Genomic DNA, 72089 nt, shown 5'->3' on the forward strand with positions numbered 1-72089 from the left:
TTGCAGCAACCTGATCATGTGTAAAAAAGTCAATTTTGCCTTCCAAAAAAAAAAAAAAAAGGCTGAATAAATTACTCTTGTGAATTGCTCTTTATTATTAAATGGTGGACAATGACTTTTTTTTTACACAGGTTTTATCTTTTATTAGAACATTCTTTTTTCTACTTACAGAAACAAAAATTATACCAACTATAAAAGCTATTCTGCACTTTTCTTGCTAAACTACAGACTAATTTTGTGGAACAAGAAGTCTTCAAAAGTCATTTTTTTTTTCATTATAAATTTGTCTAAAAAGACTGGTGTTCAAAACACTTTATTGTGTAGAAAATTTTGCCATTTTTAACAAAAGCAGTGAAGACCCCATAGGACTCAGTGGCAACCTTTCCACGGAGCAGTGTTCTCAGTCAATGATGCAGATGCTGCCATGGGAACCGGGCATGCTCAGTGGCCTGACTCCAGATGCTGTGCCCAAGGTTTGCTGTCCTAGGTTGAGTTCCATCTGTATCCATATCTACATATTTTTGGAGTGATCCCATGCCCACTAAAAAAACAACCTGCATTATGTTGAAATGACACCAATTATTCTTTTACCATCGATCACTGTGCAAAACCAAAACATTTCCATAATATTTAATAACCAATACAATGGCCAAGTAATTCATGCCACACTGTCATTCAGCTTAAGAACAGAAGCTGGTTAACCTCAGTCTGTGTCATCCAGCATGTCTTTGGAGGACACTGAAGTGAACAATATGTGTCATTTGATAAGGAAACTTATTCAGTTTGAGACTCAGTTTGCCTCAAACAATTCCGATATATTGACAGTCATTAAAACAACTCTAATTTTATTTTCTATAGTGTAAGCTTTGCCACCTTTCAAAGCGATTTTAAAACCTAAAGGAACACTTCAAGAATTTTAAAATTTTGGTGACTGCAATGGTTTTTTGTTTTTTTTCTAATCAAGACTATTCTTTCTGTTCCAAATATTTTGTGCAAATGTCCCCCTTCAAAATTAATGATTCTTAAAAGAATGCAAGTCACTGAAGTTCCTGGTTTTAGTCACTGATTTGTGTCCCAGTTAAAATCACTTATAAATTATTACACTTTAAATAATGGTGCTCACATCATGCCAAAAAATTAAGTGCTTTTGCTGTTCTTGGGAACTTACCATAAAATAAATAAAGGTAAATGCATTTGTCTTTATGATAATAACATTTATCAAGTACAATTGTGGCAAAAAAAACACACAAAAAAAACACACAAAAACCATACAACTGAAGTGATCTGTGAAAGCCATTGGGACTTCCATAGCCATAAGATACTGGGTGTGACATGAATCAGCAGGCTTTTCTGCATTTACAAAGAGCCTAGTGGGCTCGCACTGACTTCAGAACAGATAGAAAGTATGAGTTCTCCCTGCATCACCCATCACCCACACACCTATTTAGTTGTTTGTTTATTGTTCCCATTTGAAGCTCATAGCAGCCATATAAAAACTGCCCTTGCTATATAAGAACAATATGAAATACAAACTATAAAATAAGATAATCCTCTTTACAGTATTCAGATTAGTGCATTAAAACAACATTGACTCAAAAAAGGCAAGTGAGTTAATTGGCATTTTTTTCCAGTGAAGATGGTACAAAATGGTACTCAAGATAAACACTATATTTTAAGTGCTGAAAAACATTAATTGTGGAACAGTTACCTCCCCAATAATTTTGACCTCAGGATACAAATGTGACCATTGTTCTACAGGATGTAAGGCAAGATCATTAATTTCCATTATAATAGCTGTGGAAATGCACAGCAGAGTAACAGGTTGGGATCTCTAGAATTCCAGCACAATAGGTATTGATGTGTCATACTCTCCTTCCAAATCACATCACACATTTAAAGTGACTACACATTCTTCAGTAAATGTCAGATTTAAACAGAGCCTATGTAAAAACAATCTACCCTTACTATTTCACCAGGCAATCTACAGCAAATGCTTAATATATACACATCAGGTATTTGAAATATAGTAGGAAATTTTTCACTGACTTCATTCAGAGTAATCAAGGGTCTTAAGAGAAGACAACAGTAAAAGTTGAATAGATAATCTGTGCTGGTATAAACCAGAAAAAAAAAAAGCCAATAGAAACAGGTCAATTTGTTTTAAGTTATTGAGAATATTTCCTCTGCTGGGCCTAATCCAAATTAAATTTGTGATTTTTAATTGAAGTAACACAAGTCTGGGTGCATGTTACATTGTGACAAGAGAGACAGATGCCCACAGAACACACACACACACAGACACCTTTAAATTTATTAATTCCAAAAATGAAGTCAACAGGATAAATAAATTATACATGAAAGACACATACAATGTGGGCAAAAACTAAGTTATTAGACCAAAAATCATGGAAGTTATGCCAGCACTGATATTTAGAAAAACTTTCAGTATTAGGAAATATCATATTTGATCCAAAGGAAAATTCCCCCCAAATAAAAAGTTTGGGAGCCATCCTTTATGCAACACCTTTAAAATAATAGTAAAAAAAACATGATTGCAGGGGCTTTCCTACATAATTTAGATAACACAGTGCAACACTGTGCTCCTTCATAATTTTAGCCTTTCACTCCCCATATGACACCAATAATTACAATTCCGATGACAAGGAGAGAAATGATGATGCAGATGGTTTTTCTGGATTTGCGCTGCAGATGCAAAAACAAAAACACGTTTACAAATGTAGAGAAGCATCACCATAGCAACTGAAAATCATCTGGTTCATTTCTAGAGTAAAATCAATAGCAATTTATTGCCCCCAAAATTCTTGGCTGTATTTTTTTGCTTCTTAAAAATCTCTTCAATTCAATGGAACTATTTTTTCAAAAATATTTTTCTCAAGTGACTGGGACAAGTCAAGGGATATTTGGATATTTTTTCTGGGGTAGAAGACACAAGAAAACAAAAACTACTGATTTAAAGCATCAGATTGAGGTTATCTATCTATGAAAACAAAGAACAGCTTAAAAGCTTATAAATTTTAAACTTTCGGCAAAAAGTTGTTCTTAAAAAAAATTGTACTTCAAATTGCCAGTTATAAAAATAGACACAGGGATATAAAGTATAGCACAGGAAATCTATACTAATAAAAGGGCAATATGCTAATTAGACTGGGTCGACTGGACATCTTCCACATGTCTGACTTCCTCTGGACAAAGCCACGGTGGCGGGGGCCAAAGCAGAGGCAGTTAGGGGCGATCAGGCCAGTGGGGGAGCAAGCAGTTAGGGGACGATCAGGCTGGCAGGAGAAGGCAGGTGGGGGTGATCAGGCCGGTAGGGGAGGGCAGTTGGGGGCAATCAGGATAGCAGGGGAGGGCAGTTGGGGGCGATCAGGCCAGCAGAGGAGAGCATTTGGGGGTGATCAGGTTGGCAGGGGAGTGGTTAGGCAGCAATCAGGCCGGCAGGGGAGCAGTTAGGGAGAAATCAGGCTGGCAGGGGAGCAGTTAGGGAGCAATCAGGCCGGCAGGCAGAGGTGGTTAGGGGTGATCAGGCAGGCAGGCAGAGTTGGTTAGGGGTGATCATGCAGGCAGGCAGGTGAGCGGTTAGGAGCCAGTGGTCCTGGATTGTGAGAGGGATGTCCAAGGGGTCCCAGATTGGAGAGGGTGCAGGCCAGGCTGAGGGATAACCCCTCTCTCTCCCCCCGCCGCCCCCGTGCACGAATTTTGTGCACTGGGCCTCTAGTATAGTCAATAATATTATAATAAATATGTTGGTGTCAGATGGATACTAGACTTATTGGGGTGATCACTCCATAAGGTATATAAATATCTAATCACTATGTTGTACATTTGAAACTAATATAATATTGTATATCAACTGTAATTGAAAAATACATTTTTTTAAAAAGTTGTTCTTCAAAATGAATTCTCTGAAAATGTCAGCAAGAATAAGTGTTGAGCAATTTTTCCCAAAGTTATTTTATTAGTTTCCAAAATCACTCTGATTCTTTCATATTCATGAAAACTGCATTCAAACTCTCAACATACAAATAAAAAACAAAGAGGCAAAAAAATTAAGATACAGTCATTTAAAATATAAAGATTAAAGATTTATTCCATTCTTCATTCCTGGCCCAGTTGTAGATTTCTATATTTCTTAATGGCTTGTGTATCTCACAGCAACATGCAGGAATCCTTTTTCTTGCAGAGTAGAAAAATTTGTAAATATACTGTGTGTCAACCAGAAGTACCATTAAATTTATAAAAAGTATGTTTCTGACTCTGAAGTTACCCTGAAAATGGTGAATACTTTCAGTATTCCACATATTCATCTAATTTTTCAACTGAATACCCTTATATATAAAACATAATTCCTCTAAAGTTTCAATATCATGCTTACATATTTTCCCCAGACTCCACTTGCTTACCCCAGACACGTGTAATGCACCTTTATGAACAGTCACAGGTATTCATTCCACTACAGTACAGCTGTTACCTGGGGAACCCTCCCTAGGGTCAGGTAGTGAGGTCCTTGGGGTGCTGCAGTGGTAAGAGCATTTATCACCTTCTTTTATGCTCATGGTCCACCCAACCTATTTAGAAGCACCCTATTTTGCAAAGGCAGGTGTTTACTATCAAGGCTTCCAAGTAGGACTATTGGAAAGCGGCTCTTTTCCTGGGACCTGTGTTGTGTGGCTCTTTTCTCATCCCTGTGGGGCCTCCCAAGTTAAGCATAAGGGCAGCTCCAGTTTTGGAGGTGCAGCCTGAAAAGATGTGTTTCTTTTCTCCAGGGAGGCTGCAAGCTTTTCCTTGCATAAGGAAGAGGAAAAGTAAAACTTGAATATATCTACATTCCCCCCAAAGTCCAAAAGCCAAAGGAAATAATATGTAAGCCCAGTCACTGAAGAGTCCTGCTAACACTATGTTTGAGCCGTTATAACTGTTGGCATTTACAGATTACCATGTGTGTCTAACTATTTATGAGTAAGATAGTCTATGACACAATGACATTAATTCTTCAGCTGTGCATATCTGAATCACATGCAAATAGACGGGTAAATATGCATTACTCCATCAGTGAATGTAATTGGCTGTAACTCAGCGTCTCTATACAGCTTCATTGTTCTCTACATATCACTGAATATGCAGTGATCTGTCCAGTGAAAACATGGCATTCACATTAAAGGGAACTTTTATAGTTAGTGAGAAGAGTGAAAAGCAACTGGAAACATCTAAGATGGTACAAATCTTAGATATTTTATAAGAAGGTAACAAGGTCTGAGAAAATAATTATGGACAACAACAAAAATGAAGTTTTGAAAGGGAAGTCAAATCTTAAGTGTGACTTAGTGGTTTCCAAAAAACCTGGCTTTTTTTCCTTTAGAATATCAAAGGTCTACATATTCAACAATATATTGATAGTTCATGGTCCTGATATGCATATAGTACTTGAAACATACTTTATATTTGATACATACATATGGACTCTTTATATTAACCTGATTTACTTAAGAAATGAATTTACTCCTAGTGAAGGGCCTGCTGAATGCTGACAGAATAGCCAATAGTCAAGGACACTGAATACAGTGAAATCTTGGTTCTCGAACTTAACCCGTTCTGGAAGGCTGTCTGAGAAGCAATTGGTTAAAAAATGGAATCATTTTTTCCCCATTAGAAATAATGTAAATTGGTCCCCAAATGATTATTTTAATCTTTCTTATATACAGTATATGTCTAATGTACTGTTTAGTCTATAAACACTTCTTTTCTTAAACTTATCGAACCACCCCCTCCTCGCCTTAAAGGAGTCACTTTCAGCACTCAGTCCAGGGGTGTCTTCCAGGTCAGCATGCAGCATCTTTGCTTGTTCATATATCACTGCCTCCGAAACGCTATCACCGGCTAACTGCTTTTCCTTTATCCAAATCAACAACAGTTCTTCTACCTCTTCCATCGCCTGTGATTAGTGTTTCTTTACACCCTTAGCAACATCAGCACTCGTGAAGGCCTCTTATGTTTTAAAACTGATTTCACCAGCAACAAAAGCATTCTCTCCTCTGTTTGTGGCATGAGAGATGCTTTTGGTCTTGCTGAGGTATCAGTGTGAAAGGGTTGTCAGGTTGAAAACAGAAGTTTGGTAACTTCAACAATCGAGACATTTTTTCTGTGAACAACTTGGTTGGGAACCGAATTGTTCGAGATGGGAGATGTTCAAGAACCGAGGTTTGAATGTCTGATTTCCACAGGACCTGAAGAGATCTCTGTAGGACAGAAATCCTTGCCCCTTAGTCCACAGTGTCATTGACAAGAAGGGAAGAGAAGGTGGAAGGGAACAGTGAGAAACAGGCTGTCCAAGAGGTTCTGGGTTGGAATGTCACGGTGACATCAGAGCCTGTCAGAAAAGCCTGGCGTTCCCTCCCTATTGTTCCCCTCAGGACGCTAAACATCCAAGTTCCTATCCCTGCAGCCATGATTCTGGTTCGACCCTGAAACATTCAGGCTAACTGCAGTTTACAATGACTGGCATATTTCTGATCTGTCTTCCATGCGATTTTAAACTTAAACAACTCTAGCCACTTTACACCTGATCACTCATACTCACGCTCACATAGTTAAAAGTCCGAGTTATAAGACAATTTACTCGAGTTAATATTACCTGATAATCTGATGCCCTCGACAGCTGCTGGTTTGCTTGCTGAACATGCACCTCTGCGTTCTCGACGTTGGCTTCTATGCTATCTGCAAAACAACACACAACTGTAAACACGTGTTGATGCTACAGTGAGAGAGCTGCACAAATCACTAGATTTCACTGAAGGTAAGATCAAACGCGTTCCTTATCCAAAGGTTAATGTTACTGTCTGATCCAAGGCAATATAATTGCTCATCTGGGTCCCTGAAATAGCCCTTTAAGTGGTCTCTTTGCTTTTGGTGTTGCCCCTTTACAGTCTGTTCTCAACCTAGAAGCCAGAGTGAGCCTTAAAACCCATGTCATATTATAACACTCCTCTGCTCAAACCTTCTCTGGCTTCCCGCCTGTTAATAATAGAAGTCCTGCCGAAACCCGTTTGGCTCAGTGGATAGAGTGGCGGCCTGCGGACTGAAAGGTCCCAGGTTCGATTCCGGTCAAGGGCATGTACCTGGGTTGTGGGCACATCCCCAGTGGGAGATGTGCAGGAGGCAGCTGATCGGTATTTCTCTCTCATTGATGTTTCTAGCTCTCTATCTCTCTCCCTTCCTCTCTGTAAAAAATCAATAAAATATATTTTAAAAAAAATAATAATAATAATAGAAGTCCTTACAGCGGCTCAGGATCCTACATGATGGCATCCCTGTGAGGTCCGACATCACCTCCACGCTCCTCCTGCTCACATCACTCACCCAAGAAGTCAGACGTGCTTCTGCCCGAAGGCCTTTGCACTTGCTGCTCCCTTTGTCTGGAACACTTTCTCTCACTTGCTCCCTTACCTAAGAAGTCTTCACCGAAATGTCACCTGTGAGTAAGGCATTACCTGACTATGTAAAGCAGCAACATTCTCTGCCTCCAGCACTCCTGTCCCCTACCCTGGCCTTATTTCCCCACAGCACTTTTCACCATTGACTTCCCTTTCCTTTTTTATTGTCTCTCTTCTTCAATTAGACTATAAGATTTATGAAGACAGGGTCTTTTATCTATTATTTAATTTCAGCTGAATCCCCAGTGCCTGCATTTGCGCCTGGATATAGTAGGCACTCAATAAATATTTGTTGGGTGCATAAGTGGTTTTCGAAATTTTACCCTGTGATTTACTAGAGTGAGAGAAGAGACTAAGAATGGACAAATAATAGTTCTATTGAACTACATAGGCTCAAGTATTTCAATGGAACCAAATTCAGAAAGCATATTAAATGTATCTTTATATATATAGTCATATTTCAAAATGATCAGGATCCTGATCAGTGCTGACAATGACACCTTAAATGAATCACTATTACATTTAAAACTTAAAGGGAGCCTTAGTCACTGGTTTATTTTTAAGAAATTTTAAAAAAGAATTCTAAGTAATACTATTAAATATATCTACCAAAACCTCTCAGGATGAATGATCAGGCAAATAGCTACCTATTCCCTCTAATCTAAAAGGCAAGATAGCACCCACAATTATAAATAGCACAAATTTTCCCAGAAGTCCTTACTGTGATGAGAATTAGATTGGGATAAGACCAGAGATCCTGGAAATGAGCTAGAATGACATCTTATGGTGCCTTCCATGATCTCAGCAGGAGGCCCGATTAAATTGGAGGATTCTAAAATAAATGAGTCTGGTCATTTCAACCACTAGGAGCCAAAAATGAGATCTGTTTGGTGTGGTTTTTTTAAACATATTTTTATTGATTACAGAGAGGAAAGGAGAGGCAGAGAGAGATAGAACCATCAATGATGACAGAATCATTGATCGGCTGCCTCCTGCATGCCCCCTACTGGGGATCAGGCCATAACCTAGGCATGTGCCCTTGCCCGGATCGAACCCAGGACCCTTCAGTCCGCAGGCCAACGCTCTATCCACTGAGCAAAATCAGCTAGGCGAGATCTGTTTTAGATAATGCCAAGGGTGATGCTTTGTCTGCTGTATACTATACTTTTGATTTCAGAGGAAACAAAGAAGAGAGGGAACAGTTACTCTTGTTTGAGAAGTAACCACAGGTAAACTTCAGGTAGTTTGCTCACACCTCATAAAATAAAATCTAATCAGCAGGGCTTACCTATCACATCTCCTTGCTCATGAATCATCATTCCCAAATCTTTAAATATTTCATTAATATCCATAATATCAGCCTAAGAGAAAAAGGCACATATTATTAAAATCAGAAATTCAGTCCCTAATACACAGAAGGGGAAAATTCAAAACAAAACAAAAACCAAACCGCCATACATAGGAGACTTAATGCATAAATTTCGGAAACAACAGAAAATTATTCTACTATAAGCAATCCCAGGTAAGCAGAGCTTGAATAACAGTAACCAATCCCTAAAATAAGTTTGTAACATTAAGAATATTAAGCACAGCAGGATGAAAATGAAGGATCTGTATTAGGAAAGGGCTATGATTACCAAGTTTATGTTATATAATCTGATGCTTTGTTATCACAAGCATTAGTCTTGCTATTTCCTCACAAGGGCATAAAATATTCTTATGATATATTCTAGTAAAAATCTATACATCAATTTGACAACTTAAAAGAATAAAACATTAGGTGTATGCAAATTTATGAAATGTGGTGAGTAAAAAAGTTATAAATTTACTTTTCTTCAATATATAATAACTATTATTTTACCTGATTAAAGAGTAATGTTTTGATACTTTATTCAGGAGGGATGGGGCAATTTTCATATTCATCCCTGTCTTAGTTTCCCCATCTATAATATGGCGATGGTAATGTCACAGTCAACACTTCACAGAGATTTACGAGAACTAATGAGACAGTGAACATACAGAGCTTGTCACCACCGTACTTGGCACATGGAAGCCCTCAGTAAACTGTAGCTACTATTAGCTATTACGAGCTCACCCTCTAGGGAATATGCAAGTGCCATAAGAACTAAGGCTTTAGATCTTTTGAATGTCATAAACATACTAAGGAGAAATAAAATACTTTTAAAGCCCTTGTAAAAGTCATTACACTGCAGATGAAATCGTGTGCCATAGAAGGCATCAGACTCGCTGAACAGACATTTACCTCCACACCGATAATTTTCTCAATGCTAAAGTGACCTGAGATGACGTAAAAGAATTTTTTTTAAAAATGTTAAAGTGGAAGAGAGTATGTCCTCTCACCCAGGCACAAATTCTAAAGAGATGTTTTTTAAAGGCATTATTCCAATTTATATCAGAAATGCCACCAAATAGATATATTTATTTAGTTTCCTTTCTCGACCCCTCCCCCAGCATTAGCTACGCATCTTGAGGACAAAGTCACTAAGAACTGAACAGCAGTCGACTCTACAATGTAAAGCTTACTTCAAGTTGCCTAATAGAAGACTCTCTCTCATGGATAAGGCGGAGGTCATCCTCTGTAATTTCGTCATCTTGCACTTGCACTTGAGATTGAGTTTGGCTAATAAAAAGAAAAGAATATGGGAAAAGACTGTATTAAACCAATGGGACTTCATTCCTACTAAAAAATACTAAATGGAATATTTTTTAAAGTCAGAGAATTGCTCAAATTCTAAGAATATAACAGAAATATTCATCAAATTTTACTCTTATTCCATATGATGGATACTATTTTTTTTAGAGTTATGATTTAATTATTGGAAGCTGTATTTGGCAGCTGGATATTTCTTTTTTGGTTGACTTAAACCGCACACAAGAGAATATATCAAATGATAATTAAGCAATAATATTTATTTGGACAAATAATTAGAAAGTGTTATTCCTGTATTGGAATATTTTTATATATTTAAGATTATACAATAAAAACTGATTCAAACTCTTTTTCAAATTTATTATTTGTTTATAAGTAATTTAGGGTAGTCATAATATAATATACTGAAAGCTTTAATTCTGTTCTAGGGACTATAATACATAAGATGTATTTGAGTAAGTATCTTTTGATCTGTATAATGTTTTATACCTCTTACCTTTCCCACGATACAAGATTCTTGTCTTTTGAGCTCTCCTCAGGAAAACCACCCTGAATAATTGAGCAATAGAGTGGACTGAGAAGGGGCAAAGAAAAAACATGCAACATTCACATTTTCCCTTACAATAACCTAGACTGTTTTACATGTGCATGTGAATACATGTGTAAAGAAAAAAAATTGTTCTAATATTTTAGGCCAACTACTTCAAGTTATAATAAAATTATACCCTAAAATGACAAGGATGGCACTCATTAAATATTTCTAAGAACATTTAATAAACATTATTTAATTAAAATGTAACATAATCTTGGAAACTCTACATTAAGAAACAAGAAAACAACTTGTGATAGTGTTTAAGGGAACTTTAAATTAGACTAAGTCAAAATTCTACTCTAAATTATCTGTTCATTTATTTTCTCCAGGTGAATATTCTTCAATATTTGTACATTCACTCTGTCCATTTCCACCTTCATACAACCCGGAGCAGAGTGCTCTCTACACTAGCACGAGCCCTCAGTAACAGCTTCAGGGTCAGTAAGTGTGGGAATATTATTTAGGATTTGACCCCCAATCTTTTCTGACAAAATATTTCTATAATTTTTAATATAATCTATAATAGTTTGTTCCATGACATGGACAAAATAACCGCAGTAATACATAACTACATAACTATCATCCTTCTTAAAAACTGAGCAGAAACACTTCAACATTATTCAAATACTGATTTCTAAGCTTTATGACTTAAAAAATACGTCAATGTGGACTTCTGAGGGATCCCTAAAGTATTATGCTCATTTTTACAATGCCTTTTAGATACTTACAGATACCCTGGAACTGGCTCTCACTCGGGCCACAAAGTCTTTCTCTTTCTCAGCAGCTTGCCTCTGGACCTTCTGAAAGTTTGTCAGTGATGTTGTGAACTCAGCCACTAAGCGGTCCTTCTGTATTTTCCTTTGACGCTAGAGGAAAGGGGAATAAAAACCTACTAGAATCAAGCTGTGAAGTTCTACAGAATTTGCCAAAGCAGTTTCACCACTAGCTGGCTCTTTATTTAATTCTGAAATTCTCGCTCACTCTCCAATTACAGGGTCTTACTCATGGACTCTTAATAACATTCTGACAATATGTTCAAAAGTTGTATAAATTTACCTTGAGGCAAAAAGTCCATAATGCTGAAGTCCTTACCTCGAATTTTCATCCTGAAGTTGGGGTCATGATTTTGAGGTTATTTTAAAGTAGTTCTCTTTTTTTTTCTTTTAAGGAAAATAAAGCCTTGTACTTTTACCTAACTAACAACATCCACTAAGTAAGCAAGGAAATACATATGTGCCCTCAGGACACCTCACATCTTGAATGTGCGCACGTTATGTGAGGTCGGTCCTGGAAGGCCAGGAAACAATTACTCAGGAGGCATTTTCTGAGCACTTACTTAATTATGGGTCAGGGCAACTGCATGGAAATAATTTTTGCTTTATTGAACCACAGGATATTACCTGGGCAATTAAATATAGTTTTGTGTTCTGTGAACTAATCTCAAATAGAATATCCCCCCTCCTAATTTCCTTTCTAGTGTAACAGTTCAAAGATCCCATAAGACATTGGATTCCTTTCACATTCAATGCATCAACAATGTGTTTTCAAAGCTTGGTACCTGTTCACTGGGGGTGGTGGGCAGAGATCCAAACTCTTTAATGTACTTATCTGTTTCTTTAGCAAGTTGGTTAGTATACTGCTGCTTCTGTTGCCTAAAGAGAGAAACACAGATGATAGAGAAAGGATAAATATATTTCATTAAGCTATGACTCTGCCACTTGAATTAATCCTGATGGATAGTTTTATAAAAAATCACTTTTTTACAGACTGCCTCAGAATTTCTGTATGAAAATAAAATTGTCAGAGGCTATTCTTTGATAAATATTGAGTAAATATGACATGGAAAGTTCTTGCCCTAACCGGTTTTGCTTAGTGGATAGAGTGTCAGCCTGTAGACTGAAGGATCCCAGGTTCGATTCCGGTCAAGGGCATGTACCTTGGTTGTGGGCACATCACCAGTAGGGGATGTGCAGGAGGCAGTTGATCAATGTTTCTCTCTCATCAATGTTTCTAATTCTATCCCTCTCCCTTCCTCTCTGTAAAAAAAATCAATAAAAAAAAATATATATATATATATTTTACTTTACTCACACAGGATGGGTAACCAAACTTTGAGCAATAACTATCAGTAGCATTTAGAAAAGAAGATGACTCAAGCCAACTAGAGACACTGGGGGTGTGGGAGTCTTTTATCTGCATCCCACAGTTGGGAGGTCATCAATTAGTAAAGAGGATTTGTTGCCCTAAACTTTGCCCAGTTCTCAGGTCTTAAGGTACATCTGGCCTCTCATATTTCTCTACCTGGGAATTTATGTCCTACAAATACTTAAAAAGAGAAAAAGAAAAAAGGTAGTAAGTAATATTACAAATTTACTATTATTTAAGTTTGCTGCTGAAAAAAATAGCATTTTTCCACAGTGAACAGGTCACAATAACAGCAGTAAATTATATCAGTATCCACAACCAACTTGCTAGCTAGCTTATAAAGTTAAAAGATTTCTAACTAAAGAACATGACACTAAAAAAAGCTAGTATTCATGTGATGCTTTATAAATTATAACATCGGTACCTCTCATACATATTATATGATATTTCTCATTTTAAACACGTATTAGTCACCACTTAGGATCCTTTAAAATAACAAGATACTACAGAAGAATATGTTTACATACAGATATCTGCACTTGACCAATAAGAATTATACCTATTTGTAAATATTTCCTGAGTACCCTATTTTTAATATGCCTTTTTAAATCTTTAGAAAAAGTCATATAATTAAAATTCTAAAAAGAACACTTTAATGATATCTATAGATTCAGAATATCTGCTTTTAATGTTAGCAAAATATTGTAACTATTAAGAATTATGTGCTTCTATTTCATTTTACTTCATTCTAATAAATGATGGTTTATTATTTAGATTAGGGCATTTTTACCACTCTGACATTTATACACAACAGAGAAGTACAATATAAATTAGAGATAACTGTAAATCCTTCAAATTGTAATTCATAAGAAATGGGAATTATTATTACCTATCTTTTAATTTCTTCCTTCTTTTTTCCTTCAGAGCCAACGTTGTTTGGCATGTAACTTATTACATACATGTTACTTGAAATTTGCAGCTGTGTCTGTGCTGAGCTAAGATTTAAAACTCACGTTCAGAATGATGTTAGGCAAATCATCAAACCCCAAGTGGACATGTTTTCCTTATAAGCAAAATGAAAATAGTTCTTTTGATTTATTTCACCCCAATTGGATAAGGTTCAGATGAGAAAACGTGTAAGAAAACACTCTGTAAAATCTATAACACCACAAATACAACTGCTGTTCTAACAGCATATTAATTTACTGAAGTATGTATTATATAAACATGTTATATTTTTTAACAGAGACTAATGCTTCCTGAAATTCAAGTATGTTGGTATAAGCTTTTGGGGAATAGCTCATATTGGATACGTATTCGATCTAAATCAAATAAAAATCTGGTCACTGTAGCACTGTAGGGATGGATAGCCATGGGAAGTAAATCACACACACAGAGACGCTTAGAGTACTAGTTTTCAAAAGCCATAAAAAGCAACCTATTTAAAAAGTATAAGAAAACCCATGTTCACTGACAATAGGGTGGTGAAGACTTGGGGGGTGGGCGGGCTAGAAGAGGTCAATGGGGGGACAAAGGGGACATATGTAATACTTTCAACAATAAAGATTTTTAAAATAAATAAAACTGGAAAATGAAAAAAATATATATAAGAAAAGTAACTAATAAAGTCCTGCTTTGATATGGTAAGCCATATCTTTAAAAAAACAACAAACAAACATCTGCCTACTCTGGAGAGGGAAAAACTTACACAAAAGCTTGGTACAAATAGGGGAGCAGAAATACCTTATTAATTTCCCATTGTTTTCTCCAGTAAGCATAACACTACACACTATGAAAGGAATATAACAGTTATTTTTCCCACTCTTCCTTTTTCTTTTTGTTTAATTAAATACTTACAGCTGTTGCCTCAATTCAGGAGTATCTTGAGGTGTTCCAAGTTGATTCAGTGTCCTCTGTATTTCCACAGCTATTATGATGGAAAATAAATGTATAATTGTTACAGATGGTAGGGCAACAATTAATATAAGCAATTGAGAAATTAGAAAAAACAAAGATAAATATAGAAAATGGTTTAAAAAGTGAAGTAAATGGTTTATTTGAATCTAATTAGTGATAATGAATTAATTTTCAAGAGGAAATTGTGGGGGGGGGGGGGGCATTAACATAGCAAATTGCATTTACGATCCAAAAGTATTATATTCTTCCCTCTCCCATCAGAATATTTGGCGCAATGGCACATGGACTTTCACTTAAAAATTGTGAGGAAGATAATTGCAACAATTACACAATTCATTGGAATATAAAGTAAATGAATTATGGTTAATAAACGAGGACTAACAGAATTAGAAAAAAACTCATTTTTCAATTACTCTGTAATAAGTGATTCAAGCAGATCATCAAAGGATGAGAAAACCACAGGACATTCACAAGACCTGAAATTACTACCACATAGATGGCATTAATTATAAAAGAGCTGTTATCATAGGTAAATTTGTTGCTTAAAATGAATAATCACATTTAACACCACTAACGGTACAAACTGGCACTAAGAGCTTCCTGACAATACGATAAGAAAGTCACAATAGGACCTATGCGTTTGTCTTGCCAAAATATTTAACCTGCATCCAATCATGAGAAAGGAATCAGACTGATCTACATTGTGGGATAATCTACAAAAAAATTGGCCTGGACTTTTAAAATGTCAATACCACAAAAGGAAAAAAATTAAAAGCAGGCGAGCTTTCTAAATTAAAGAATGGAAGAGACCAAAATAATAAAGCCATCAAAAGGTAATGTGGTTTTTCACTAGATTCTAAATCAGGAAAAAAAATTGCTATAAAAAATTGTGGGGACAATTGAAGAATTTGAATTTGGAGTGAGGGATAGTAAACAAATGTTGAAAAATTTCAACAATTGGTGAATCCAGGTGAAGGTATATAAAAATCTCACTATAATATACTTTTATTTTTTTATAGGTTTAAAAAAGTTAAAAATCAGGGATTTAAAATTCATGCTAAGCTCACAAACCAGAAGTCTATGATCAATGCAATTTAAAAAAAAAAAAAAAGGCTCTTCACAATAGGGAAGGTTACATAGTTTGACATGTATACATGAAATGCCAAGTAGAAATAAGTTGAAAATCCATCTTAAGAACTAGAGAAAAACAATCCAACCCACCCGTTCTTTTCATTTAAAATAAGTGGTTTACTTATATAGCTTAAATGCTTTTAAATAGTCATTATTTATTTATGGGATAAAGTGAATGATTGTATTCCAAAACACAGAATAACTTTTGTTCACTGAGGATGACGTAATGACCAACACTTTCAAATCAGAGTTGGAAAGTATAAATACTGAAGAGGAATCATACAGCATATAGCAATTGTTAACCACCCAGCTAGTTTCAAAGGAATCTCTTTTGCTTTTATTTTGGCAGATTTTTCTGTTGCAGAGTAGAGAATTCTTGTTTGCTGTTTTTAACTTATGGCTGCTTGCAATTAGTTACATATTTTCTTTTTACCTCAACAGATGTTCTTGGAATATCTTTTAGAGGTTTAAAGCTGTTTTTTATTTTTGTTTTTTTCACGTATATTGGTCAGACTAATTGAAGTGTAGACCTCTATAGGATAAAGGCAGGCATTTACCTCATCTCTAGAGGGTTCTTGTCTTTTTAAAAAGTCGTATTAAGCCATGGGCAGGTTGGAGTGCCATACACCAAAAGGTTGTGGGTAAGATTCCCCATAGGGCACATACCTACATTGTGGGTTTGATCCCCAGTAAGGTGAGAAAAAATTAAAGAAAAAGAAAGCATGTGATTTTCTAACCATTGTGCTGTACACCTGAAACTAATACAGAATACTGAATGTACACGATAATTGAAAAAAATAATATTAAAAAAAGGAAAGCTACCACCCACCAAAAAAACAAGTTCAGTGGGAGCCTAAATACCCCAAGTGGTTATTCCCCTAGTTTATTTTTTTCAAACAGAGAGACTCAGCAGCCCCAGTTTTAATGCTTTCTGCCTACAGGTTTTAGGGAAAGGAAGAGAAAATTGAAAGCCCCTGGTGGCTCTGCACTCTAGCAAAACGGTGAACCAAGAGCAACTCCGGTCCTTATGTCCTTGCTCAGAAATGCCACCAAAACCCTGACAAGCTGAGAGTGGTGATACCCCTCCCATTCCCATTTATTGGTCTGCCTGGAGGATGCAGAAGATAAGTCATGATGGCTAGCAGAACCCTAGTCAGGTAGTGACTCCAATTGACAAGCTCTTCAAAATGGGACATTTACCACAGACCATCACAAATTCTGTTATCTTGCATAGACCTGCTGATACCACTTAATTTCACTTTGCTCTATCCTAAAAGAAACAGAAAACATGAGGAGTATGCTTTCAGTTGGACAGAAGAGCAGTGAGCCTTAATAGTTTTATCTTGGTTTATATACGCTCACATCTCTGTAGTATAAGCGGTTTTCAAGGATATTGATCATCTCCTCCTTTAGGACACCACACTAGGCAACACAATGCTTATATCTGCTTTTAGGATTTGAAAAGCAAGAAGCAACATGTACTTAGGGGCCAGGGAAGGTTGTAAGTATGCCAACAGGTAGAAGATAAATTCCATGAAAATATAGGACCCTCAGAAAAGAATGAATCTTGGTCCCTTAATCTGTATGGATTGTTGACATACTCTTGCAAAGCAAATGACAAATTGCTTTTCTTTAGTTTCAATACAAATAGGGAACAGCGCTTGGTGAGAATTATGCTGCTCTAACCCATTTTACTGAATGCCCCAAAAGGTGGCCAGCTCTGGCTTCAACTCCCCCAAAGAAACTGCAATCCAGCTAGTTCAAGTGCTAGTACAAGTAGCTCCACAACTTGGCTTTAATGACCTCATTGATCCAATGGTAACTGAAATGCCTGTTTATTACCAGGATGCTGTAAAAAACCAGTCCTAAGACCCAATAGGAAAAAAAATACCCATAGGAGTCCCTTAGAATATTGAGGCTAAATCATGCTCTCTTTGGCAAACCCATTGATCCTTTTGAGGAAGAGTTCTGATCTTGCTACTGAGCCCTGGATTAAAAGCAAACAATGGTATACCAGGTAACCAAGCGACCTGAGCTGCCTACTGTGCATTAGGTGTTACGTGGTCTCGTTGGTATATCTCTTACTTCATATTGTTCTATGTATGCCAGTCAGCTTGTCCCTCACCCCACTTCCTATAGCATTTGTTCAATGGGAAAATAAACTAGGAATAGAGGAATAAAAGCCACATATAGGCTCATCAACGTGGACTTCCCCTTTCTCACACTAACATGATTACCGGCAATGCTACATACCACTTTGTAGCAACAGCAAGCAAATGTAAATACGTGATATGACATCATTCTTAGAGGTATCAGGCAGCCACCCAGTGGCAAGATGATTATACCCCTTCCACCTTAGTGGAGGCAGAATTTTATATTAGCTGAAACAGTAGCACTGTAGATCACCCCAAGATTCTACCAGCTTCCCAGTCCATGTATCAGTCATGATCATGGTATTCCACACACCAGTGCTTCTGAGCAAGACACTTACTTTACAGAGAAAAAAAAAATGAACAGATCTTCCAAGGACACAGGGATTCATTGCCCTGCCAGTATCCCTTTATCTAGAACCTGCTGAGCTAGAACGTTTAATGGCCTAATGAAGGCTCAATGATGGTGTCACCCGGGAGAGTGTATTTTCGAAAGCTGTCCCACAGGATCATTATGCTCTCAAAGGATAACCACTCCAGGGTGCTGTTTCACCCACAGCCAGAAAGAAAACTTAGATTTGGGAACTAAGGGGTGAAAGTTGAAGACAAATATTTCACATTGTGTACCAAATTACCCCACGGCAAATTTTCTTCCATCTCTGGAGGTGACAGAGACAATATCCAAGTCAGAAATACAACTATGTCTTCACCCGAGTAGAAGAATGCATCTTTCCATTTGGTGCCAGGATAGTATAATGTCACTGACTGAGGTTGTTGCTAATGGGAGGTAAGGGTATACCAACTCATACCAACGTGAGAGGAGAAGGAACTTCAATCTTAGCAGCTGGAGGGAACTAGGGAATACTGCCATCTTTAACCATAGCAGTTAGTATCACACAACATGTGAGCCGGAGCAACGGGGACCCTGGTTTGAAAGTCTGGATCACTCTAAACAAAGTGTTGAATGAAGGCAGAGAAACATGGAATAGCTACTCAGGGAAAAGTACTAATACAAACTGCACCTGTTTCCAGCTGAAGAGCAGCAACTACAGTCAAATAAAGAAGTTTCTAGGTGGATGACAAACTGGATAGTGATGTGGAAAAACAGATAATCACTCCTAATTTCTCCATAGCAAGTCTAATGGGTTTCACTTCGTTATCTAGCCTGGGTATTGTGAATTTATGGGATAGCCATATTCAATTTTAATTGCTGTATGTCCAACTTTAAAGAAAACTCTTGAAACATGAAACTTAAGGAACATATTCCTTACATAACCATAAACAGTTTCTTGAAAAAAAATTTACATAATCCATGGAGGTAGGATCAGATCAAGATGCACCTCTGCACGGTACAATGAACAAATTATTTTTACATTGTTCACTTCTAAAGAGGTGACTTTAGAGAATATCTTACATTTTTCATAAAATCAAGAGAACACTATTTCCCATACATCCAAACATCCAGAAAAGGTGCATTGCTATTTCCTCAAAACAAAACTGTCCCTCTCTGGGAATCTGCAGAGCTTCAGGACTGAAGACCCATTCTGTTCCACGAGGGTCTGCTGCCATCTAGTGGAATAGGTAAAAAATGCTTCATAGGAAAGTATTTTTTTATGTCATAAAACTGAGGCAGCAGTTGGTGTTGAAGGCTATGTAATGTGACCTGGCTATAGTGAGAGCTCAGTGAGAGCTAACAGTATAAACTGGTTTGTTCTTCTCCTGGAGTCAGAAATGACTAAGAATGTTCTTATTAACATAACTAACTAATGTGAGCCATGCCTCAAGAGGGTACTATAACTTTACTGCCTGTTACAACAATTGTAGAGATAATGGTAGATATCAATTGACACAAGATAGTTATACCCCATATTTAGGAGGCAGGAGTCCGCTACCTGACAAGTATCTAGCAGTTACATACAAGTGACGTGACTGAAATTGAACTAGAAAAAAAAAAGTAAATATTAAAAGAAACAAACTCTGTTTTACACTCAACTCTTTTCTCACCTCTCAAACCCTCTACCTGTTTTAAACAGAGGTTTGCAGTATTATAAGAGACTAGTGGCCCGGTGCACGAATTTGTGCACATTGAAAGGAAATTAATTAGAAGAAATATTTTAATATCACTATTTACCCTTTCTCTATAATAGAAGTGTCAACCAAATTCATGATTGACAATGACAGATTAAAACACATGCGTTCGATTGGCGTCAGCGAGAGCTTTGTGTATATCAAGCATATGCAAGTCAACTTAGCCTTTTATAGATACAGAATAAACTTGCTTAATTAGACCTGCTTTCTGATGTAGCTAAACTTTTTCCAGCCCAGCGAAGCACCCCAACTTCTCTTTCAGGTAATTGTCAGCAACACAGCAATAAATATCAACATGAAGCAAATTATTATTATAGGTCACGCAGGGAGAACAAAGAGTAAAATATTTAACTGTAGCAGTGTTTGACTATATTCTGCACAGTGACAAAACCTGAAGTCATTTTCAAGGTCCACCATTTCTTACTTTTTTTCAGTTGGGTCAAGTTTCTAAACTTTCTAAATCTCTGTTTTCCGGCTAATGAGAAGAAAATAGGATTCCACTGACTCTCCTATCTACCTACTCCAGAACTTCTGTAAGGAACAAAGGAGATGAGGCAGGGGAAAACACTTCACAGACATTTGGTTACAGTGTAAAATGTTTCTACCTGGCTAGAAAGCAAGTCATGTTCCTGGGCTGAAGAAACTCCAAGGAGGCTGGTCGCAAGGGAGAGGAAGCTGGGCATTGCTATGTGACGTCATTACCCACATGGGCAGTTAGCATATTAGCCTTTTATGTATATAGATTCTATATATATATTAAAACGGGTCATGTTAACTACAATTAGAGAATCATTAGGTTAGGTTTGTTACAAGGTACAAGGTGCATGGGAAAATGTATCACAAGTAAATACCTATATCAGTAGCTAAAAAAAAAAAAAGATCAATACAAAATGGTCCTAAGAAAAAAAATCCAGTCAACTTGGTCTATTTCATAGTCCAAGAAAAAGGTGCATTATAATTCTAAAAGGCACACCACAAGTGGAGAAAACTCCCTAGAGAATCTGAAAGAATTACAGGCTTTTTTCCAAATAGGCTCTCTATCTCATGCTCCATCTCGTGACCCGAACAGGGAGCTTATCTTCTTTGCAGGTAAAAGAACTGACGCAAATTGTGGAGAGACGGGGTGGCAAGGAAGATGCAGATCTTCCAAAGGATGAATCTCGAGTGGACAAGAGCCTCCAGGGGCCAAGCCCCCTGGTCTGCTGTGCCGCCTGCCCAGCACACGAAGGCAGATGCTGCCCCCACGAAGCAATTTCACATTTAGAACACATTCAATTTCAAATTCCTCGTTGTGTCCTTCCCAGATACTTCAAAGGTAGAAGCCAGAGAGCTTATAACAAAGTAGAAATTTAGGGCATTTTAAACTTATTGTAGGTTAATAAAGAGTTAAATCTGAAGGCATGGTTCTTAAAAATAAAGCACAAAAACAAGTCATCTGACTGCATGGGAACAATAGTTCAATTTCTGAGACGGCCAGGACATGGCAAGTTCTATCTTAGCAGAGATATTCAGTCCTCATGTTTGATCTCATGCACCTGCTCAGTTCACCTGCTCTGAGAGGGACTGGAATCAGAAGTAACAAAGACCCAGGCAGCAAGGGGCCCCTTGAGAAGGTGACCTGTGTGAGCAGTGAGCACGGGCCAGGATTTGGCGAAGCAGCTCCTAACCTGTGTCTGAAAGGAAACTCTTTGCCAGGATCCCCTCGTTGTCTCTCGAGTCATTGGTGCCTCCTTCCTACGTTTTTTTTTCTTGAGAAAAAAAAACAAGCCAACCAATATAAACTGAGGAGTCACGGAACAGACCTTTGCTCTCAGCAAAACCAGGTTTTCAACAATGTGAGAGTCGTACCCACATATTCTGTTTCCTCCTCCAAGTTGTCTGGTATGTGCCACCTGAAGACCTCTGAGTTTTTAAAAGTTTTATTTTAAAAACCGGACGGCTTATGTTTGTAAGACAGTTTATCACGTTTTCTGAAAATAGCTGTTCTCAGTTTGCTTCAGTGGTTCTCAACCTTCCTAATGCCGCAACCCTGTAATACAGTTCCTCATGTTGTGGTGACCCCCAACCATAAAATTATTTTCGTTACTATCACAAAAACAATATGTAATTATATATGTGTTTTCCGATGGTCTTAGGTGACTCCTGTGAAAGGGTCGTTCGACCCCCAAAGGGGTCGCGACCCACAGGTTGAGAACCGCTGGTTTATGTAGCGTCCTGGCTTATTGGTTGTTTTTGTTTATAGCAGAACATATAAAATCTGTTTCGTAGTTTTAAAATGGAAAATAATCCTTAAAAAAAAAAATAAAAGGATCTCAATAAAGGGATGGGGTAAGGTGAAGCCTCATTTTAGTTCTCCAACCTTCCTGACCCCTCCCTTGGCCCCCCCTTGGCTCACCTCCCTGGTGAGCTTGGCCCAATAACTCCTTCAGCTCCAAAAGCAGCCAGATGTAGGCCACGTCACGAAGTTCACCTCCAATTTACATGGCGGCGGCAGCGATTCCCAAACCGCTACCTCAGTCCTAATTTCTGATCAGGGCTATTTACCAAAATAGGGCTACTCAGATGTTGCTAAAACACTGAAAATGGCTTTCTGCTTCCAATAGGAACATGGTTGAAGTTTGTGTCTGAATCTTCCTTCCTGAAGCCATACAGAACATGGGGGGGTGGAGGAAGGTTTTGGGGGTAAGAGGGGGGACCCATCAAAGTTCTATTTTCAGAGAAAGTAAGACAACGACAAAATTCTCAAAAATATGTACACGTGGCCAAAAGCAACAGAAAAAAGCAGATCCTGTGTGGGAAGCCACGTGGGTGGGGTAGGAAATAGGGGAGTTTGAGAGCGGAGCGGGGGAGGCAGAGCGGCAAGGTATCACCAGCCAATGCCCACTTCCAGAGGAACATAATCACACCCTGAGTGGGACCAGGAGCAGGGCTGAGAGGACCGGGGTCCTCTGCTGGGGGAGGTGGAAAGGGGAAGGAAGCCGACTCCTCAGGAAGACGTGGCTGTGTATCTTGGGGCCAACGGAGGGGAAAGCTCTCCTACACCAAACTGGGTTCTGAGAAGCAGGGCAAAGAAATAGGCCTCATACAGGGCAGAGAGAAAGAAGACCTTGAGCAGAGAGACTGGGCACTTCCCCTCCCCCCACAGCCAGAACATCAAACTCATTCTCCTGAACAACAACAAAAAGAGCAGGTATAACCACACACAAGAAATATATCAAAAAATTATAGGAAAGCATAGCAAATTCCCTACAAAGAAAACGCAGCAGAAAGAAAATGTTGCCACAAAGCAGATTAAGGTAAAAATTATAACCTAAAATAGTACCACTATTTTTTTTTAACTCAATGAGGCATCCACAATTCTAAAGGAAGATCACAAAAGAACTCATGGAGGAGATGCCAGATAAGAGGCACTGGTGAAGTGGAAACTAGAGGAACGAGGAGAGACTTACAGAGCACTACTTGTAGGAACTTTGGGCTCTCCCACGTTAATTGATAGGCAAACTGAATTAAAAGCAAACTGCTTTTTAAAATCCCAGTCTGGAGTAAGTATGAAAGGCAATTACTCTTTAATGAAAAATATTGCTCAGTAATTGGTGAAAAACAACAAAAAATAATCAAAGAGATGAAAATAAGAACTGCGGAAACCTCTTCCACCTACCAGTATTTGAGCAGCAATCCTAGCTGCCCTCTGGGGAAATGCTTCCAGTACTAGTACTTTCAAAATGCTGCATGTATCTATTTACATAGTGTGCTCTATTTACCCTGCTCATTCCTCTTTGTCTCTTTCCATTGTTCACATTCGTATGTGTTTCCTTTTAAGAACTGAATTCACAAAAGGATAACATGCCTTTCCTTTAAGATGTCTTTATACACCTTGCCTCTTCTTCACTGAGGTACTTGGACATTGCGGGCATGATATCTGACAGCTGCCCATCTTATTCAACTGTCTTCCTTCCTTCCAGGGTCACACTGGCACCACAGCATTCTCCTTTCTAAAATTTTATGTCCCGGCCTTTGTCAACCAACAAGCCCTAGCAGCCTCTGCATGCAAAGCTCTTGAGGAATACAATTATATATAAAGACATGACTCCCTGCCATAGAAGAGATTATGGACCAGATAACAAAAAATGTTGGCACTTAGAAAAAATATATAAAGACTAAAAGATGGAAAAAAAAATTTCACAAGACAGCATCTTATTACCAAATGAAGGGAGATGGCTGCCATAAGGCCAAAGGAAAGGAAAATAAAAATTTATCCAATGGCTACTACTTTTTGAAAATATATACATGTAATTTAAATACACTGGGTGACCGAATTTAGAGCGTGCATTGCGATTTTTATGGAGGGCTGATGCAAGCCAGGCACTGCTCCTATAGCACAGACAGAGCTGTGAAAAGACATTTTATTTCAGGGAGCTGACACTTTAGTAGGGAATAATTGTAGTGTTTAATTTACTAATAAAAGACATAATAAAAATAAAACAGGTTCATGAGGAAAAGAGTAATTGGAGCTGCCCCCTGCACATCTCCTACTGGGAATCAAGTCTGAAACCTGGGCATGTGCCCTGACCGGGAATTGATACCTCGGTGCATGGGAAGACACTCAACCACAATGGCCATGGCCAGGAGTCATATCTTAAAGTTGGAATTCATAAAACAAAAAAGGGTTCACTCAGACTTGGTCATAGACAGCACTCATGTTTGGTCATGTAGGAGAAAAGTCACCAGAGAGAAGTTGTTGTTGCTCTTTGTTAAAATTCCCTTAAATAAGACATTAATTTACACACCTATCTCCGTTTAATGTCAACAGCTTAGGCATGAAGAAAATGACAATGAAATCAAAGCTATTTAAGTTTTTCTCCTCAAGGGGGAAAAAAGAGACCCAATAAACATTCTCAGATGTGTGATGTTAGAAGTAGATCGATCTATCTATCCACCAATCAACTAGCATTTTAGGAGGCAGATGGAGAGGAGGAGGGAGAAAGAGAGGAAGAACAGTTTTCAACTCCCTTTCCTCTATGAATTGCCTTCCCATCCAAAAATGTTCACCAACAGGAAAAAAAAATCCCCAATTCCTGGGTAAATACACACAGCTCCAGTAAATTTCATAAACTGCTCAGGACTGGAACTATTTTTTTCAAGAAAAGCTTGCCCTGGCACTAAAATAGAGAAGTTGACGTCAGCTTCCCTTTTGTGCAATCATGTGTTAAGATGCAAAAACAAGTGTCTCCTTCACCAGACTCTAATGAAAAAAATTGTATTCATGCTCGTAGTAACAAAAGGGCTCACATTTGTATAGACTTCGTATTTCATCTCATAGTCCTAAAGACCTAATGGGGACAAGAGCCAAGCACTGGTCCTAATTAACAAATAAGTTAAGTATGCACACAGAATGAGCAGCTAATTAATTACAACACAAATATTTTTTTCAACTCTAAACAAATCTATGTTGGACTAACAGCTATAATCTATAAGAGCTAAGCATTTAAAAAGTGAAACCATAAAGACTCAACATAAATATTTTTCAGTCACCTTCTCTTAACCTTTACAACATGGGCTTAAGTTCAAACATTTTATCCCTCTCCAGAAAGTTCTGCCTTTCCAAATCTTCTGGAAAACACACACACACACACATATACACACACACACACACCATGTAATAAATCCTGCATATTTTAGCAGAACACTCTGAACACATAAATTCAGATGAGTATACTTTATTACCAATGGATCAACTCTGTTCATTTTCCAAAAGCTAACTGTTAGCCACTCTGTATCTTCCTCTTTCAGATTACTCTTAAAAAACAAAAATAACAACTCAAATGCCAGAGTCTCATTAGCATTGATGGGAAGACTTACTACAACATGGTACACAGGGAAAACTTTTATCTCAAGGAATATGTTTCATGGTCAGCTGTTAATCATTTCTATGTGTTAATTTCCTCCAATTCATAACTTGGCTAATTCTGGCATGATTAACACCAAAATCCCTGTGACTACAACTGTCCCACCTCTTAATACTTAGAAATAATACCCAAGTCTAGCTGGTCTTGTGAATGACTGTATCTATTATGGGATTTTAAAAGTACTTATTATGGGTCCAGATATGGCAATTGCTCTCTTAATAACAAAGAGAATAATCCTGCATATGTTATAAGAGTTTCCGGATTCTTTAAAACTTTGGTTAAAAATATAGCCTGTTAAAGGTGGAAAACCATAACCCAGCCCAGAGGGGGGAGAAGGGGAATATGTGTGTGTGTGTGTGTGTGTGTGTGTGTGTGTGTGTGTGTGTAGCCGGTTTGGCTCAGTGGATATAGTGTCAGCCTATGGACGTAATAGTCCTGGGTTTGATTCTAGTCAAGGACACATGCCTGAGTTGCGGGCTCGATCCCCAGTAGGGGGCACGCAGGAGGCAGCTGATCAATGATTCTCATCATTGATGTTTCTATCTCTCTCTCCCTTCCCTTTCTCTCTGAAATCAATAAAAATATATCTTTTTTAAAAAAAGAATATCATGTCCTAGAAAGTGAAATAGCTCACTCAAAGTCACACTGCTATTTGGATCTGATTTCAGAAAATGTGCATGCACACACATATAGCTAGTCTAATTAGAAACTTTTCCTATCGTTTCATTGATTCTCCTAAGTGATATTCTAAAAAGTCTGATTCTAATGAGGAAATTGCAATATAAATCACAATGAGATACAAATATAGCTAAAATGTAAAAGACTATAGATGCCAAATTTGGCAAGGATTTGGAGCAATACAAACTCTGATCTCTGGTTGGTGGGAGTATAACCTGGCACAACTACTTTAGGTAACTGCTGTATCTACTATAGCTGAACACACACATATCCAGCAACCCAATTCCTACATACATGAAACAAAAGAATGTACAAGAATGTTTATAACAGCAAAGAAACATAAACCAGAAACACTCCAAATGTCCATCAACAACAGAAAGAACTGATTGTGGTATGTTTGAATATGGAATACTATAGAGTACTGAAAACAAAAGACCTACACTACATGCAACCACATGGATGAATTCCAAAAACATAATGGGAGAAAGAAGTCCAACACAAAACATATTACTTGATTCTATTAAATAAAGCATAAAAACTAAGAAAATTAATCATGTTAGAAGTCAGGACACTAGTTATCTTTAGAGAGGGTATAAGTGTGAGAAGAGCTTCAGGGGCTAGTAATGTTCTATTTATTTACATGTGTGGTGTTGTAAGAGGTGATTCATTGAGCAATACACTAATAATATACTACTCAATATGCTAGTATATATTTGACACCTATTTTTTTAAGTCAAAAACAACAATAATTATGTGATAGATTTCAATACATTTATTCTGTTTCTTTAAAAAACATGAGTTCTTTCTGTGTGTTCTGAATAAATTTTTCTATATTGTTTGTGTCTGTGCAAAGATAAACGACCTTATGAAAATACCCTACTTGGGTTTATTTATACAGCAGACTCAGCCATTTCAACCCAAAGGCTTGCTTATTTTTTGTGCTAAACATCACTAGTAGGAGTTTGTTTCTGATACTCCTAATAAAAATGTCACTTTTAAACATCTCATGCCAAAGTTTGAGAACTAAATGTAACCACTTCTTTGATTCATGATCATTTTCTAGACCTGGGATAACAAACAGTTTAATTTACATGCCAACTCCAGTCTACGTGGAATTGCTGCCTGGTGCACTGAGAAAGACTGGACGCCGTGTCAGGGCCGGACACAGAGAACACCGTCTATGCCGTGGGCAAAGGATGAGCGTTGGGAGCACACATACTTGCTGAGTCTGTGACAGCCAACAGAACACTTTCTCTCACAGGATGAAAATGTCTTCTTAATCATTTTAAATGCCCCACAGAGAAATTCCCAATAAAGTTCCTAAGAAGTTATATTATTTTAATATAATTTATTTTTGTCTAAATATATTTTATATTTAAGTATTCATAGTATTTAAGTATTTTGTTCGATATAAATTATATTACTGCAACACGGTTTAAATATTTCACTAGTAAAGCAAATTGATAAGACTACACATTATTTTTAACAAAAAGTCATTTAAGGGAAAAAAATGTTTAAATACATTTTGTTTCATCTATCCTATTCTTTGCAAAACAGAACTGCCAGAATAAAATACTAGAAAAAAAAAAAAAGGAGCAAAAAACCCCCCACCAAACTCCCATCTTACTAAATGTGATCCTTGGGTTCCTCCAAGAATGAAAAATCTTTTTGATTGCTGTTTTTCTTTTTTTGGTATAAACTAAACCATACAACCCAATACTGGGCAAGTTTTCATTAATCTATATATAGCAAAGCTAATTTAAAAATAAGCTTTCCCACTGCTCAGGAAGACTACAGCTTTACTTGAAAGATGCACATATTCTAACTATAAAGGTATCACCTTATTTACAGCATATTCTCCTTAGGTTACTTTTGTAAAACTAGGTAATTTGTGCAGACACAAATTCCCAAGATGCAAATGTACTGTGAAAAGAGTACCCAAATGCGGTGCAAAAGTACCATTTTATTCAATCTCATCCAGTATTATTAGCATTACCAGATGGGGAAAAGTGAACTGAAATTTCACACTTCTGCCTTTCACTTCCATGTGATTTCTTCACAGCCCTGCTCACTGACACACACCGGATAGTACCTTAAACTTTTAAAAACTAACTCTATCTAAATCTAAACTTCCCTTCATTTAGATACTGAACCTCAGAATTAGAAAAAATACAGTGATGACGGGTTTCACTAAATTCATGACCCCAAATCTCAAATGAATACTCAGCCTGCCATTAACCCTTCTCTGCTTCCAAGGTATGTCAATTCTCTCAGTTGTCAAAACTACAAGGAATCACTTTCTCTTCTTTCCATGGACTTCCACCAGCCTTCCTTCCCATTCTCTATCCAATGCCTTTTGCCTCCTATTTTGTTTAAAAACAGCTTATTCAGACAGGAACTCCTCATCTTCCCCCACCACATTCTCTGTTTACACCACACAACTCAGTACAGCGGACGAACCAGACACTAAAGATCCATTCCCCTTCCCCACTAGCCTTTGAGACATTTCTTTTACAATTATACTCGCCCTAGAATCTCCCTTTTGGACTGGAAAAATGCAATCTTTGGTTGATCCTCTTTCTCTTTCCATGGTAGAAGCTGCCAGTTGCCTAAATATTGATTTTTCCCCTTCTCTCTCAAATGAAGCAATACCCAGTATTAGTGAGCACATTGCAATCCAGCCTCCCTAGCAGCTAGGCATGGCCATGTGACTACATCTCATTTCTGGTCAGTATATAAGCAGAGCTGAGCAGGATTCTGAGAAGTCTTGGTCCTTCTTCCCCCTTTTCTCCATCTACACTTAGAATATGGATGTCAGACCACTCTTTCCAAAGTCACCAGTTTGCAAGGTCCAATTCTCTGCTTTTATCTTAGTCTCTCAGCAGCATTAGATACAGATGATGCCTCACTCAGTCTTTTTTTATATATATATTTTATTGTTTTCTCTTTAGAGAGGAAGGGAGAGGAATCGAGAGTTAGAAACATCGATGAGAAAGAAACATCGATCAGCTGCCTCCTGCACACCCCCAACTGGGGATGTGCCTGCAACCAAGGTACACGCCCTTGACCAGAATCGAACCTGGGACCCTTTGGTCTGCACACCGACACTCTATCCACTCAGCCAAACCGGTTAGGGTTCTCACTCAGTCTTGAAACGATTTTTTTTTCTAGAAATCCACCAAATGCTAATTTTCTTGTTATCTGGTCACTCCTGATTCTTTATGCTGCTTTCTCCCTGCCTTCCTGACCTCTACTTTTTTTTTTAATGCCCCAGTCCTCTTCTCTTAACTGTACTCACTCCTTTGCAATTATTTTAGAACTATGGTTTTATATTCTGATGAGACTCTGATGTCCTAATTCATATATTTATTTATTTCAAAAAATATATATTTTATTGATTTTTTACAGAGAGGAAGGGAGAGAGATAGAGAGCTAGAAACATCGATGAGAGAGAAACATCGATCAGCTGCCTCCTGCACAACCCCACTGGGGATGTGCCCGCAACCAGGGTACATGCCCTTGACCGGAATCGAACCTGGGACCCTTCAGTCCGCAGGCCGACGCTCTATCCACTGAGCCAAACCAGTCAGGGCTGATGTCCTAATTCATATATTTAAAATAGATGCTTCACTTAGATGTTTAAAAGACATCTCAAAAGTTACTTGACCAAAACAGAACTCTCTCCACTTCTGAACTGTAGTCCTTCCCATCTCAGTACATGCTCACCATTCCCTTGGTTGCTCAATGCAAAAACCACGAGTTATCCTGGATTCCTCTTTCTCTCTCAGTCCATTTGCATTCATCAGCAAGTCCCACTGGCTCTGCCTCCAGAGAACATCCGTCATTTCTCTCTGTCCCCACTGCTCCCACCCAGGTGTAAGCACATCTCTCTCATCAGACACCCGTGATGGCCAATGTGTCCCCCCTCTCTTTTCTAAGAGAAGCCAAAGCAATCTTTTCAAAGTGCAGATCTGATTGTGCCTCTTCTCTGCCTCTCAGGATGAAATCTAACCTCCCCAGAGAGCCTCCAAGGCCTGCTAAGTGACCTGCTCAACCTCCTCTCCGATTTCATTTCCGGTCACTCTTGCCTCAAGTGCTGTGTTTCAGCCACACTGGAGTTTTATTTCGTATTTTCTGCACATACTAATCTCTTGGCTGCTTTTTATTTAGTACCAGCAGTGGCTCCCATCTAAATGCTCTTTCCCAGTGGCTTCTCACTACCAGCCCCTTTTCCATCTAAGCTAAGGCAGCTTCTTATGTTTACACAAGACATAAGATTATGCTTCAAATATCTAAAGGTGGTGGTTGTACCTTCTAATGGTTAAACACTCTCCATATAATAGGTCTTCACAAGAATAGTAGTGGGTCTAATCACCACTTCCAAACTGTGCTAATGGCTATGCAGTAGCATACTCAGCTATCAACTATGCCATGTATATGCAACTCTGGTCCAATTTACCACTTCTCATCTGCCTGGATCAACTGGTCTCTTTCTCAGGAGCATGACCTGATTTAAGTTAACCCTTACCTCCTTTCATTTCAAGCTCACACACAATCTCCACCTGATCATCTTTCACACCACTAAACGCTTACTGCCTCTAAAATCCCAGTACACTACAGTTATTTCTCCTTCTTCCCAGAAGTCCTGGCATCATTTAGCTTGAGGATACCTTCCCTATTCTTTGGAGGAAGGCCTCCTGGACTCCTTTCTTACACAAAGGTTCTGATTTTCCATACATGTAAATTAAAATAAGTTCTCTTAATTTTCACACAGGTGGCCTGAGGCTACCAGCATGATTTCTAACCAGCAACAAGGAAGCCACAGAAAGGAGAGGCCCTTTGGAGCATCATCAGAATAGACAAGAAGCTGGGAGAATGAGGTAGAGACAATCCTGGTGCCCTGGCACAAACTGGAACAATCCCTGATGTACATTCCTATGGTCCCTGCGGTGGACAGACTTGACACCTCTACACTAATCACTTCCTTTTCCTCTAATAATAGCCAAAGAAAACAAGAATTACTCCAAAGCAGAATAAGCATTTATTCTACCCAGCTGTGCACAGTGGCACTCTTTTAGAACCATCTGTAATCTAATTTACTCCCTTTGTCCCAAAACACACTGATATCTCACTTAAATCATTCATGTAGAGTAATAATTGTTGGGAAGTTAATAATTAGATAAAGATATACAGTTTGGTCATCTGAAAACAGTCCTTATTTCTGCAATGTGTCAGCATTCTGGTAAAAAGAGTAGCCTTAAAGAAGTAGGCTGAAGAATAAAACTGTACTAACATTCTAAAAGTGTTGCCCAGGTAATGCCCAGAATGTCAAAACAGTGACCACAAGATGACTAGAATCATCCAGGTATGTGACTAGCTGTGATTTAGAAACAAAGAACAAATCAAAACAAAAATTCTATAGGCTCAAATCTGCTTACTGATATATATATTTTTTTGGTCTTAAGTACATTCTGAGGAGTAATAATTTCTAATACAATGCCACATTGGATCAGACTACTAATATTCTGTCTTTGACAGGTACAGCAAAAGAATCTGGAAAATCCAAATAGTTATCTTCTATATCAGCGGTTCTCAACCTGTGGGTCGCGACCCCTTTGGGGGTCGAACGACCCTTTCACAGGGGTCGCCTAAGACCAACAGAAAACACATATATAATTACATATTGTTTTTGTGATTAATCACTATGCTTTAATTATGTTCAATTTGTAACAATGAAAATACATCCTGCATATCAGATATTTACATTACAATTCATAACAGTAGCGAAATCACAGTTATGAAGTAGCAACCAAAATAATTTTATGGTTGGGGGTCACCACAACATGAGGAACTGTATTAAAGGGTCACGGCATTAGGAAGGTTGAGAACCACTGTTCTATATCTTCCTGAGTAGATAATGTTCCCTCCTTAGTTCTTCCCTGCTCCTGAATAACATACCACATAGTTACCCTTTACAAAATTAACCTAAACCATATTCAGTCAGATTTTTTAAATAAACATACGTTCCTTAAAAACTTGAGCCATAGTCTGTTTGGCTCAGTGATTAGAGCATCGGCCTGCGGACTGAAAGGACCAGGGTTCGATTCCGGTCAAGGGCACATGGCAGGGTTGCTGGCTCGATCCCCAGTGGGGGGCTTGCAAGAGGCAGCTGATCAATGATTCTCATCATTGATGTTTCTATCTCTCCCTCCTCTCTGAAATGAATTTAAAAAAAAAATTAAAATAACCCAAAAACTTGAAAGTACTGCCTAGTTCCAAACCTGTGAGACTTAGTCAAGTCTCATTAATCTCACCTAGAATCAGAGAGTTATAAAGCAAACATAAGTATCTACTTTTTTAACATCTTTATTCATTAATAAAATTATATTATGTGCCTGAAGCTCGAAAGAAAAATGCAGTTCAGTGTTATCTCTTCTATATATAATTATTTCTTTTTTTAAATATATTTTTATTGATTTCAGAGAGGAAGGAGAGGGAGAGAGAAATAGAAACATCAATGATGAGAGAGAACCACTGACTGGCTGCCTCCTGCATGCTCCCTACTGGGGATCGAGCCAGAAACCCAGACATGTGCCCTGACTCAATCTGCAGGTCAACACTCTATACACAGAGCCAAGCTGGCTAGGGCTATAATTATTTCTTATGTTCATCCTAAAGAATTCTAGCCTTCTAAAATCTCTTCTTAAAGGAACTCCTCCATCTCTCAAGCACTAGTAGTTGTCCTTTTATTCATCTCCACCAAGTTCAGCTAAAAATTAAAAACAAACAGTGAAGTCAATTTAAAACTCAACTTACAACATTGTGTGATCTTCTGGATGTTGGAAGAGATACGCTGGGCCAGCTGAGTGGGGTCACCAATGGTTCCTGGCACGTAAGACATGGTTGTTCTGCTTAGTCACTAATTTCATCAGATGTTGGTGGGCTATACAGTTTTCTAGGCAGTCACCTAAATAACAACAACAACAAAAAGTCGCATGGTTGTATTTTTTAAAGTTATTGACTTATGGTTTCCAAACAGTCAATTTGGGAGGTTGCAAATACAAACTTGATTAACCTAACAGGGTTGAAATCTCTCCCCTATGTCTATCCAAAAAACTAAACTTTATAAGACACTATCAAGTTAAACATATTAAACAAAATAAGGTTCAAATTGTACATTCCCTTTGAACTTCTCTGATTTCTCTAAGAAAGGGTTTTAAGTCCTTTTTTCTGTGTATAATTTTGTTTATATATTTTGTCTTTAAACTGTGAGCAACTTTAAGGCAGGGCCCACATGCTATTTATCTTTCTCCAACATTTAAAACAATTCCGGGCACAGAACAGATATTTAAATATTTATTAAACAGAATACAGACTTCAGGCTACCCCCAGGAATTTCATTACCCTAATGTAACATACAGCTCAGGAACATATGATTAATGGTCTCTAATTTTAGAGATCAAAAAGAAGGAAGGTCAAATTTGAAAGAGCAAAGTCAACAAGCGAGGAAGAAAGCAATGCCCTGTAAAATATTCACCACACAAACGTCTTCCTGATAGAGCAAGAACAACTCTCCTCTTCCAGGGCCAGCATTAGGACAGGAAGCGAAGCTGGGCTACTGCTATAGTAAGGAAGATGAAATTATTTTCTTTTTCTAGCCACACCACACCACACCACACCTCTGGGAGTTTGAAAAGAAAGAATGAAAAGGGGTGTCCTATGTACAGGACTGTGAACAACAAAGAATTTCAACTACTCCTACATCATCTTTTCACTGAGTGTGCATTGAATATTGCAGAGTTGTGGGCGGTCCATTTGTAAGCCAGCCGTCTACCACGAGTTTGCTAGAGGCCCGGCATTAAAAGAAGCACTCGGGCCTGGCTCAGTGGTTGAGTGTCGGCCAATGAACTAGGAGGTCACGGTTTGATTCTCAGTCAGGGCACATGCCCAGGTTGCAGGCTTGATCCCCAGTAGGAGGTATGTTTCTCTCTCATTGATGTGTCTCTCTATCCCTCTCCCTTCCTCTCTCTAAAATCAATTTTTAAAAAAATTGAAAGAAGCACTTGGGAGCTGCAAGCAAATACAATAAAGGTAAAGTATTTGTTTAAGTCAAGTTTGTCTTTTAGGTGAAAGGATAAAGTTAATCATGTAAAACAACAAAAGCAATACAAATCGGTGAAGAAAAGGTCAATACTGATAGGGACTGTGGAAAGGAAATACCACTCTTGCCCCTATCTAGAAAGAATTCATGAAACAGAAGCATAAGACTTGGGTCCCTGGTATGACGGGTATGGAAAACAAAGGCAAAGCGCTAAAACCTGGAGCGGGTAGACCCCGAACATGTGGACAGAGCAAACACACTGTGTCAATCACCAGAGGAAGGAGAGGTTCCGGGTCAACTCTGAGTCAGAAGATTCACGGCTGGGACAAGTGAGAGACAACACCGAAAGAAAAAGAGGAATGACCGAACATTTACTGCACATCTGCGCAATGGAAAGCATTTCACAAAGACTATCTAATTCAATTTTCAAAATCTCCCCTTTAAAGTAGGTAATGGCAAACACACCTGTTTTAACGATGAGCAAACTGGTTTATAAAGATTAAGTCACTGGAAAGGTAACCCAACCCATCCACCAGGTAGAGGTGGGATTCAATCTCAGGGTTCTGGTTCCAAAGCTACTCTTGCTGGGCTCCCACACAAAACTAATGTCACAGAAGAGGGCGGGCCCTACAGGCCGGTTTAGTTTGAATGTGTTGTGATAAGAAACCACAGGAGAATTCTGGTAGCGGAGAAGAGTATTTCTGTTCTAAGGGTCAGTGCTGGCAGGAAGTACAATAGCTGAGCTGTTGAGATGGGTACAATACTGGTTTCATGCCTCAAACACTGACATGTGCCTGGCCACTCTGGAATTCCTGGGAGCTTTTTGATGCTCTCTATTCTTCTTCATGGATCCACAGGTCCAACTGATCTATTCTGGGCCCTCTGGACCTCACCAAGTCCTAGAAGTAGACCCAAAACCAATTTCATAAAAGGGTAAATTAAAACCTCAATGCAGACAGCAGAGCCACTGCAGCAGGGTGGCAGGAATAAAGTTCCAGGCCGCTTTGGACTTGGGCCTGCAGTGACCTGTTGCTCTGGGCCCAGTCAGAACAAGACTGGATCTGGGGAGTCAATGAGACTATGCATCTACCAACCACCAATTGGATCTCAAAATTATGCATCTATTTTTTTTTCAAGAAGAGCTTTATTGAGATATAATTCATGTATCATATAATTTACCCACGTAAAGTATACAATCCAGCCCTAGCTGGTTTGGCTCAGTGGATAGAGCATAGGCCTGCAGACTGAAAGGTCCCAGGTTCAATTCCAGTAAAGGGAACAAGCCCAGGTTTTGGGCTCGATCCCCAGTAGGGGGCGCGCAGGAGCCAGCCGATCAATGATTCTCTCTCATTGATGTTTCTATGTCTCTCTCCCTCTCCCTTCCTCTCTGAAATAATTAAAAATATATTTAAAAAATAAAAAATTGCACTATTTAGTACATTTGTAATTTTAAAAAATAATACTACTGAAGTGTGCAATCCAACAGTGTTTTTAAACATTCACCAAGTTGTGCAACCATCACCACATCACATTTCATTACCCTAAAGTCCATACCCATAAGCGGCCACTCCCCCTTGCTCTCCAACCTCCCCAGCTGTAGGCAACCACTAATCCACTTTATATCTTCATAGGTATGCCTATCTGCACATTTCATATGAACGGAGTCATACAATATGTGTTCTTTTGTGACTGGCTTCTTCTCTCAGTATGTTTTCAAGGTCCATCCATATTGATGTATGAATCAATACTTCATTACTTTTATAGCCAAATAATATTCTACTACATGGTTAGAGGAAATTTTCTCCTGGCTCAATGACATCTTTCTTTTTCCTTTCCCTCTATCAACTAGAGCTCTAGAAAAACTGGCTCACAGCCAACACAAACACACTGGATGCGGAAATGTTCCTTTTTCTTACGTATGTACTCTCTTCTACCCTCTTGAGTGTATGTGTGTGAGAGGAGGGGTTCTTCCATCCACATACACAAACACACCTATATACAAATGAGTCTCCCCTCCATGTCTCCACGTCATACTCTTAACTCCGAGTAGTGTCTACATGGTCTTTGCAGCTACAGGAACTCACCAATTTCCTTTCAGCTGCCAGTGGAACTGGCAACAAGAGATCTCTGTCTTGGACGAGACACTAAGCATTGGGGCATGGACAAAGCAGTAGAAATAGTCAGTTTCACTTTCTTAATCCTGAGCGCTAGCATAAAGCATTGGATTTCCCTCCACACCGTGGCCCCAAGTGTAAGAATATATTTGTCAATTATAGCATTTGACAGAAAAGGCAATGTTCTTTTGGTTTTTTTCCTTCACGTCTGATTTTAAAGAAAGTAACAACCTAAAAAGCAAGAAGGGGAGGCATCTTGAAACATTCACTGTATCTTTAAAGGTCTTTATATAAACCAATGAATGAGAGGCAGGCAGTCTATTTTGTAGACTGCTCTGTTCTCCGTACCTGGCTATATAACAGGTGCTTAATAAATATTTGTAGAAAGAGTGAATACATGTACCTGTTTCCTAAGAACACACAACCAATTTGAGGGTAAATGTCACTATTTCTAAGACACTGAATTCCAGTGCCTTCTCTCAGAGCCTGAATGGCCCAGGCTTACTGCTGCCTTTAGGCCCCGGCTTGGTGCCACTTCCTGTCTAAAGACGCTTCTTCCCATGATCTCCATGTGACTGGCTCCTTTTTCGCAACATTTCGTCACATGCTAGAGAAGCCTTCAGTGACCACTGGATCTGAAGTGAGAGGGGAGGGGTGCCTCCATTGATCTAACTTACTGCATCATAGTGCTACTCATCATATAAAGTGACCTACTTAGTATATTGTTTAATACCTACCCCTACCTCTGGAATATAAATATGAGAGATTAACCACATTCTTTAGCTCAGCTCTTCCATCTGTTAAATTATTAGATTATCTGATTTCAGTTCACAATGCCAAGAATTATTTTTCACCCTTTCATGCACTAAGCTTCCAAATTTTAAATGGAATCACAGCAAACTTTACCCAGACTTACTGCAGATGTTTTATATATTTTGCAGCCACCAGCACCTAGCTAAAGTCTGGTACCCCAAACAAAACTTTTGGTTTGACTTTTTTATTGGGAGCAGGAGAAGTAAAATGTTGAAGAAAAATGATGTAGACCTTAATCAGTTAATATGGTATCATATTAACTTCTACAGAAACTTTAAAACTACAGCATAATTCTTAACTAGTCACAAGTTTGAGACAAACTTCTCAAAGTGGCCTGTAAAGCAGAGCTGGCCCACATCACAAGACAGTTTAACCCTGTTATCAGTTTATGCCCCGGAGGCTCAGGCCACCTCCAACATTACTAAACAGAGCAGCATTTCAAAACCATTTCCTTTTCTCCCAGATCCCGTACAGGTTTTAAATTTTACATAGTTCTAGTCAGAATACATTGATGGAAATTAAACAAAATTAATGTATGCATACAAGAGCCAGGTAAATGCAAGAAACGTAAGAGAGAAAAATATACCAGTAGCATTTGACCAGAAAAGCAATGTTGTTACTTTGTGTCTGATTTTAAATAAAGTAACAACCTAGAAAACAAGAGAAGGGAGGCATCTTGAGATACTTTATGTGTTTTTAAACGTCTTTATAGAAACCAATTCATGGCATGTATTGAGAACATCAAGGAAAGTTAGATTTAATCCAGCCAAATAGAAAATCGACCACAATGAGCCTCTGAATAAAGGTATCTGGTCCCTTTACTGGAGCCCTATAAGTCTCAGTTCTTCCAGATCCGGAAGGAGAACTTTAAAATGTGTTTTCTAAATCAGTGGGTTAAAAAGAGGAAGAGGTCAGGTCGTGTCTTGATGGGGGCAGAAGCCGGGTTCCAGAGCTGGCGGGGGCTGGCTCCCGGCCGGTCCCGCCCTGGTGCGCGCTGCCGGCAGGTGCGCCCGAGCGAGCGGGGCCGGGCGGCCGCGGGAAGGCAGCGAGGCTGCAGGCGCTGGACCGGCTCCACTGGCCGGGCAGCCAGACCGCGCCGCTTACCCGTGGATCCGGGGGGTGGGGGGGCGTGGGGCGCGCCGGGAGCTGGGGATCCCCAGCCCTCCGCCCCCCGATCGCCTGCCGCAAAGCGCAGAACGGCCACCTGACGACGCGTATAAAGAAGGAGGCGCGGCAGCTGCAGGGACATCGGACCTCGAGTGTCCGGCCAGGGACCCCCTACCCATGGTCGTCTTACCGCAACCTCCTCGGCTTCCTGCTCCGGCACCTCCTCCCCCTCCGACAACAGGCTCCCACGGGCGCCGCGCCCCCAGCTACAATTCTCAGCCGCCGGGTGTTGGCGACGGGACACCCACTGCGCATGCCCACAACACAGCCCAGGAAGGGGGCGGGGATTGCCTTTCTCCCATTGGGCCGCGGTGCTGAGTGACAGCGGTCGTCTCCCGCCCCTTCTGATTCCAAACGAAGGAATGGGCATATCTGCAAAATTGCAAGGGAAGTATTTGGGGGGCGGAGGGGGTAGGGGGGTGGGGGTCTGACTTACAGATGGTGAACGCCCTAGCTGGCGTGCAAAAATCAAGAGAAAGAAATAGAGGGCAGCTGTCTTTATCTGGTGATGCCGGCCTCCCTTAGACTCAGGATTTCATCCCGCCCCATCAGCTCATTCTGGTCTTGTTTCTAACCCTTGACTCTGCAGGAGACCGATTTCACAGTTCCAGTAAAAACTGCGAACGCAAATCAACAATCCTGGCAGGAACAATGAAAGAATAAGCAAGAGTCACCTCCATGTGCTCATCTAGTGGGCAAGTCTTCATAGCACACCAGGCATTCTAAGCATCCTGGAAGGGCAGGGCATATTTTGCACAGGGCTTGAAAAAAGCAGGAAGTCTTCTAATAACAACTATTCAAAAATAACGTCATTGTTAGATAAAAAGCATCACTTTCTTCAAGTGAAATAGTACCTCACCAAATTGGCTTGGCCTTTGCTTGTATCAGGGCAACATTATTTTCTGAAAGGATCCCCAGGACATCAAAAGTACAGATGCACTAAAGTGGAAAAAAAGCAACCCTAGAATATTTTGCATTGGTACCTCCTGAGCAAATTCTAGTTTGTTTGGTGCTATATATACATATACTTAAGTACAAAAATAAGGGCAGCCATGGATAAGAAACAAGGATCTCTTGGTTTATCTTTCATTTTTTACTTTTAACAAAAAAAATGGGAGCAAGAAATATTTTGTATTTCTCATCTTTATTGAAGAAAACTACAGTGCAAGTGTGTTAAGGAGCAGCAACTTATTATAATCTGTCCCTGTAAAGAGGGAGCAATAGAGAGGTGGGCATTCCGCCAAGTAGAAACACACATTCCATCTAAAAGCGTAGTATGATTCAGCTATAGCTGATGTGGACTTTGAGGAATTTTGGCCTAATATAGTCAAATTATCTGCTTTGTTAAGATATAATGGAAATTCAGATTTTTATGTGAAATTTCTCCCTTTTTTCAGTATTCTTAAATTTTGATTAAACATTCTGTGGTCAGATAAAATATGTTTCAACCTCTGTAATAGATAGTAGTGTCAACCATAGAGTTTTAAAGCTGGAGAGGCCCTTATAGATGATCTGGCTCTACTTCCTCATTTCACATATTAAAGAAACTGAAACTAAAGGAAAGTTCATCAAAATCACCCAAATGACTAAGAGCAGCACAGGTCCAGATGACTGAATTCAGAATCTTGAGTACTTCCTACCATATAATTCACTCAGAAGTATTCATTGAAAACCTGTCCTATGTTGGCTGCTGTTCTGAGCACTGCAGATAACTAAGAGGACTAGGGTATTTTCCCTCAAGGGGTTGAAGGAGTGAGATCCTCCCCAGGACACTGTAAGAGGTGCTATGATGAAGATGTGTACACAGCACCATGAGATCCCAGAGATAAGCATGCCTCACTGTGGAGTCAGGGACCATTTCAAAGGGGGAAGTGTTAACAGAATCTTGACAGATGTGTTAAGAGTTCACCAGGAAGACAAAATGGGAAAGGCAAAAGGAAGAGCACATAAAAATGTATAAAACCATAGACAAGTGCAAACTCTTAAGTATCCTTCCTTCCTATTTAAAATAGACAATCATGGTAATTGACCGTACCGTCGCTACACCTCCCATTGGCTAATCAACACAATATGCAAATTAACCACCAACAAAGATGGCAGCTAATTTGCATACTGCAGGCAGGGTGGGACAGCACAACTGCCAGCACAAGCCGCCATCCTGGCCACAGCCCGGCCGCAGAAGCCCAAGAAGTCGCCCAGAAGCTAGTGATCGGGGGGAGATGGGGGTCCCCTGCCCAGGCCTGACGCCTCTGGCAGAGGCGTCAGGCCTTGGCAAGGGGCCGATATGGCGATCGGAGGGTGATGGAGGTCGACACATTTGGCCGAGGCGTCAGACCTGGGTGGAGGGCGGAGCCGGCAATCAGAGGAGTCTGGGGGTCCCCTGCCCAGGCCTGATGCCTGGGCCAGAGGCATCAGGCCTGGGCTAGGGTGGAGCTGGTGATCGGGGGGAGATGGGGGTCCCCTGCCCAGGCCTGAAGCCTGGGCCAGAGGCGTCAGGCCTTGGAGGGGGCAGGCAGCAAGCCAGTGATTGGTGTGAACTACAGAGGAAACACCTTTTCTGATTGCTCATTGGCTAAGCTCTCTGTATGCCACTGATAATATTCTTAGTAACTTGGGTAATAAGACTCCAAAAAGGTGATCTAGGGTTTTTCACCACACTCCTGGCAAAAAAAATGAAGGTCCGCTGCTGGAGGACTAAGAAATGTCATATCCTGCCCTAGCCGGTTTGGCTCAGTGGATAATGCCTTGGCCTGCCGATGGCAGGGTCTGAGTTCAATTCTGACCAAGGGCATGTACCTAGGTTGCAGGCTCCTCCCTGGCCGGGGCCCAGGTCAGGGCTCATGCAGGAGGCAACCAATCAAATTGTTCCTCTCACTTTGATGTTTCTCTCTGTCTTTACCTTTCTCTTCCACATTCTCTAAAAATCAATGGAAACATATCCTCAGGTGAGGATAAAAAAATAATAAAGAAATTATTATTATATGAAAGACACATCTTGAAAATGCCTAAAGAAAGTTGTCATTTTTTCATAGTGAAGGGACTGGAGTCCGTGTTGATGAAAAAACCTTGCTGGCTGCAGTGACTGGCAGTGGCTGCAGCAGCGCGGTGATGGGGCTGGTGCCTTCCCCTGATCAGCCCGGTCACCTCCCACAAAGGGAGGCCAGACTGCGGCTTAGGCCCTATCCCCAAGGGGAGCAGGGAGCGGGCCTAAGCCATCACTAGGACATCCCCTGAGGGCTCCCAGTATGTGAGAGGGAGCAGGCTGGGCTGAGGGACACCCCCCGCCCCGTGCACGAATTTCGTGCACCGGGCCCCTAGTCACTATGTAATTTTATTTAGATAAAACCTAATGAGTGTGTTAGAAGGCCAAGCGACTGGAAAGGCAAGTGCCATTTATACAATGGAAAGCCTTTTTATCATATTGAGTATCAAATAGGAGTTAAACTATTAAAGAATTCTAAGCAAGGTGTGTGTGATATGCTCATAATTCCATGCAATGAAGAAAACTCTGGAGAAGTGGAAGAAATTAAAGGAAAATAACATTGAAATGAGAGAGAGAGAGAGAGAGAGAGAGAGAGAGAGAGATTACAACTATCATTTAGGAGGCTATTGCAATAAGAATCTCCCCAATATCAGAGATACTTTTTTAAAATATGCTTTTATTGATTTTTGAGAGGAAGGGAGAAGGAGAGATAGAAACATCGGTGGTCCATTGGCTGCTGGGCATGTGACCTGACAGGGAATTAGACTGTGACGCTCAACCACTGAGCAACACCAGCCGAGCCCAACATCAAAGATATTGAAGGACTGACCAAGGCAAATGCATTGGAGAAGAAGAGGTTAGGAATGTTTTGAGAAATATTTTAGAAGACTTGGAAATCAAGTAGAAATGGAGATTACTCCTACTCTTAGGATATGTGAAATTGAGCTGAACACAATGTAGCTGAGATCTAAGTTTGTTAATAAAGTCATTGAAGTTTGAGGATGGAGGTGGTGAAATGAGGGAACAAAGTGACAGTAAGTTTAGCATTGAACATGTTATCTTTTAATATTCTGGGAAAGTGATATCCAGTTTGCGATGTTCAGTGACCTACAGGTACTTAAAAATGTGAGGCAGAGTTCAGGATAGAGCTGTGGTTGGAGCTATGGGAAGCTAACTCTAAGGATGGAATGTTATGAACTTTCTATGTTTAAGGAGGGCATAGGAAAAACAACCCTGACAAGAAGTAATCAGAGAAACAGGAAATAAACCGGGAAAAGGTAAACTAAAGAATGAAGGAAAACATCTCAAAAAGAGGTAATGATCTATGATATTACATATCACAGTGAGTTCAAGTAAATTAAGAACTGAAACTTGTACATTGGACTTGAGAATTAAGAAGTGGTTGGTGTTATGGACACAGACAATAGGGTAGTGAAGACCTGGGGGCGGAGGTAGGGGTTTGGAGGAGAAGGGAATAATATATGTACATATATATAAAGAAGTGGTTGGTGAATTTAGGAAGAGGCAATCCAATCATTCAAGGAACTATCATGCAAAGAATTTACATCTACATAAGGTCTGGTGTATTCTCCAAACATCCTTCCATGTTACATTGTTTGAGGGGAAAGTGGGGGAAGGAGCCAGAGCCTCTGTGTGGATTAAATTGGTGTAGAACTGCATGCTGGCACTGCTGTGGCCCACTCAGGGTGCATGATGGAGGCTTTGTAGAAACCCAAACTCATGGAAGAAATGCTGTGAGACCCAGGGGTATTGGAATGTCCCTGGTGGCTGGATCTCCTGCGAACAAATGGCTGAAGTCAGCTGGGATTGAGCAAAGGGGGGGGGGGGGGGGGTGTGGTGTGGTGGTGGTGGTTATAAACTCTATGAGAAAGAACAAAAATCGCCAATAATTACGCTTGAAAAGCAAATAAAAGTACACAAGAGCAAAATAAAACAAGACATTTTATTGTTGCTGTTTTGACCTAGCAAATAAAAAACAAACCTGGATTTAATAAGGAGAGAATCTATTCAGAAGTTATTGTAATGGGGAGAAACCTTTGACCATAAGTTTTGCAGATGTTTCATGATTTAGGCAATAGTATTATATTTATATATTCATATATATATATATATATATATAGAGAGAGAGAGAGAGAGAGAGAGAGAGAGAGAGAGAGAGAGACAGAGAGAGAAAGGAGTAAACAAGACTAGAAAGAATTGGATTGAGGACTTGCAATGAATGGACTTGACAAGATCAGAAAATGTTTCACCTTGAGGCCAGTCTAGAGGGGGCGCTGTTGAGGAGGGGCTGGCAGTTTGCTGGCCAGGCTGAGGCTGGACTGAAGTTCAGGCACCTGGGGGGAAAGGGAAAATCTTAACCAGTTTGGCTAGCAAGCCTTTTGTTCTGATTGATCTGTACTGACAGAAGCTTAGTTAATCATTTATGAGGCAAAGAGTGGGAATTTGGCCTTGTCCAGCCTTGTCGTAGGTAAATGAGCAGGAGTGGGGATTTCCAGGAAGAGGGAATTCTGTGAGTCTTATCTAAGTCATATGAGCAAGGGTGGTTATATACAATAAGCCCATTTCCCAGAGCGCAAATGTATGAGGATTTCTTTAACTATCGCTGTTTTCATGATCACAAGGCTCATGTAAAATTCAGCATCATCAGATGCCTAAGAGACTGGCAATATGAGAAAGGATGTAATACATGGTGCTGCCAAGGGTAGGTGTATGGGGAAATGGGCACTGCCTCAAAGTGTGGCAGCTCTTCAAACTGACTCAGCCTTTCTGCAAACTTTCAAATGTAATGTAAGCTCAACCTCATCTTTAGAAATTGATACTGAGACAATGCTTGGACAAGTGTGCTGATACAATCTATAGTATGATATTACTTTAAATACCAACCATTTGGGAGCAACATAAATACCTATCATTGAGATCCATTAAGGATATTGCACACACATAACAATGTGGCATTAGCAAAGATAATGGAGAGTTAGAAGTAGTGTAATGATTAAGGGTTGCTCTCTGGAGCCAGGCCGCTTGGGTTCAAACCCCAGCTTCAGCATTTATTGACATGTAATCTTGGGCAACTCCATCTCTCTGTGTCTCAGTTTTTTTCACATGGGAAACAGAAATGTATTTACATAATAGGCTTGTTAGAGGGATTACATGAGTTAATACAAGCTAGCATGTAGTGTAACATAAATATAATAGTGTAGTTAGTATTACTAGATTTATGTTATTGGCAAAGGTGTCTTCCCTATATTAAATATGAAATCCAGTTACAAAATGAAATATGTGTTATTATACCATTTTTAAATGGGACCAAAAGCAAAGGCAACAAAAGAAAAAACAAACAAGTTGGGCCACAAACTAAAAGGCTTCTGTACAGCAACGGAAACCATCCATAAAATGAGGCTGGCTGGTGTGGCTCAGTGGTTGAGCATCGACTCATGGATCAGGAGGCCCTGGTTGACTCAGGGTCTGGGTACATGCCTGGGATTGATCCCCAGTAGCGGGTGTACAGGAGGCCACCAGTCAATGAGTCTCTCTCATCATTGATGTTTCTATCTCTTTCCCTCCCTTTCCCTTCCTCTCTGAAATCAATGAAAAAACATTTTAAAATGATGCTCAACATCACTAATAATAAGGAAAATGAAAATCAAAACCACTAAGAGATATCACCTAACACCTGTTAGAATGGCTAGTATCAAACAGACTAGACATAATTGTTGCCGAAGATATAGACAAAGGGAGTCCTTGTGCACTGTGAGTGGAAATGTAAATTGGTATAGCCATTATGGCAAATAGTATGGAGGTTCCTCAAAAAATTAAAAATAAGACTAGGATCAGTGACGAAACTAAACAAAAATGTATTGTAGAATTCTGTTAGGTAGATTATTATGAAATTATTAATTCGATGAGCAGTTGGGATCATATCTGTTTTAGTTGGAAAAACAGCAAATTACTTTTCACAAGACATCTTCCATCACATATATGCAGGGTCAGGTAAAAGTAGGTTTATAGTTCATATGGAAAAGAATACAATAATCTATACTAATAAAAGGGTAATATGCTAATTAGATCAGGAGACCTTCTGGACGTCCTACCAGACAAAGCCATGGTGGCAGGGCCTCGGCAGAGGCAGTTAGGGGCGATCAGGCCAGGAGGGAAGGGCAGTTGGGGGCGAGCAGGCTGGCGGGGGCCAGTTGGGGGGCGAGCAGGCTGGCGGGGGGGGGCAGTTGGGGGCAAGCAGGCTGGCGGGGGGGGGGGCAGTTGGGAGCAAGCAGGCCGGCAAGGGGGGTAGTTGGGGGCGAGCAGGATGGCAGTGAGGGGGGGCAGTTGGGGGTGATCAGGCTGGCAGGGAGGGCAGTTGGGGGCAAGCAGGCTGGCGGGGGGGGGGCAGTTGGGAGCAAGCAGGCCGGCAAGGGGGGTAGTTGGGGGCGAGCAGGATGGCAGTGAGGGGGGGCCGTTGGGGGTGATCAAGCTGGCAGGGAGGGCAGTTGGGGGCAAGCAGGATGGTGGGGGGGCAGTTGGGGGTGAGCAGGCCAGCAGGGGGGGCAGTTGGGGGAGGGCAGGACATCCCCTGAGGGGTTCCAGATTGGAAAGCGTTCAGGCCGGGCTGAGGGACAACCCCTCCCACCGCCCGCCATGCACAAATTTCATGCACCAGGCCACTAGTTAATAAATAATACAAGAATAAACTCTGTTTTTTGTATCACAACTGTAAACCTCCTTTTGCCCCACTTTGTATGTAAGACTGCAGGAGTTCAAAACGAGCCACCCCAAGATGTGCTTCTGTGGTATGTGGGTTGTTTTGAGCTAAAGGCAATTCTAGTTTCAGGCTCAAGAGAAACATCTGCCCCTTCCTTTAACTACCTAAAAGAAGTTGAGAAACCAAGATGGCGGCATAGGTAAACACCGGAGTTTGCTGCCTCGAACAACCACTTTAAAAATACAACTAAAAGACGGAACGGACATCACCCAGAACCACAGGAAGGCTGGCTGAGGAGAGACTCTTCAACTAGAAGGAAAAACAACAGCATTACGAGGCCCAGAGGAGGTGCAGTGTGGAAAATTTAAAGGTACGGTGGTGCGGCGGTGCGCGCGCAAAGCAGGCTGGTGGCTGAGGGCACGGTTGTCGTTTTCAATCAGGAGGGAGTCTCAGACTCTGGGCTACAGATCCGGGCGAGTCTCTAGGGACCCAGACTCAAACGGGAGAAGCGGGACTGTCTGGCTACGGTCCCTCCGAGGTTTGCAGCGGTTGTGGGGACAGAGAGGCAGAGCCCCTGGAGACGGACTGAGAGCAGCCATAGCTGCTCCCTCCCCTCGCCCTGTTGAGCCCGCCCCGCCCAGGCCCTGCGCAGAGCCATTTGCCGATCGCCTCAGGCAAAGGCTGGACTAGCGCCTCCCCAGAGGACTGAAGTTTTCCACACAGCTGATTCCAACAGCCAGTCGGCCTGGTGGTCAAATCCCTCTAGTGTTAACTACAACAATTAAGGCTTGGCTAGAACAAGACTGCGCACAAAGACCACAAGGGGGTGCACCAAGAAAGCATAAAAGATGCGGAGACAAAAAAACATGACAGAAATGGAGGATATGGAGCTAAGAATCGCAATTTTGAGGGCTTGCTATAAACTTGTGCAGAGCCTCACGAAAACTAATGAGACCCTCGATGCTACGATAAAGAAATTAGAAAGTAAGCATACACGGACTGAAATAAAGAATATTATACCCAATAGCAGACCAGAGGAGCACAAGAATCAAACCAAAGATTTGACAAAAAACACCCAACTGGAAAAGCAAAATGAAAAAAGAATCCGAAAGTGTGAAGATAGTGTAAGGAGCCTCTGGGACAGTTTCAAGCGTACCAACATCAGAATAATAGGGGTGCCAGAAGATGAAAGACAGCAAGATATTGAAAACCTATTTCAAGAAATAATGGCAGAAAACTTCCCCCACCTGGTGAAAGAAATGGACTTACAGGTCCAAGAAGCGCAGAGAACCCCAAACAAAAGGAATCCAAAGAGGACCACACCAAGACACATCATAATTAAAATGCCAAGAGCAAAAGACAAAGAGAGAATCTTAAAAGCAGCAAGAGAAAGAGACTCAATTACCTACAAGGGAATACCCATACGACTGTCAGCTGATTTCTCAACAGAAACTTTGCAGGCCAGAAGGGAATGGCAAGAAATATTCAAAGTGCTGAATACCAAGAACCTACAACCAAGATTACTTTATCCAGCAAAGCTATCATTCAGAATTGAAGGTCAGATAAAGAGCTTCACAGACAAGGAAAAGCTAAAGGAGTTCATCACCACTAAACCAGTATTATACGAAATACTGAAAGGTATCCTTTAAGAAGAGGAAGAAGAAAAAGGTAAAGACACAAATTGTGAACAACAAACATGCATCTATCAACAAGTGAATCTAAGAATCAAGTGAATAAATAATCTGATGTACAGAATGAACTGGTGATTATAATGAATCAGGGACATAGAAAGGGAATGGACTGACTATTCTTGGGGGGGTAAGGGGAATGGGAGATTCGGGAAGAGACTGGACAAAAATCGTGCACCTATGGATGAGGATAGTGGGTGGGGAGTGAGGGCGGAGGGTGGGGCGGGAACTGGAAGGAGGGGAGTTATGGGGGGGGGAAGAGGAACAAATGTAATCTGAACAATAAAAATTAAAAAAAAAAAAAAAAAAAGAAGTTGACTTACGGGCTTTGCCCATAATAAGAGATCATCAGCGATAACTTTTTTGTCCCACCTGTATGACAAGGGCAAGCTTTTATTCACTAAACACCTGCTCTTCTTATCATTCTGCAGTGAAGCCCCCAAGGTGCATTACCTCATCCCTGGCTCATGATGTCATATATACTGTACCTCAATCTTCCTATCTCTGAACCTCTAGGGCATGTGGGGTCTCTGACTAGCTCATGTGTGTGGGGTTCCCATACATATGTATGTATTAAATTTGTTTGTTTTCTCTTGCTAATCTGCCTCATGTCTATTTGATTATTAGACCAGCCAGAAGAACCTTGAGGATAGAGGAACGTTTGTTGCTCCCCCACAGGACCACAAAACATTGGGTGGGATTTATTTGGAGTCAGTGAATGGCATCTTGGGGTCAGTTATTTTACCTGTTACTCCTGTAACACTGTAACCCCTGCAAACTGTATGCACAATGTTAAGTGAAGGTGAAAAGCCCCAGAAACAGCCAAACAATTATAAATCCTCATATACACAGCCTTTCTTTTTCTTATATGATTAACAAATGGAGGCTCAGAGAGTTTGGAGATGTGTGCAGGGTCACAGAAATCAGAAATTTGAATCCTATGTGTTCTTACTCTCTTCAGAGTCTTTTTGATGAGAGAACTTTTTACAAGAGATGCCATCAACCTGGCTCTCCCCAAGCTATTGCCGCCCCCCCCCCCCCCCCCCCCCCGAGCCTCACCTCCACTCCCTAGGGATGGTCCTCCCTCTTTCTAGAGTTCTTCTCTCAGAGCACTGACTTGTCTACTTGCTTACCCGAAGTAGGATATGAAGCTGTTCAGGCTAGGGACTGCGACTTTCATCACATTCTTTGCACCTAGCACTTTGCACCTAGCATGGGATGCCTGGCTAGAAGGTGCTTAGCAAGTGTGAACGGAATGAATGGGTTTTTCTGACTCCAAGTTTAGAGCACTTCCCTTTTAATAGTGCTACTTCCCCTGGAGCAGTATTTCTCAAAAAGTGTTCTGTGGCATGTCACAATCATAAGAGGTGCTTGATTTAAAAAGCATATTTCCGATTTCACTCCAGTCCTAGAGATTAGAACTTCCGGGTGTAGGGCCTGGAAACCTTAAACAAGTCCCTCATGTGATTCTAACAAAGGCAAAAGTTCAGAAACCTTTCTTTGAGTTGTTTTTCTGGAGGTGCCTTGGAAGGGAGCGAGTAGATAGCTAACTGGCACGCTTTCAAAGTGTTTGTTGGGAGGCCCTCTCCTCCCCTCTTTTTGTGTATGTGTATGGGGGGGGGGGGGGCGGGTGTGGGGGTCATTTTTAAACAGTCACTTCTAAGCATTTACCTGTTTAGCTTTTGTGTCTCCTTGTTTGGTCAGCCCAGTAGTGTTCAGAGTGACCACTAAGGGGCAGCAGAGTATGGAAAAATAAGAGAATCACAAAGCACAGTGGAGACATTACCTTTAAAATAGTTCAGTAATAAAGATGCTCCAATCCCCTTCCTACCTTTACCTACTATGTAAATGCCTCATTTCATCAATGTTCTCTACTCCCCTGCAGCCAGATTTACCATTGATAGTTCTTGCCTGAATCAGTATTAATTGTGATGGCTTTAAAATTATGATGTTTTTGCCCTGGTGGGTGTGTCTCATGTACTGAAATGTTCTTAGTTTGATCCCCAGTCGGGGCACATGCCCAGGTTGCATGCTTGATCCCCAGTAGGGGGCATGCAGGAAGCAGCTGATGGTTGTTTCTCTCTGGCATTGATGTTTCTCTTTATCTCTCTCTCTCTCTCTCTCTCTCTCTCTCTCTCTCTCTCTCTCCCTCTCCCTTCCTTTCTTTCTAAAAAGCAATAAAAACCTTAAAAAAAATAAAATTATGGTGTTTTAGCTATAGTACTCTCTCAACATGTATCTGTTAGAAATTATTTTACTTTAAGAAAAAGCCCTCCTGCATGTACATATGTATGTATGTATGTTTGTATGTCTCTCTATTTTAGCTCATGGATTCCCATTTTGCCCCAATGGCTTACTTTCACTAATTATTTTGGTATTTAAGTTGTCCCATATTTAGCCAGTAGGATCCCATTCACACTGCAACAGTGTCCTTGTGAAATGCTCCAACTTCTTTTTATATTTCTTAGTTTCTGATATAAAAATATTGAAACAGGAATTTTAGGGGAATATAGGCAGGCTTAGGGAATTTTTAGAATTGGGGTCCCATGAAAAAACACAGGGCTACAGACTGGGAGAAGGTACATTTCCCTAACACAAGGAAGCCTGGTGCAGTTACATCTCCATAAGACAAGGGAGCAGCAACAGATACATTTCCGTAAGACAAGGGAACTAGAAATAGCCAAAAAGGTCTATATTTACAAAATAAAGAAGGAGGAAGAAAGCCCAGAGGGAATAGGAGGACAACGAGGGAGGAGGGCCTCAGGAGTCACTATAGTAACCAATTCGAAAGGAAATATTGACCAATCAGAGGGATATCAGAGTACATGAACTGCAGCCTTTATAAACCATGGAAACAGGAAGTCGGTGGGACCCTTTCCCCCTCCCCCCATGGAAGTCTGTACTTGTTCTTCAATAAATCTCCACCTTTGCTACACTACCCTCTTGTCTGTGGATTCATTCTTCTACTCCGATGGACAAAGAATCTGGGTTCCAGTCCAAAAATTCCTTTTCAATACGTTTCAGTTTCTTTCTGTGTCTCCTCTGCCCCATTGCTTGAATGAGTCATTTCTTTGAGAAGCCCTAGTTTCATGTACTGGTGAAAGCTATTAAACACCAACATGTGCGTCTCAGGAGTGCGCATTCCTCCTCAAGTATCTTTGCTTTGGGGGCGAGGGGGGGGGGGGCGGGGGGAGGCGGGGGCGGGTAGCGTTCAGACACTCTATAGCATTGAAGGCAGCTCTTTTAGGGCCTGAGTATAGAGACCTGAGGAAGCATCACTCTCCCTTAGCACAGCAGCAGCATCACTTGGGCACCAGTGAGGTGGGGAGTGCTGAAGAGACAGCATCTTTTACACAGACACTCAGACTCTCAGTCAAGGTCCCAGCCATGGTGGCAGTGGTGAAATTCCTTCAGCCAGCTTGAAAGATGTGGTGGACTTGATTAGGACAGCTGAGGCAGAAGAATTCGGAGGGGTGGGGCATGTCACATTATGATTTTATTGGGTAGACTGTCTTGTGAGCACATGGATGCACCCATCCGAGGCCTCCCAAGAGTAACCGGAAGATACTTTGTGTGGAAGAGACTTAGGTTTATGCGGTCAGGCCAGTGAGGCCATAAATATAAACTGGGAGGTAAAAGTAAAAATGGATGAATTCAAAATTCACAGACTGAGGAAGCCTATCACCTAGAGAATACAGGTATATACATAAAAGGTCCACATACACAACTGTATGTACATACGTTCTTCTAGGATACTACCCTTTCAACAGAGGCCAGACTATGAGATAAATGGTAATAAAAATAGTCCAGTCTCTAGCTCAAAGATTAAGATTTAGATGCACTGTTAAATAAAGTAAAAATTAATTATTGCCCTGACCGGTTTGGCTCAGTGGATAGAGCGTCTGAGAGGTCCCAGGTTCGATTCCGGTCAAGGGCATGTACCTTGGTTGTGGGCACATCCCCAGTAGGGGGTGTGCAGGAGGCAGCTGATCAATGTTTCTCTCTCATCAATGTTTCTAACTCTCTATCCCTCTCCCCTCCTCTCTGTAAAAAAAAAAAAAAAATCAATAAAATATATTTTTAAAAAATTAATTATTCAATATTGTTTGGGCTCTAGTTGCACCTTGGATGACTTAGCATAAATCCATTCCTTCCAGAGACATGACTAATCTACATACACCCCTCCAGATCATCCCAGGTGTTGCCTACTCCTCGGTGAAAGGTTTCAAACCATACTGTTTTGCATTTTAAGGATGGGAAGGTGAGTGACTAGGCGAGTCGCTGCTTATTTTAATCAATCTTAATGATTTTAGACATCTAAAACTGTCTATTAGCCCAGAAAATACTTACACACGGATTATATTAGTATCAATTCGATGAGATTAGTTCTCCAAATCATCTCCAGCTGTCTAAACTATGAATGGAGATAAAAGTAAAAAACAAAACAAAACACAAACTCTGGGAATATAAACAATGAAAGAAATACATTCAGCAAGTAAGTTTAGCAAGCTATTATAAGTGAATGTTTCCTCAGCCTTCACACTCTATACTATAGGGATTTCTGAGGTTACAATTTGAAGGACATGCAATTTACTTCTTCTTGAAAAAAAATGAAGAATAGTTTAATTATTGTGAAGTGGTTGCTCAGGGGAGATAACTTAGTAAATAAAACTCAGCTATTGGTCCCCTAATTATTTCTCAACTCAGGTGGTTATAGGTGAGATTTCAAAAGGTAAACACAATAAAGGGATTTTCTAATGATTAGCAAATTACATTCTATAAAATATATGATAATATATAACATTGGACTAAGTATCCTGCCAGCCAATTATTTAGTACTAAATTTGACTATAAGTTTAATGGCATTCTGCAACAAGTTTCCACTCTAAATATATTAAACATTTGGGAATAAGTACTTTTTGGAAAGACTAAGAGGTTATAGTTAATATGCAAAAAAAAAAAAAGGTAGAAAAGTTCCTAACGTTCATTTTAACTATATTTTTTTCTTTGCCACAGTGTTTCAAGTTGTCATCTCCTTGTTTTAAATTGCTGAAACAGAAAATCTGAGAACTTTGAAGTAACTCCAATGAGAAGGCATGGCGAACAACTCCCAAGCTGAAGCAGTGGAACTCTGCTACGAGCATGTGAACGGCTCCTGTGTTAAGACTCCTTACTCGCCAGGACCCCGAGCCATTCTGTACGCCTTCCTTGGTTTGGGGGCTGTGCTGGCCGTGTTCGGGAACTTACTGGTCATTACCGCTATCCTGCACTTCAAACAGCTGCACACACCTACCAACTTTCTGATTGCATCCCTGGCCTGCGCGGACTTCCTGGTGGGAGTGACGGTGATGCCCTTCAGCACAGTGAGGTCTGTGGAGAGCTGCTGGTACTTCGGGGAGAGTTACTGTAAATTTCATACATGTTTCGATACTTCCTTCTGTTTCGCTTCTTTACTTCATGTATGCTGTATCTCCATTGATAGATACATCGCTGTTACGGATCCTCTGACCTATCCAACCAAGTTCACTGTCTCGGTGTCAGGAATATGCATTGTTCTCTCTTGGTTCTTTTCTGTCACCTATAGTTTTTCTGTTTTTTACACTGGGGCCAATGAAGAAGGAATTGAGGAACTAGTAGTTGCCCTAACCTGTATAGGAGGCTGTCAGGCTCCATTGAATCAAAATTGGGTTCTACTTTGTTTTCTTCTATTCTTTATACCCACTGTGGCCATGGTGATTATATACGGAAAGATATTTTTGGTAGCTAAACATCAGGCTAGGAGGATTGAAAGTACAGCCAGCCACGCTCAGTCCTCCTCGGAGAGTTACAAGGAAAGAGTAGCGAAGAGGGAGAGAAAAGCTGCTAAAACGTTGGGTATTGCTATGGCAGCATTTCTTGTCTCTTGGCTGCCATACATCATTGATGCTGTGGTTGATGCTTATATGAATTTTATAACTCCTCCTTATGTGTATGAGATCTTAGTGTGGTGTGTTTATTATAATTCAGCTATGAACCCCTTGATATATGCTTTCTTTTACCCATGGTTTCGGAAGGCAATAAAGCTTATTGTAAGTGGCAAAGTCTTCAGGAGTGATTCATCAACAATTAACTTATTTTCTGAGGAAGCAGATATAGATTAACTAGATTACTCCAGGGACTTCAAAATTAACATGGAATTAAGGTCAAGTGCAAAATTAAACACTTGACTCTAGAGCAGCAACTGTAATCATTTGCCAGATAGGAGGATATTACATTTAACAAAGCCCTTGTCATCTTCAGGCATTTTCACATTAAATTTTAAAAATTTAGTGATGAGTGAATAAAATGTGATGATTACTTCCCACTTAGTATCTGTCTATGGTTTTTTAAATTTTTATGATAATTTTCAATGCCTTCTCAATTTCCTATTTGTTTTTTCAAATAATTGAAACTTTGCAGTTCCTCCCACACTTAATACCAATGTTCAGTTTTCTAAAATACATACAGGATAAAACAAGTCTCTGCCTAACTTGCAATTTAGATTCTTTGGGGACAAAAATCTTCTTTAAAGCATATTTTGTCTGAGAAACATATACAAGATTATAAGTTCTTGAAACCTTTTAAAATCTAAAATGAGTTTATAAAACCTGAAATGTGGAACTTCCTAGTAACTGAAGATTGTCTGGAAAACACTGAGACTCTGGTGTTTTCTGAACCCTGGCAACACTTCTCTTCATTTTAGAACATGTTCACGAAAATCATATACAGTGATTATATGATTTTATGCTACACCTTACTTTAGAAAAACATAATTTATTATGGTCAAATAAGCTTGTGGACAAAAGGATGGTTTCTGTCATTTTTAAAAAGTGATTTGAAATAAAATGATTTTATAAAAAAGCTAATTTAAATTCACATTATTTTTCACTTTAGAGTTCTCTCTTTGTGCCAAACACTGTATTTGGCATTGGAAGTATAAAACTGAGTGATCCAAACATAACCAAGGATTATTTCAAAAATAGCAAATACTCAAACTGGTCTTATACACTCCATGGATAGCTTGTTTTCTCATCTGAGAACATTTCTTAGTCACATACATTTTAATTTAAAAAATATGTTGATAAGTTGAGTGTTTTAGGATAGAGTAAAAATTTGAAAAATTAATAATAGGTTATTTGCCTTCTCAAGTCTTTGACACAGCTTTAAATTTTTTAGGTAGTTAATTTTCACAGACTATTCTGTAACAAACTTGTTTTATGACATGAAAAGAAGAGGTGACTAAATAAGTAAAGTTACATAAACATTACATTACATATGTTTTATAAATGAACCACTTTGGAAATACTTTACATAAGATTATGATTTTTTTTCATATTTGCCCATTAATACCTTCCAAATAGAGCTGACACTATTTAGGGAGGAAAAGATGAAGACACCTGTGTCAGGAATTGCTAAGAATAAAAAATACATTTTATATATTACTCGAGGCCCGGTGCACGAAATTCATGCATGGGAGGAAGGTGTCCCTCAGCCCAGCCTGCACCATCAATAATCCAGGACCCCTCGGGTGATGTCTGACTGCTGGTTTTGGCCCCATCCCGCAGGACCACTGTCTCCTAACCGCTCGCCTGCCTGCTGGCCTGATCCCCCTAACTGCTCTCCCCTGACAGCCTAATTACCCCTAACTGCCTCAGGCTTGGCCCTGCCATCATGGCTTTGTCCGGAAGGACGTCTGGTCTAATTAGCATATTACCCTTTTATTAGTATAGATTGTCCTCAAGAAAAATAATTGTATAAGTATTATGGACAGCACATTTTAAATTGCATTATTGAGGACTGAAAAATGTCATCATTGATGTTTTTATCCCTCTTTTCCTCTCCTGTCCTGTCTTAAATCAATAAAAATATTTTAAAAAACAGAATAAGTAGTCAAAGGTGAGACAGAATCTGAGCATGCAGAAAAGATGGTTCATCACAAAAGGCCATGGGACAGGAAAGAAACCAAAATGAAAATTAGAATTATGAGAGGAATGTTGACAAAGCAACAAAATAAACTGTAACAATTTAATAAAAATTATATTTCACAGGAGGGAAATATGATTTTGGCCATGATTGAATAGCTTGTTTCAAACCACCCCGCCCACAGAGAACAATCATAAAACTCAATTGAACACATGGAACAACCATTCAAAACCTTGGAAAGCAACCAAGGGATAACTTGGGATAGATTGGACACAAGTATAGAGAGAAGGGGACACTGAGGTGAGCGGGCCTTCTCCAGCAGCTGGAAGGACAATACAAGGCAAAGGAGGGCATTGTCAGCACCTGCACAGACTCTCAGAATAGCACCCACTCTGATGGCCATTGCCCACATCTCGACATAAGGCTTTTTTCAGTGTTTTAAAATATCAACCAAGAATATTGACCCAGAAAACAAGTGGTCACATTTTGAAGATCACTTCATCAAAAACAAATTTATTTTTAATCATAAAAGCTGAAATAGGGGAAGTTTAAGAATTAATTCAGAATTACTAAATGATTAAATAAGTGGGTTTTTTTTCTTTCTCAGAAGTAAAGGAGATTTCCCAAAATGTATGTTAGGATAGGGGGAAGTATTCTTTAAATTATTCAGGAAAAGCATGAAGGAATGAGATGTTAGTCATTATATTCATCCTTCCCTCTAGTCTGGTAAGGAAGCCTGGTTCATCAAATACAGAGTGGAACAAGAAGGCTTACAGTTGTTCATATGGAAAATAGTACAATAACTAATAAATAATAATACAAGAATAAACTCTTTCATGTACTCACAACTGTAAACCTACTTTTGCCCAACCTGTATGTTACTCTTTTTGGAGAAACATTAATTTTGTGTTCTTTCTCACCCCAATAAAAGTATTCCATAAGCAGTTCACATATATTTCTAAAAAGTACTTGTTAAACACAAATGAATTATATAATAAATAAAATAGCTGATTCAGTGATGTGATCACTTGAAGATTTGCTAAGACTGCTAATTGGATTGATTGTGTGTTATCAACACAGGTTAACACTGACCCTGCTTTCTGTTTGGTTACCTCTACCCTCTAATCCTAAGAGAAAAGATACAAAACCTTTCTCTCCCCTTCCTCTCATTAACACACTTCTGAGTTAGGGCATTGGCAAGACCATAGAGGCCATTAATGCATCTTTCTCCCACTTACATCATAATAAGTTAGGACTGTCTCACACTTTCAGTCATTGGGGAGATGATTTATTTAATGGACTGTTATTTTAGAAAAGTTTCAAACCTGCAACCTGAAGGTCAAGTGCAGATCTGAGACTGAAACTTTAAATAATTCTAGATAACCAAAGTTTGCCTCCAAATCCTGCCCTTGGTGTTAGAATGATAACCCCTGAGAAACATGATTACTATGTAAATCTGATCTTTATTTGATGCAAAACCATTTATTCAAGATGGTGTTATAAGCAACATAGGAAGAGTTACATATGTGCAAGAATTTCACAGGACTTAAAGAGAACCTCCAGTTTACATACCATCTCAGCATGAGGCTAAATGCTCTTTATTGACTAACCTCCAATGTGAAAATACAAAGTAACTGAGATTTCGCTAATAAGTTTGAATGCTGTAGCAAAAAAGTGAAAAAAGTGCAGGACAACCCTTTTCATAACATAGATCTGATATTCCTTTCTCTATGTGGCTGCTTTATTGGACATCTGCTTCCATGGGATCATGTCAGGTTTATTATCATTTATTACTATTTCACCGTCTCTAATGTTTGGAGTTGACCAAATGCTGCCCTGGTTTGTTTTGAGGGGCATAAAAGCCCTACCTACTGAAAATATCACCTTTGTTATTAAAAATACTAATGGGTCAGGACAGTGGTTCCTAGACATTTGGGTTTCAGAAATAATAAAATTGGTTAAAAATTTGGTGAACAAATAGATGATAATAAAATTTTAAATTTATCAGCTAAGGACATTAAACTTTGAAGCACCACCAGTGGCAACAATTGCATGTCCTTTACCAAAATTTCATTAGAGGAAGTTTTAATAACTAATTATGGGAAAGGCATTATTTAACAATAATGCCTAATAATGCTTGCTCCATAACATTCCATTACATAGGTGAAACCTAATTTAACTTATCCCGTATTGATTGAAGCTTTTTCCAGTTAATAATTAAAAGTTATACAATGAATATCCTGGTCATGTTTGCTTCGTTGCCTGGTTCTTTTCTTAGGATTACTTGCTAGAAGTAGAAGTACAGAGTCAAGTGACATGTGTGATTTAAATTGTTATATAACTATTTTAAATTGCCTCAGAAAGAAATTAAATTATATTTGTCCTACATGTATATGAGCATGTTCAACTCTCATGAGAGCCCTCAATTTCCTGCACTCTAATTAGCATAAGGTATTATTGATACTCTTAATATTTGCCAATGTTACATATAAAGCTCTATCATATTTTAAATTATTTGTACAACTTGCATTTTAATGTATTAGCTATTTGTATGTTTGTTCTTTAAAATTGTCTGCTCATTTGTTAGTGGAATGAGTGCCTCTATCTTACTATTTTATAAAAAGCTTTTAGACTTTTAAATCTGTGAGCCCTTTCTTCATCATGCATACTGCCAATAGTTTTTCCCAAGTTTGTCTTTTTTCCCTTAACCTAGCTTTGTTTTCATTTGAGTTTTATAAAATTTAAGTGGAGTACATGAATCAATATGAGTTTTCTGTAATAATTTCACCAATAAAAACTTATAAAAACTATACTTTCTTTAATTTTTTAACTTCTGGAAGAACTCAGCTTTGCTTTTGTGAAATACATGAAGCAATATGATTAACAATGTTTTTTTCAAAAAGTTATATGCCATCTTAACATTTCTTGGATAGTCCATTCTTTTTCCATAACTTACAATACACTGTTTAAAAAATCATGGACAATGCATAAACTTTGGGTAGTATTTACAGAAAAAAAAAAATGACAGAAAGTTGCCCTCCATCATGACTGGAAGGTAATACAACACAGCTCATGGGATGAGAAAATTTTCACATAAAATGACAATTATTATTGCAGAAATTGTACCATTTGCTCATGATTTCCACAATTGCAAAATACCCCCCAAAATATCACATAAGCCTTGTCCTGAGTCAAAATGGCTAATGTGCATGGATGACGCAGAGACCTATAGGAGCTCCAAACACATGGGCCCCAGAAACAAGCTGATCAAAATGAAAGTGACGTTAAGCAAATCCAGAGAAAGCCAGGGGGATACAAAATCGGGAAAGCTTTGAAAATGACAGAAAGGTAAGGTTGATAGGCTAGGTAAGAAAGGTACAGGAGGCCTGAAAGAGGAAAATAATTAGCAACTGACAGAGTGCACAGATTTGAAGAAACCAGAAAATAGAAACTTTATGTCCACCACTATTTAGTAAATATGTGTCTATCAAGTGTTTAAAGATGATCACTTCATCAAAAAAGTAAAAGCAGCTCATGCCTGAGTTGCAGGCTCGATCCCCAGTGTTGGGAGTGCAGGAGGCAGCAGGTCAATGATTCTCTCTCATCATTGATGTTTCTAACTCTCTCTCCTTCTCCCTTTCTCTCTGAAATCAATAAAAAAAATATATTTTTAAAAAGTAAAAGCATAAAAGTTATGCTGTTAGAATTGAAGTTCTATTTCTCTTCCCCAATTTAATGAATTATTACCATACACTGTATTTCAGATCATAATTATTGGGAAATTTCTAATAGGTCGCCAGATCAATTTCAAATTTTTTAAATCATTAATTTGAAATTTAGGCTTATTTAGAAATTAAATTTATGGTTGAAGAACTGCCTTTTATTGCTTACCCACTTATAAGTGTTATTGCTCTTCTAGATCAATAGTAAAAGAAAGCATAGGTCAAAGGATTTAGGGTAGAGTTATAATTCTAAACCAGCAAAATATCTCATAAATATATAAAGTGCCATAAAACTCAAGAATGAATTAATGAGAGAATCCATATGGTAACCATGAGATCAAAAACACTAACTGTGATACTTAGGCTTTTAGCTGCTTTTCTCTTTCTCTTATTTACTCTGGTTTGTAAGTCCATGATAATGCTGCTACTTAATACTAATAGTTTTGATCTTTTTAGTCTGTTTACTAGGCCCAAGAAAAATATTTCTGTACAGAATCATCTTAACAAAGATAGATGTGAAAATAATAGAAATTCTATCAATATCCAATTTGATTTATAACATGCTGACACCATCTATGGAACAGAGGGCACTTACTAATTCCTCCATTCCATCCTCATGGTCACCTGTGTAGAACATGGTCCATCAAATGCAAGGGACAGGGTCCAGGAGATGCAAATTCCTGACACAGACCTCATGCAAACATTAAGCATCATAGATTGAACTGCTACCCTTGGGAAAAGAATAAGAAAGAAAAAATACACCAAAAAACAGCCCACGAAAGCCAATTACAGTAAAATTTTGACAAGTTGGGAGTGAGTAGAAAACTAAGAAAAGGGAAGAGGAAATCAAAGAAAACAAGATCTTTTCAGGTGACAAAGGGAAGAGTCAATGTAATAAGGGAGAAAAGGGAGGGAGGGGAGTGTCTGCAGGCTGTGGGTATGGTGAACTCTGAAGCAGTTAACAAATAGGGATTTAACATTTATTAGTCAGATAAATAATTTTGGAGAAGTGACAGGGAAATATACCTCCTAATATATCTGAAAAACATTGATTTATACTGTGAACTTTGAAAGGTAACTTTTTTTCATTAATAGTCTTCATTGACTTTTAAAAACTCATTTCATTTCGAAAATGAAATGATATTTTCAATTTTCTCAGCCTAAATGCTTATTTTGTTCAGAGAACAAATTCATAGTTGCTGAACTATCCTTGAAAAGCCCACCACTCACAATAAATGTTATGGCTTTCCTAAACCTGGGATAAAATAAAGCATAAATCAAAGGGTTCATGGCTGAGTTATAATAAGCACACCAACAGCAAATCTCATAAATGTAGCAGGGTTATGAAGCCCAGAAGGACATCAATCAATGAGTCAATGCTGTACCGTAACCATGAAATTGAAAATGCTAGCACCATGATACTCAGGGTCTTAGCTGCTTTTCTCTCTCTCTTGGCCACTCTGGATTTATAAGTGTCTGCTGATGGTGCATCTGTTTGGCCAGCAGTATTTTCCATCTTTTTAGCTTGTTGTCTAGCCCCAAGAAAAATATTACTATAGAGAATGATCATAACAAGGGTAGGTATAAAGAAGGAGAGAAAATTGATCAACACCCAGTTTTGGTTTACAGCTGTCTGACAACCTCTGATACAGTTGAGGGCACTAGATAGTTCCTCCAGCCCTTCGCCATTGGCACCGGTGGAGAACATGGCACCGCTGTATGCAGTGGGCAGGATCCAGGAGAGCCCGGTGCAGATTCCTGACACAGACGCTGTGAACTTGAGAGGAAAGGCCAGAAGGTCAGTAACAGCGATGTCCCTGTCCGTGGAGATGAAGCACAAGTGGAAGAGAGAAGAGTAACAAAAGGCCACACAGCAGCACGTGTGGCAAGAACAGAAGCTTGGCCCGAAGTACCAGCAGCTCTCCCGTCACCCCCACCAGAAAGTCAGCACAGGCCAGAGAGGCGATGGAAAATCGGTGGGAGAGTGCAGCTGCTTGAAATGAAGGATGGAATCATCACCAGGAGGTTTCCAAACATGACCAGCAGGGCCCCAAAGCCAAACAGTGTGTAGAGAACCAGGCGGTGTCCTGGCTAGTAGGGAGTTTTCACACAGGAGTCGGTCATGTTCAGGTAGCAGAGCTGCACAGCTGGGGTGGGGGCAAGTTGTCGTTCATTATGCTGCTGTAAACACCATGTCAACATCTGGAGAAGTTCCACCCCTTTGTCAATCATGTAAATAGAGCAGATTTACATTTCCTAAAGGGGGAGAAAAGGGTTTGTTTGTTTTTTTAACTGATTACCTTTGCTTATCGTTACCAAATATTATCTCCATGACCCTCACAAATCCATATTAAGTTTTAATCTCTGAGTCTGTGTAATCACAATATATTCCATTTAAATACTCAACAAATGTTAGCCATTATTAATTATTACCATTATTCTTCTAATACTTTAGAATATAATTGGAAACAGGCTTCTAAATCCAGTAAGAATTTAACCTCAACTAAATCTGTTGCAAATTTGCTTTTGCCACAAGTTCTTGCCTTGCAGTTTATTAAATGTCTTCTATTCCCTGGTCCTGATATAGAGAATATTCCTTTTTGTCAAAGTTAGTGAGATGTGTGTGATTTGTTATTTATTAGTTGCCTTTTTCTATTCACTTCGCCCGAGACCATCTGAGGAGTAATGACAGTAACCCTCAGTGCACATGCCGGTTGTAGGCTTGAAGGATCATGCAGGAGGCAGCCTATCAATGATCTTCTCTCATCACTGATGTTTTTATCTCTCTAATCCTTCTCCCTTCCTCTCTGAAATCAGTGAAAATGTATTTTTTTAAAGAATAGAGTAGTAAGTTGGTCTGGTCTAAAGAATTTGTTGAATATAACATCAAGTCATTTAATATTTAGTGCTCAGCGACCCTTTTTATTCTCAGGTCTAACTCTTTATAATTGTTTTCTCAGCTACTGATTATTCCTGAGTTTGGTATTATTTGGGAAATTAAACTTACGCACTCAACCATTGATCTTCCTCCCTGCTTGAAATTTTGATTTCTTTAGTGCTGGTTACAAGGTATGCTGTGCTTTCAGGTTAAGCCCACACTGTTCCAAACTAGAATTAAAAAATGTGTAACTGGAAGTAAAGGAACTCAGTCATTATTAAGTTAAGAACATATGAGGGTATGTGGCTCAGCAGTACAGCCTTTAATGTTATGGACAGTGAAGTCATACGATCTTGAATTAAATACAAGAGAAGGGAATCGTAGTGCCTATGGTAGTCAGAACAAGAGCCTCTCAAAAAAAATGTGTCCTAACCCCCAGAACCTTTGAATATATGACCTTACACGGCCAAGGGTATTTTGCCGATGCAATCTTGAGATGAGGAGATTATCCTACACTATCAACATGGGCTCTGTGCATCACAAGCATCTTTGTGAGGGAAAGAGGGAGGGAGGAGAGTCAGAGTGGCCGAGATGTGACTGTGGAGGTAGAAGTGAGAGTGATGCCACCTTCTCCTGGATGTCAGAAAAATGATCATCAGATTCACCAACACCCATGAGCTCAGAATGAAATAGTGTCATGAAGTACAACCCAATACAAACAGCATACTTCAAAACAGCATACGTTGAGTGAAAAGACTAAAAATAGTGTATGAAATGTTGACACCAGTTTCCTCTAGAAAGTGAGGATTAGAGTTTATTTTTCCTCTTCTGTGCTTCTTGGTATCTTTCAAATTTTCTGTAATAGATGATACTGTTTTTATCATTGAAAGAACTTATTTTCAAAAGAACAATACAAATGTAAGAAGACACATTGCCGGTATTGCCTCAAGTGCATTAAGTTATCCAGCTCTGTAAGCATAAGCATTCACAATAACCAAGTCCTTAGGATTGCGCTTCTGGGAAAGAGGCAGGCTGGCTTCCCAGGAAGCTCCCCGCCACTGGTGGAGGGCAGAGGTGGTTCAAATTTCAGTCTGTTCTTTGTCAACTTTGTGACCTAGGACAGTACTCTTCACCTATCTGAGCCCTACCCTTTCATAGAACTTTATTGAGTAAATATTCAAGTTCTGTAAAGAGAGATTAAAAAAAAATAGTACATATTAATTTTATTCTGATCTTTCTGGTTTGTTTGTTTTTTTCCCCCTTAAGAAACTACCCATCTTTAAAGCCTAGTTCAAATGCCACTTCCTCTTTTAAGTCTCTGTGATTGCAACAATTTACGGAGCCCTGCCTGAGCCAGCTACTCTGACAATTTATCCACATGGTTATCTCACCTCATCTTCACAAAACTGCAGGACAGGTATTATTATCTCAGATGAGGAAACTGAAACTTATGGGAGGTAAATAACTAGCCCAAGATGACAGGGAAAGGAGGGGGTGCCATCTGAATTTGGTCAGGCCCCTCTGACTTCTTAGCCCTCACTTTTGAACATTGGTCCCTCCTGAAATAAGTGACTGCTCCCTCTTTAAGTTCTGTAGCTCTTTGTCGTAACTTTATTGGGAACTAATTTTTTTTATTCTGGCTTGTTTGTTCTTATTTTAGTTGTTTTCATGCTTTTCAGACTGAAGTTTTTTTTAGTGGAATGATGACATTTCAGGAATTTTGTATCTAACAGAGTTTAGCATCACACTCAGCACAGCTAATAAATATTAGTTGAGAGCTGAATGTAATGCTACATCCCCTGAAACTTGGCCCTAAGAGAGGTAGGTCAAGGTTACATACTTTGGATTTTCGAGAACATAGATAAGGCCCTCAGAACCATCCTGGCCTTGCTGTTCAGGACCCACATCCACAGTGGCATGAAACCCCTTTGTCAGGGGTCCTCAAACTTTTTAAACAGGGGGCCAGTTCACTGTCCCTCAGACCGTTGGAGGGCCAGACTATAGTTTAAAAAAAAACTATGAACAAATTCCTATGCACACTGCACATATCTTATTTTGAAGTAAAAAAACAAAACGGGAACAAATACAATATTTGTATTTGCATGTGGCCCGTGGGCCGTAGTTTGAGGACCCCTGCCTAAGTTCTTCTAAGTCAGGAGAATTGAAAGTATATAAAAATTTTTAACATAGTTTTATTGATTTCAGAGAGGAAGGGGGAGAGAGAGAGAGAGAGAGCGAGAGAGAGAGAGAGAGAGAGAGAGAGAGAAACATTAGTGATGAGAGAGAATCATTGATCAGCTGCCTCCTGAATCCCCCTACTAGGGATCGAGCCCACAACCCAGGCATGTGCCCTTGACCAGAATCGAACCCAGGATCCTTCAGTCCGCCGGCCGATGCTCTATCCACTGAGCCGAACAGGCTAGGGCAAATATTTGTTTTTAAGAAAGCTTGCCCTGTGGTTCCAAACTATTCCAGGATGACTGGTGTTATATCTCATAATATACTTGCTGTGGTCAAAATGTGCAAGCAGAAAAAGATCACTTTCAAGTCTGGCAGCTACTTTCCAGGCTAAGTTAAGAGTGAGACAAAATGAGGACACCATGACACACTCACTGGAATTTTGTGTATATTAGTCAATTTTTTCAGCATAACAAACAATGATTTACAATAAACATTTACTTTCTGCTCATGTTATGTGAGGGTCGCGATGACAGCTGCCCTGCTCCCAGCTGTAGGTGAGCCGCAGGTCTGCCTTGCGTCTTCTCATTCTGGGACCCAGGCTGAAGGAGCAGCTGCTATGGAGACAACCTGTTCCCAGGGAAGGGGCAGAAATGTAAGACCTGGGCTGAACCCTACAATTACATTGAAAGCTCTAGTTTGAACACGGATTGCATTGCTCAAAGCACATCGCATGACCAAGCACAAGATCAGGGGGTCGGGGACATTTGCTCTCTCCAAGGGAGTAGGGAGCAGGGAAGACTAGAGTGGGAAAGGAACATAAAATAGAGGTGAAGAGTGTGGAAGACAAAACTCCGTGGCATCATGTGGTAGGTGCCAAGGGTCAGGACCAACAATGGCGAATCCCTTCTCTTTGATGATTAAAATCTTTCTCTGAAATTCCAATTTTGCAGCTATTATAGTTCCAGAAAAAAAGCTATGCGAACTTAAAACTCAACATAGAAGGGGAAGCCTGATTCTCTCACGCACTTTGTGGGTCACTATTAATGTGACTTCTTGATTCTTGATGCCCCTGCAGAACTAAGTTTATGGAACAGAGCTATTCAGAAACAATACAAAAGGGCTTTTGCTATGGAAATGGCCCTGCTCAAAACCCCTAGTCATATAGATGACATATGGGTCACATATTTATACTGATATAAATATACATCCATATGTGTTATATATTCATACATGCTGTAGCTGTGGTGAGCTGTAACCTGGTTTGACCAAATTGTAAGAAAACTATAATTAAATTGGGAGATGTTTAGAGGAAAAAATAATGGTCAGGTTCATACTTAACGAGAAGGCTCTATCTTGGAATTTGAAATCATGCTGTTTTTGTGAAACAGGAAATTTAAAAACATACACACGACAAAACAATAATTCTAAGTGAGTACAAAAAACATCAAGAAATGATTCTGCTGATTGAGCTACTTCCCAGTGGAGATGAACATGAGCATTTACCAGGCTGCAGGCTATCGCAGTTAATGGTGAGGTCTGATTGCCACTGACTTCTGTTCACATTTGATCACAAAGTCATCATGCTCAGGAGAAGGACATGCTATTCACATGTGGTTCAATTCTGAGGAAGCATGTGGCATAGGTACTTGTTTTTCCAAATAAAATCATATACTATCATAAAATCAAAAGATAGTAGTTCTAACTTGTGTGATTTTTTTTAAAAAAAGAAATACTAAAGTGGTGAGATGTGGTTCATTATCACTTTTATTTTTATTATTTTTGTGTGAAAAATATTCCACATATTTTCAAATTTCTATTTATAAAGGAAAAGGAGAAAAATATTTCTTTAAAAATATAAATACATTTAAAAAATAATCCAGTTACTCTATGGTCATGGAAATAGACAAACCTGGCATACAAACTTGTTTAGTGATTGGATTCCAAGGAGACAGGGAGCCTAAAGGGAACATTTTGAAAAATGTTCCAAACACTTGACTATGATTATGAACAATAAGGTGAAGTTAGGACTCAAACAATGCTTCCCAAAGTTAGATTATGTGATATTTGAGCTTAAGGACTCCTTAGAAAACAAACAGTTACAAACGCTTCATTTTTAAAATGAAAAAAAAAAAATCAGTGATGGGGGAGAAAGTCAAAGATTGCTGAAGTGGTCACCCCCGGCCCTACCACGTGGTAAGACGGAAATCCTGACCTTGGTGCTTTTTTTCCTCCATCTTCCTATCTTAGTTGTTTCAAGAAAGTAATGAATGAGGACTCAAATATTTTCACAGTTTTAATTTATCCAATAAATAGTTAAATGATCTCTCTCTCTCTCTCTCTCTCACTCCCTTCCTCTCTCTCTCCCCCTCTCTCTCCTTCCTACATACTACTATAGGAACATTCAATGAAGGAAGAGAAGTTAATTTCTCCCATCCACTTAAACCAGGCTGCCTGGAAGCATGCCCCAAAACGCATGACACCACCCCACCCATTGCTACAGCATCACTATCTTCCCTCCAAGCCTCTACCGTTTGCCTGAGTTCAGGTCAAGGAGTCATTCTCCGTACAAATCAACAGTGGGTGTCCGAGGTGAGAAGATCTCCTGACTCAGGATGAGTTTCAGAGCCTTCCTGAACCACCGGTAGGAAAAGACATAGATGATGGGGTTGCAGGCCGAGTTGAAGTAAGCCAACCAGATGAAGATGTCGAAGACCAGTGGTGGTGTGATGAAGTTAAGGAGGCTATCCACCAGTGTGTCAAGGGTGAAGGGAAGCCAGCACAAGAGGTATATGCTCACAGCGATGCCCAGGGTCTTGGCAGCTTTTCTTTCTCGTTTGGCAGCCCCAGCCAGGCTTTTGTTGAAGCCGCTGATCTGCTGGGCCTGCCGGGCAGCAACCACGAAGATCTTTGCATACAAGCTGATCATGATGAGACAGGGGAAAAAAAACACAGGGAAGTTTAACCAGCCCCAAAACTTATTGAACAGCAGCTGGCAACTGCCCACGCAAGGCATCTCTTCCAGCCACTGGCTGAGCCCTCGCTCCACTACATCTGTGTAGACAAAGAAGGCAGTGTAAGCTGCTGGCATCCCCCACCCTGCCAGGATGTACCTAAGGGCCACCCTGACTGTGAACTTGGAGGGATAGAGCAAAGGCTCACAGATGGCACAGTGGCGGTCAATGGAAATGAAACAGAGATGAAAGATGGAGACGAGGCAGAAGAGGGTGTCCAAGTAGGTATGCAGGCGGCAGAGGAAGTCTCCAAAGAACCAGCAACTCTCCACGGAGCGGATAGTGCTGAGTGGCAGTACCAGCAGACCCAGAAGCATGTCAGCCAGGGCCAGAGAAAGCAGCAGGAAGTTGGTGGGAGTGTGAAGTACTTTGAAGTAGGACACAGTGAACACCACAAACAAATTTCCTAGGACTGTAAGAATTATGCCTGCTGCACAGGCCAGGTAGATGGTCAACCGGATGCCCAGAGGATGGACAGTCCTGGGGCAAGACCCATTCACCTGATAGCAGAACGTCAGGGGGTGTTCTCCAGCACCCTGGTTGAGGACAGTGCTCATTTATGGTTCCTACTCTTCCTCCTCTCTCTCTCTGGAAACAGGCCACCTGTCCCACACACCAAAAAAAGGAAATTATCTGATAAACAATTAGAAAGTGAAATCTAGAGAGGAATTAAAGGGCAATTTGGAACCTAGTACAACTTCCCTGGGTACTGAATCAAATGCACCCTGAAAGCCAAATGCAGCACAGGATTCAAGGTCTCATAAGACTTGAATCTGGCCCTGGTTTGTCTGACTGGAGACTTTTGAAGCTAGTTTGATGTTATCCTTAAGAAAAGAGAAGAAGGATGTAAGCTAAATGTTTTCTCACAGAAAAAAATCTTGTTAACAAATCATTACTTGGGTAAAAAGTAATTTCTAGGTCATCTTTTTGAGAATTAACAAAATAAATTAACAAAAAAATCAATAGCGTAAGCTTTTTTATAATATGTCAACTCTTCCCAAGGGAAAAAAAATCCAGCGTGCAAGTAATTAAAGGAATGAAATTACCCTGTTTCATTTTTGCATCCTGTACAATTTCTAAAGTTAACACACAATATTTATACATCTTGGGAAAACTATCTGATATGAGAAAGTATTTTATCTATCTTAACACTAGTCTGTAAAATGTTTAAGCAAGTTCTAATAAGTTGAATTCAGAGTTTCCAAGATACTTACAGAAGTAGGGATCAGAATCACGTGTGGGAAAAAGTCCTTCTGGTAACACATAGACATAGGTATGTAGAACTCTCTTCCATCTGCAAAGATGACAGATGTGCAATTAGTTAATGATCTTATACTCCAAATAGAAACTACGTCTCCATATGGTATGTTATGCAAATGAGCACTGAGTGAGTACCAAGGGACCTAGTTTACACTATTCACAAGTCTCAGTAGTTTGCTTCCTTCTCAGTAGAGCATCATTATTAATCCTGCCAATTAATTAGAGATGAAAGTTAAATACTGGATTTGTAAAGTCTTTAAACTTTTCAGTGAGTTTCATATATCCCTACTGCTTTAGGAATTTTTTATATACATTTCTCTCAACAAGAGAAATAATTGAGAATAACTAATCCTAAATCCTTTGGTTTGTGATCCTTACACTGAATTTATCTTGTCTTCTTTAAGCTCTATGTTTTGTACTGGTTAAGGAAATCACAATAGATGAAGCAGTTCACCTGGACACAGAAGAGTTAGATTCTTGTTCTGCCATTTTTCTAGATCATCACATATCCTCCCCCATTCCACTTCTCCCCATCAGTAATAGTACCTACAATTAGATTCATATGTCTGTACATCACAAAGGTATTATCTCTATTTCTTTTTTTTTCTAAATATATTTTTATTGATTTCAGAGAGGAAGGGAGAGGGAAATAGAGATACAAACATCAATGAGGAAAGAGAATCATTGATTAACTGCCTCCTGCATGCCCCCTACTGGGGATCGAACCCACAACCAAGACATGTATCCTTGACCGGAATCGAACCAGGGACCCTTCAGTCTGCAAGCCGACGCTCTATCCACTAAGTCAAACTGACGAGGGCTCATCTTTATTTCTTGATACCAAACCTTCAGAAGGTGGAATGCCTCTTGGTGAAATCAGTTTACAATATAAGTCAAACTGATGTTGCAAAACCACATGATTCTAAAGGTAATTATAGATTACATCCATCAGCAGGGCCTGTAGGATGAGGTGGGACAGGTCCAAACAAATGAAAAAGGTTGGCTTATACTTTCACCTTCTCCACAAAACCCTAGCTAAACCAGTGGTGATTGCTTAAAACTGCCTTATACCAAGTCCATGTGTGTGGAAATAGATTTCTGACTCCAGAAGTTAATCAGACCAGAAAGCCTCTTGCTTTACTACATACCATGACACCCCTTATATTGCAAGTCATAATCCCCATGCAGTCAGCCAGGGACTCCAAGACCCATGACTCTAAGTCTAATCTGACCAAGAATCTGTAAAAAATAGGAACAAATATCTTACAACTGGAATAAGACCTATAGGGGGAAACTCTCAAAAAAGGTTTTTGGGTCCTAGCCAGTTTGGCTCAATGGCTAGAGCACTGGCCGGCAGAATGAAGGGTCCTGGGTTCGATTCCAGTCAAGAACACATGCCCAGGTTGCGGGCTCGATCTCCAGTAGGAGGCGTGCAGGAGGCAGCCGATCAATGATTCTCTCATGTGTTTTGGAGTAATGAGTAATTTCCCAATAGCAAGGGTAGATTTAAAAAAAGCAGAAAGGTTTATGAATGCATTTAGGATGTATGTCTGTGAACATTAGAAACCTTAGGATTAGATGTCCTGCATAGAGGTGTGATGTTGTTGGCCAGGTCAGAGAATAGAGAGGGGTTGATTAACCAAGTGTTCCGATATTACTATAAGGATTACTACAATAAAATATGCTTACCATTAAAATCTATGGTAATGTTAACAAATATTTTCTTTGCGACCTACCAGTTTCTTAAGGTTATGTTATGAAAAGCAACCTACTTCCTGCAAACATAGGCAAACATTAATGAATAAATTGCTCCAGCCACATATGAACATCCTAAGTTTGCATGTTCCATTTAAAAATTTTCCAATTTGTCAATCCATAAGATAGTGAACAATATTTCTACATGACCAAACTTTTCTGCGAAGCGCTTGGACTATTGACACATTAGGAAAAGAAAGGGACAACCTAATTTCTAGTCTCAGGAAATTCACTACATGAGCATGAAAGCTTCTTTCTATATGTGGCAAGCGTTTCTGAGTTGGTGAATCATTTTCCACTATGTGCCCCTGCTGGCCCTGTGCTCAAGTTCCCCAGCACAACATTGTGCACATATGATCAAAGCCCATTAGAACAGGAGTTCAATTCAGTTCAATTTCTTCTTTACATATAGGCTCTTTTCACCATCTTCCCTTCCAAGAAAAGAAGCCCCCACTGTCTAACATTCTTTGTTTTATAATTGTTTATTTTTCTGAATTTGAGTAACTCTTTCTTATTTTCCTCAAAGTTTCTATGTGTTAGTCATCCAGTGAATGTGCTCAGAGATTTTTATGGGAAGGGCACCATGTCAAGCACTGTGGGATTCCAACATGAATAATATAAGGTTGAAAAAATGGCATAATTCTAAAGGTAATAATATATTACATCCATCAGTAGGGCCTGTAGGATGAGGTGGGACAGGTCCAAACAAATGAAAAAGCTTATGGGCTAGACTAGAGGCCTGGTGCATGAATTCATGCATGGGTGGGATCCGGCCAGCTCCATCCCTGATTGGGGTGGGGCAGGGCCGGCTGGGGGGAGGGGCCGTGGGTGGTTGGCCAGCCGGCCCCAACCCCTGGTCGAACTCCCAGTTGAACTCCCAGTGGAACTCCTGGTCAAGGAGACAATTTGCATATTAGCCTTTAATTATATCAGGTGAGCAACTACATACCTGTGCACACCCAACCCTAACACAAAGCAGGATTTAGAAGAGACAGGTTTGGGGCAGTGGGGTGGACATAGAAGGAAAATGCT

The 72089-nt window shown here is 39.7% G+C and overlaps 3 protein-coding genes and 1 pseudogene across 4 annotated transcripts; 1 reads left to right on the plus strand and 3 right to left on the minus strand.

The window, feature by feature from the left end:
- Window positions 1-297: 297 nt before the first annotated feature.
- Window positions 298-39155, minus strand: STX7 (syntaxin 7). Of its 2 annotated transcripts, none has more exons than XM_070417710.1 (10): window positions 39052-39155; window positions 33543-33693; window positions 14714-14783; window positions 12270-12363; window positions 11440-11577; window positions 10616-10668; window positions 9993-10089; window positions 8737-8809; window positions 6650-6732; window positions 298-2703 (listed from the first exon to the last, which is right to left on the minus strand). In XM_070417710.1, the coding sequence occupies exons 2-10, from the start codon at window positions 33625-33627 to the stop codon at window positions 2614-2616; spliced, it is 783 nt and encodes a 260-aa protein (XP_070273811.1). In that variant the 5' UTR covers window positions 33628-33693; window positions 39052-39155; the 3' UTR covers window positions 298-2613. The 2 variants fall into 2 exon arrangements, with proteins under 2 accessions (XP_070273811.1, XP_070273812.1); XM_070417711.1 differs by lacking the exon at window positions 298-2703 and adding an exon at window positions 3975-4194.
- A 14250-nt stretch (window positions 39156-53405) lies between these two features.
- On the plus strand, window positions 53406-54449 carry LOC139013053 (trace amine-associated receptor 9). The gene has a single exon (XM_070419242.1). The coding sequence runs from the start codon at window positions 53406-53408 to the stop codon at window positions 54447-54449; it is 1044 nt and encodes a 347-aa protein (XP_070275343.1).
- A 6678-nt stretch (window positions 54450-61127) lies between these two features.
- LOC139012826 (trace amine-associated receptor 6-like) lies at window positions 61128-62204 on the minus strand (annotated as a pseudogene).
- A 5381-nt stretch (window positions 62205-67585) lies between these two features.
- TAAR5 (trace amine associated receptor 5) lies at window positions 67586-68599 on the minus strand. The gene has a single exon (XM_070419243.1). It carries the CDS (start codon window positions 68597-68599, stop codon window positions 67586-67588), a length of 1014 nt encoding a protein of 337 aa, XP_070275344.1.
- Window positions 68600-72089: the final 3490 nt, after the last annotated feature.

Source organism: Myotis yumanensis, unplaced genomic scaffold (assembly GCF_028538775.1).
Source record: "Myotis yumanensis isolate MYYU_CA2020_CCGP unplaced genomic scaffold, mMyoYum1.0.hap1 SCAF_6, whole genome shotgun sequence".
Classification (NCBI taxonomy): domain Eukaryota; kingdom Metazoa; phylum Chordata; class Mammalia; order Chiroptera; family Vespertilionidae; genus Myotis; species Myotis yumanensis.

Bases quoted from the DNA above. Each gene is read 5' to 3' on its own strand.
- LOC139013053 (XM_070419242.1), top strand. From the start codon at position 53,406: ATGGCGAACAACTCCCAAGCTGAAGCAGTGGAACTCTGCTACGAGCAT.
- TAAR5 (XM_070419243.1), bottom strand. From the start codon at position 68,599: ATGAGCACTGTCCTCAACCAGGGTGCTGGAGAACACCCCCTGACGTTC.
- STX7 (XM_070417710.1), bottom strand. From the start codon at position 33,627: ATGTCTTACGTGCCAGGAACCATTGGTGACCCCACTCAGCTGGCCCAG. The intron at 12,364-14,713 runs GTAAGTATTTAA...TTCTCTCTTTAG, and splicing joins CCTGAATTGAGGCAACAGCT to GCAACAGAAGCAGCAGTATA. The intron at 10,669-11,439 runs GTAAGTATCTAA...TCAATTATTCAG, and splicing joins GAGCCAGTTCCAGGGTATCT to GGTGGTTTTCCTGAGGAGAG.